The sequence below is a fragment of the Malus domestica genome, chromosome 03 (genome assembly GCF_042453785.1).
Source record: "Malus domestica chromosome 03, GDT2T_hap1".
Classification (NCBI taxonomy): domain Eukaryota; kingdom Viridiplantae; phylum Streptophyta; class Magnoliopsida; order Rosales; family Rosaceae; genus Malus; species Malus domestica.
In genome coordinates this window covers 18,069,516-18,141,604 of record NC_091663.1, presented here as the reverse complement: position 1 = coordinate 18,141,604, position 72,089 = coordinate 18,069,516, and the positions used below count along the sequence as shown (strand labels likewise).

Sequence of the window (72,089 nt, the reverse complement as noted above, 5' to 3'; positions counted from 1 at the left end):
GCTAAAGTTGACCCGATCAAGTACATTATGTCCAAGCCGGTTCTGACAGGGCTACTAGTTAAATGGGCGTTGCTTTTCAACCAACACAAGAACAACTACGTCTTAGCTAAAGCCGTCAAGGGACAAGCCCTAGCAGACTTCCTTGCCGATCACCCAATCCCAGCCGATTGGCAAATCTCGGATGACTTGCTTGGCGAGGAGGTGTTCTACATTGACATCTTCCTGATGTGGACAATGTTCTTCGATGGATCCGCACGAATGGACGGAGCAGGGGCCTGAGTAGTATTCATGTCACCACAAAGACAAGTACTACCATACTTCCAATTAAGCCAGATGTGCTCCAACAATGTCGCTAAGTACCAAGCACTGATCATTAGACTCCAAATGGCAATCAACATGGAAATCACAACGCTAGAAGTGTACGATAACTCCAAACTCATAATCAATCAACTTCTGACTGAATATGAAGTGAGGAAAGATGATCTCGTCCCATACTTCTGGCTAGCAACTCAATTGCTACAAAAGTTCGAGGTCGTGATGCTAGAACATGTGCAAAGAAAAGAAAATCAAATGGCTGATGCTCTCACTAACTTAGCTTCAAGTATGGCGCTAGGAAAAGACGAAGTTGCAGACGTGCTAGTTTTCCAAAGATGGGTGATCTCACTCATCACTGAAATGCTACTAGATGACACAAACATCATCTCAGTACTTCTAGTCGACACTGAAGAGTGAAAACAGTCGCTAATCGACTACTTGGACATGGAAAGCTTCCATACAATCCAAGACACTACTCTAAAATATGTCGACGAGCACCTCGCTTCCTTTACTACAAAGAAACACTCTATCGACACTTTTTTGAATGAGTACTTCTAAGATGCCTAGGTGAGGAAGAAGCCAATCAAGCTATGAAAGAAGCACACTCAGGCGTATACGAAGCGCATCAGTCTGGACCGAAGCTACACTTCTAACTTAAAAGAATAGGTTACTACTGGCCAAGCATGGTGAATGACTGCCTAGAACATGCCAAAATGTGCCAAACCTGCTAATTCCACACTAACTTCATACATCAACAGGCTGAACCATTACACCCTATAGTTGCTTCATGGCCATTTGATGCATAGGGATTGGACATCGTAGGACTTGTTGGAAATGTGCCCTAAAGCCAATCATATGATGATACTTTAAGGACATTTCACATGTTAAACTAATCTAGTTTAATGTAAAGGGCAAAGATTATTGTTTAAAGTCGTCTCATATAAATGTTATATGCTTAAACGATAAATCCAAGGAATATGTAATTGGGATAATGTGATCTAAAGAAGTTAGATTCATGAGACCATTCTCTTTCGTATACATATCATAAACGTTTCTGATCATAGGATTGCCAATTGGGCATTGGCATTCAATTAAGATCAGTACATGTTATGTCTTCTCTTAGAGAGAGTGACTGGTCTCAAGTCATTGGTGTGACTGACACCAAAACAAGCATGTAGGTGTTTAATAGAGAATAAGTCCACTGAATGCGATCAACAAGGAGTTCTCATACTCATGTCACATGAAAACTCATGGTTGAGATAATGCAAAGTAGTCATTTAACCTGAGGCATCATAGTTGTCTTATGGTTAGGTCCTTGATATTTGACTATGTCAAAGTCACTCCGTCAAAAGGTGTCCATGGCATAGTTGGGGTTAAGCCACTTAGCCATAGAGGCAAGTGAATGCACAACAAGGGTTCTCTAACCTTTAAATTGTTTAAGGGAAACTACTCTATGATATGATTAAGAATCTATGGCCGGAGTATGAATGAGATTTAAGAATTCGTTCCAAATCACGTTCAAGGTAATCATATAAGTAAGAGAATCACATTGGATATTAGACATAAATAAACTATCAAGTCAAATAATGTGATCAAGAGTATTGTATTAGAGAAAGACTGTATTGCATTATAATCCCAAATTGAATAGATTTTCCACCTTTTCTGATTAGCTTGGGTAGCCATGACATACTGCTAGGTGTCACTCATGGTTTGTAGAAGCCCTATAGGTGTATAATCACTAAAGGGAGAATTGAAAAGTAAGTTTCAATTCACAATCAATTTGAAGAGTTCTAATCGCCCACTGCCTCACTAAAAGAAACCTAATGGATCATACACCGCGTAAGGTAGAGATTGAAGAAACAACGGAGATGAGTAAGAATAATTAAATGGTTTAATTATTTATGGATAGGATTAATTAATATGTTAATTAATCAAATGAATAAGTTCGTTTTAGACCTCGAGTTAGTTTTGGGCCTCAAAGCCTAATGGGCTTCGAATGTCAAGTCCAATAACTTAAATTGTATGACAACTTGAAAATGCAAAGGGCATGAAAGCCCAATGAACCCACATGTCAGCCATAGAGAGTGTGAGGGATAATTGGTTTTAATTTCAATTATGCCACTCAATGTAAGTGGCTATAGAAAGGAAATTATAACCCATTCTTTCATAAGGGTTTTCTAGAGAGAAAAGAGAAAAAAAACACAAAAAAAAATCTCTCTTCTCTTAGGAGGCCTGCCACCCTAGGAAGAATGGACTATCACTCATCTCTTCCTCAATGTTCTCCTTGGTGTGGAAACTTAGAGGTTTCCTTTCCTGGGAACTTCGAGAATCCATTCCTTCATCCATATCCAAGAAGTCATGGAGCCAAGAAGCAAAGTTCCTTCATCCATATAAATGGAGCCAAGGAGCAAGGAGACTAAGGAAAGAAGACCCTCACATGTGTGAATATCATTTGCTAAGGAAATAGGTGCTTCAAAGGGATAAAAGTTTCTCAACTCTTTTCTTTAAGATTTGAGTTAAGTCTTGGCTCACCACAACTATTAGGTCTTGAATTTCATGGGTAAAGTTTTGTTTTTGAGTGCATACAAGCATGATTCGCCTTTAATTGTTAATTGCATGCATAGATGTTGCTTAAATGAACTTGTTTTCACAAAATTTTCCTTTAGGACCAATCACACCAAAGTCATGTGCTAGAAAAGCCTACATCCTAGCTGCAACGAACTACTTCTTCTTCAAGTGGGCTGAAGCCATACCCCTAAGGGAAGTCAAGAAGGAAACTGTCGTCTGTTTCATCAAATAATATATCATCCACCGATATGGTGTGCCTTGCTACATCATCACGGACAACGAAAAACGGTTCTCCAACTGACTCATGGACAAGATATGCGAGAAATACAAATTCAAGCAGCACTAGTCTTCCATGTATCATGCTCCGGCCAATGATCTTGCGGAAGCATTCAACAAAATGATGTGCAACCTCCTAAAGAAGGTGATCAGCCGAACAAAGAGAGACTAGCATGAAAGAATAAGCGAAGCACTTTGGGCATATAGGATGACACATAAAACTCCTACACAAGCTAGGCTTTATTCTCTCGTATATGATGTGGAAGTTGTTCTGCCACTCGAAAGTCAAATTCTCTCACTAAGGATGGCTATACAAGAAGGCTTGACTGGAGAGGAAAATGCAAAGTTATGACTTCAAGAGTTGGAAGCACTCAATGAAATGAGGCTCGAAACTTAACAACACTTGGAATGCTACCAAGCACGGCTATCCAAAACATTCAACAAAAAGGTCTGCCCAAGGTTTTTCCAAACTTGAGATCTTGTCTTGGCGTTATGAAAGCATATCATCATAACTCACAAGACAAAAAGCAAGTTCACATTAAAGTGGGATGGACCTTACGTAATACAAGAGGTCTACACCAACAGTGCCTACTTAATCATAATAGAAAACGGCTTAAACATCGGCCTCATCAATGGCAGATGCTTAAAGTGTTACTACCCCTAAACCAAACAAACAATGCTCATCGTCTGCACAAGCCTAAACTACACACGACATAATGTTCATCGCTTATATGAGCCTAAAATGTACACAGCACCATGCTCCTCGCCTGCACGAGCCTAAACTACACACGACACAATGCTCATCTTTGCATGAGCCTAAACTGCACACGGCACAAAGCTTCTCACCTGCACGAGCCTAAACTGCACACGGAAACAATGCTACTTGTTCACACGAGCTTAAAAGGCGACACACAACGCTCTTTGCCTGCACGAGCCTAAACTGCACATAGCACAATGCTTATCGTTAGCACAAGCTTAAAAGGTGACACCCAATTCTCCTCACCTGCACGAGCCTAAATTGCACACGACAACAATGTTCCTCGCCTGCACTGCACGAGCCTAAATTACACATGGCACCATATTCCTCGCCTGCACAAACGTAAGCTGCATAAGGCACAATGCTCATTGCCTGCATGAGCCTAAACCATACACAGCATAAAGCTCCTCACCTGCACAAGCGTAAACTGCACATAGCACAATGCTCCTCATCCGCACAAGCTTAAAAGGCGACACCCAATGCTCCTCACCTGCACGAGCCTAAACTGCACTAAAGTGCACATAGCACAATGCTCCTCATCCGCACGAGCTTAAAAGGCGACACCCAATGCTCCTCATATGCATGAGCCTAAACTACACACAGTACAAAGCTTATCGCCTGCACAAGCCTAAACTACACACGGCAACAATGCTCCTTGTCCGCACGAGCTTAAAAGGCAACACCCAATGCTCCATGTTCACATGAGCTTAAAATGAGACACTCAATGCTCATGGCCCGTAAGAGCATAAACTGTGTACGGCAAAATCACCATCAAAACCGTCAAAACCATCAAAGTTATCCATCACTCCTTTGAACTACGTCATGACTTGATCCCTCATCAACTGAGGGTACGTAGGCAATTTGAAACTTCAAAACTTCAAGTACAGTCACATCATCAACAAAAACACACACACTTTAAAGAATAAAGAGCAAATTCAAGAATGTGAATACTTTATTTCTTTAAAGAAGAATTCGGCTACAAAGCCATATTTCAAAATGAGCAAAAAACAAAGACGGCTTCTCCAGTAGTCGATAAGGTGTTATTCCAAGTCATAGCCCCGCTACGGAAGTGATCACCAAAAAGCTTAAACGAAGCCGGTGGATTGTCACGAACATGGTGCAAAGGATTCAAAATAAGAATCCTCGATGTGCATGCCTTCTTCTTCGTATTTAGACGACCAAAATCCGTCACCTCCCTGAAGGAAATAGTTTGTTAAAACAAGTTCATTTGAGCAACATCTATGCATGCAATTAACAATTAAAGGCGGAATCATGCTTGTATGCACTCAAAAACAAAACTTTACCCATGAAATTCAAGGCCTAGTAGTTGTGGTGAACCAAGACTCAACTCAAATCTTAAAGAAAAGAGTTGAGAAACTTTTATACCTTTGAAGCACCTTCTTGCATAAGCAAAGGCTAATCACTCAAAAGAGAGGGCCTTCCTTCTTTACTTCTTAGCTCCATGGATTTCTTGGAGGAGGATGGTTGAATGGATCTTAAAGAAAAGAGTTGAGAAACTTGTATACCTTTGAAGCACCTCTTTGCATAAGCGAAGGCTAATTACCCAAAAGAGAGGGCCTTCATTCTTTACTTCTTAGCTCTATGGATTTCTTGGAGGATGATGGTTGAATGGGTTCTCTAAGTTCCCAATAAAGGGAACCTCTAAGTTTCCACACCAAGGAGGGACTTGAAGAAAAGATGAGTGACCTTGGAGGATTCATACTAGTAAATCCCCTCTAAGGGGGCCGGCCTCCTAGAGAGAAAAAATGAGAGCTTTTATTCTCTCCAAATTCCTTAAAAGAGAACCCTAATGAATTTTGGCTATAAAGTCCATTATATAGTCACTTTACTTAATTGATGAAAAGAACCCAAAAAAACCTTTCATTCATGATATGGCCAGCCTTCTAAAGGCTTTGGGTTGTTTGGGCCCTTTTGAGTCTTTAGTCATTAAATTGTTATACAACTTAAGTTAATAGGCTTGACGGTTCTAAGCCCAATGGGCCTTGAGGTCTAATAATTACTCAGAAGCTAAAATGAACTTATTCGTTTGATTATTTAACATATTAATTAATTCTAGCCATAAATAATTAAACTATTTAATTATCCTTACTCATCTTCGTTGTTTATTTCTCTACCTTACATGGTGTACGATCCATTAAGTTCCTTTTAGCAAGGCAATGGGCGATTAGAACTCTTCAAATCAATTGTGAATTGAAACTTTCTTTCAATTCTCCCTTTAGTGATTATACACCTTTAGGGCTTCCACAAACTATGAGTGACACCTAGCAATATGTCATGGCTACCCAAGCTAATCAAAAGAGGTGGAAGACCTATTCAGTTTAGGATTACAATGCAATACGATCTTTCTTTAATATAATACTCTTGATCACATTGTTTGGTTTGATAGTTTATTCATGTCTACTATCCAATGTGATTCTCTTACTTATACGATTACCTTGAATGTGATTTGGAACGACTTCCTAAATCTCATTCATATTCTGGCCAGAGATTCTTAATCATATCATAGAGAATTCTCCCTCAAATAGCTCGAAGGTTAAAGATCCTTTGTTGTGCATTCACTTGCCTCCAAGGCTAAGCGGCTTAACCCTAACTATGTCGTGGACACCCTCTAACAGAGTGACTTTGACATAGTCAAAGATCAATGACCTAACCATAAGACAACTATGATGCCTTAGGTCAAATGACTACTTTGCATTATCCCAATCATTAGTTTTCATGTGACATGAGTATAAGAACCCCTTGTTGATCGAGTTCAGTGGACTCATTCTCTATTGAGCACCTATATGCTTGTCTTGGTGTCAGTCACATCAATGACTCGGGACCAGTCACTCTCTCTAAGAGAAGACATAACATATACTGATCTTAACGGACTGTCAATGCCCAATTGGCAATCATATGATCAAGAACGTTTATGATATGTATACGAAAGAGAATGGTCTCATGAATCTAACTTCTTTAGATCACATTCTCCCAATTACATATTCCTTGGACTTATTGTTTAAGCATATAACATTTATATAAGACGGCTTTAAACAATAATCTTTGCCCTTTATATTAAACTAGATTAGTTTAACATGTGAAATGTCCGTAAAGTATCATCATATGCTTTGCTTTAGGGCACATTTCCAACACTCCCAAGATAAGTTAGAAGACCACGACTTGAAATGCATCGAGTTGTCTTTTGTAGGAAGAATAAGCACCTTAGGGCCAGTCAACAGCACATAAAGTTTCAACATCGTTCCCCTATATTGTGAATCGCCTTCCTTTGCAAGAATGGTGATGGTATTGCTCTTAAAGCACTTGAAAAATACCATGGTTGCAACGAAAAAAAAAAAAAAACAACATAAGCACAAGAGAAAAAAAAAATTGCTCATTAAAGCAAAAGACATGCGAGACAAACCTCATAAGCATTGAAGAATGACGATGACAAAGTCACAACGATGAAAGGAAATTAGCCACAAAGCTTGAGTGGCACAACAAAGAGAGCAGCTACAAGACGGTCATTCAAAGCACGCTACAGTAGCAAAGAAAACCAAAATGCTATGTAATAGCACTACGCAAACCCGTAGCAATTACTCAAGCAGTTTCTTGCACTGCTGGCAAAGATGGCAACTACAAGATGGTCCTTCAACGCATGCTACAATAGCAAAGAAAACCAAAATGCTACGTAATCGCACTACGCAACCCCGCAACGATTACTCAAGCAATTTCTTACCCTACACAACAATGTCACCGCCGAGGGAAAACTGTGACCAAAAGGCACTACACAGCTCAAACCCGCTGCAGTCTTTTGCACAGCACCACACGATAAAAGTGACACACTGCAACAAGCTCCAAGCAAGCAAAACCCACGGCAAAGCACAACAGCAAGCACACGGCAAAGATGTGAATTGTGAAAAAAAACACACACCCAATTGTCCTATAAATAGGGGTCAATTGCTTTCTAATGCTATAAGGGAAATACATACCCCAAATAGCAAAAGGAAAATAAAAACAAGGAAGCAAATTCCAACCAAAAGAAGGAAGCAAATTCCAACCAAAAAATGGCAAGTTTCAGCCAATCTACGCAAGCAGGACGTTTTTGGTGATAATTCAACTTTCCGGAGGAGTTTTGATGCAAGGTAAATTGAACAAGAAAGCTAAGAGGTTGATGATTGTTGTGTCAAAATTTCATAATTTTCCCTAAAGCCAAACATTCTCGTTTTCAAAGTTAACCCCGCAAAAGTTGTCTTCCTGTTAGAACTGTGAAGTTATGGGAAAATGATAAGTTGAAGGCTTTCCCGATTTTTTCTAGTGGTGTGCGATATATGCCTGAAAAAATAAGAGATAAAGCTACATTTTCCATATTTTTACATAATTTTCTAGAAGAGAAATTGACCTCAAACTTGGCGTGCAAGTCAGAGGACATGTTTCCCAAACCAAGGACAAATCTTCAAAGTTTCCCAAAACAAAAGCATGTTGTTTTTGCAACAAAATCATCAAGGAAGAGAAAAGGAAACAAACAAAAAATAAGGAAGGGGCTTCAAATTTTCCAAAACAACAAAAGAAAGAACCCCTCCTTGCTGTGGAAAACAAAAGGGGAAAGGAAAGAATCCCTCCTTGCCGTGGAAAACGAAAAGGGAAAGGAAAAACACCCTCCTTGCCGTGGGAAAAAGAAAGGGAAAGGAAAAAATGCACACCCTACTTACCCAAGGACAAGCATTAAAACTTTCCAAAACCTTGAAGGAAATCATCAAAGCTTTCCAAAACCTTAAAGGAAATCATCAAGGCTTTCCAAAACCTTGAAGGAAATCACCAAAGCTTTCCAACATTTTGAAGGAAATTGAAGGAGGTTCCTACCTAAGAAAAGAAAAAACATTTTTTTTCCTACAACCACAATGAAAAAATTCAAAAAAATACACCAAATGTGTTTTGCCAAAGATTATGGAAAATCAAATAAGCACAATAAGTATGTGCCGATTTGTCAATTTTCAAATTTTCATTCAAGACCAAGCCTCTATAGCCCTTAAAGAAAAAAAATCATTTCTTTCAAGATCAAGCCTCTACGGCCTTGAAGAAAATTTCATTTTTTCACTCAAGATCAAGCATTTACGGCCCTTGAAGAAAAATTTCATTTCTTTCAAGATCAAGCCTCTACGGCCCTTGAAAAAAAATTCATTTAATTCAAGACCAAGCCTCAACAGCCCTTGAAGCTTGAAGAAATATTTCGTTCAAGAAATACGCCTCAATGGCCCTTGACGAAATTCATCACTTCAATTCAAGACCAAACCTCAATGGCCCTTGAAGAAATGTTTCATTCAAGAAATACGCCTCAACAGCCATTGACAAAATTCTTTCATCTCAATTTAGGAAATATGCCTCAACGGCCCTTGAAGAAATGTTTTGTTCAAGAAATACGCCTCAATAGCCCTTGACGAAATACTTTCATCTCAATTCAAGAAATACGCCTCAATGACCCTTGAAGAAATGTTTTGTTAAAGATCAAACCTCTATGGCCCTTGAAGAAGCAAGCTAATTCAAGATTAAAGCATTCACATTGCACGACTTCAAAACACGTTTCCTACATGTGACAAGCGCATGCTTACAACTCGCCTTGAAGTGGGGGTATTTGTAGACATATAAATTTCGTTGCATACACATAATGCATCATAAAGCTCCACGTGGCATATGACTCATCGCAAATGAACAAGTAATCAATGACATGTGGCATAAATCAAGCAAAGGAAGTACAAAACCTTCCCAAAATTCAGCAAAAGGGAGAAAATAACTCTTAAAATTGGCAAGGAGTCCAAAATCTCTCAAAACTGGAAAGAAAGCTAAAGCATCTTCACAAAACAAGCAAGAATTGAAGATTGCTCACAAAATAGGCAACAAGCCCTATATAATTTAGCCAAGATAAGGGAAAGTGGTTGAAATTAAGACACAAAGCATGCCTAAATTCTCCCAAGGAAGAATCAAGACGCAAATTAAAGCCAAATCTATCCAAATGCAAGCTTAGAGAAGTTTATAAATACAAGATCCTCAGACAAGCATAAAGGTCAAAAATTACACATTGAGAATAACCTTTGCACGAATCTTTGAAGACTAATACACTGCCAAAGCTCTCTTCGAAGAACGCACAACCACAGCCGAAGCTTTCTGTCGACCAAAGCCGAAGCATTCCTTGAAGAATGAACAAGCACCTATGCCGATTCTTTCAAGACTTTGTAGCAAGCTTAATACTTGTAACGACATTCGATTCAAGATCAAGTGGTCAAGGCCCTTGAATCAATGAAATCTCATATCTACACCATATTTGCCGCAACTTTGAGGTGAAGACCATCCACGCGTTGTTTTCAAGCTCAAAATTTGAAGCAATCGTTCAATCGTTCTTCCGAGATCAAGTCATCGCGACCCTTGGATCAACAACCTATGCATCTACATCAAATTTGAAGATTGAATCAGAGGGAAATTGTAAACAAATATTGTAACCTACAAATTCAAATCAATACAAATCAACTTTGTACACGTGTTCTCGTTTCATTCGTTATAGAATTTTCGTGTTTACAGCATTATTTGTCGACATCGGACTAAAAGGTTTCTTGTAATTAATTTCTTCTCTTTGAGTGGACCTTTTGGGTCACGAATCTTGCCTTATGCCTTTCTACATTTCCTTTCTAATCCCTCTTGGTTTTGAATATCCATTTACAACATATTGGTTTTATTCCCTCCATTGGTTCTACCAACTCCCAAACACCATTGTCCTCCATCGAAGTTAGTTTACTTCTCATAGCTTTCATTCATTTATCAATATTCAGAGTTGAAATTGCTTTTTTAAAGGTTATAGGATCATCAAATTAATACAGGTTGAAGTTCCCTTCTGCCAAACACACAAAATCATTTGAAAATGTTGACCTTCTTACTCTAGTCGATTTTCTCAAGGGAGATGGACCATGTTCAACTGTGATTGTCTCTTGGTTTTGTTGTTTGTTCATGCCAGTTGTTGTTGCAAAATTAGCATGCAGTGTCATAGTTTTGTACATGTTCTTTGTGAATTTGTTGCATCAGTGTGAGGTTGACGATTGTGATCATTTTCAATCTCACCCTGTTCCATTAGATTAGTAAACTCCGCTGCCTAAGTCAGTTTCTCTAAAAAGAGAAAGTTTTGGGCTTAAGTGTGTAGCAAAAGCTTATTGGAAATTGGTGAGGTGGATTACTTATAGGGAGAGTGCCGGCCATGAGTTTGGGTTTGCCCTAGATGTGGTGGCATCTGATTGACCAAGGTGAGTCATCCGTATGATGGATGAGGAAAGAATAATCCCAAAGATATTAGTTCTTAGATAGTCTCTTGGGATTTTCTTGGAAGTATCCTTGACAAGATATGATTAGGATTCCTTACTTGTTTGAGTTGATCTTCAATTAGGTGAGTATTAAAGATAAGACTTGGTAATTAATCCTATCTTTAACATTTTTTACTTTCCTCCTTGCCACGAGCAGGGGAATTTGGTGATGTCGCAATTAGGTGCTCTTGCCTTCAGGGATGTTGGATTGTGCATAAGAATCTTTGCGGGCCCTGCCCATTTAATGAGGCATTCTTGTTTACTTCCGAAAAAAATTCATGTGTCATCTTTAGGATTTTTGGAATTATTTTTTGCTCCAAAACTGTCTTCACATCTGTTGGGTTGCACGCATAAAGGGTAGGAGGTGTAGAAAAGGAAACCAATTGTCATCAAAACCTATTTAAATCTACTTTTAGTAGAGGATTAAATAAATTTGGCAAGCAATTTTTACCACGACAAGAAAGAGAAAATTGTACCCCCTCCCCTAGATTTTATCTTTGCCTGCCCTTGCAAAGATTTATCATTGCTGTTATTCATCTTCGTGCCATGCCAAAGGTAAGAAAATTTAAATTTTGCTTTTTTGTTTTGTTTTTATTTTCGTCGGAGCCGTGATTAGCTCAATGTGAAAGCTCGACCGGGCCCGAGGTTCTGTATAGCATGGCTTGGGAGCCACATGGATGCTACCACAAAAGGGTCAGCTTGGTTGGGCCGATGAGATGGAGATGGCTCGGATGGGGCCACGGCTTGAAAGTTCTACAGGATAGGAATAGAGGCTGGGGCACTGAGCTTGTGAGTTGGGCTTGCATGGCGCGCTAGGCTTGCCTGGCAGCTGAATTGGATGGACCGGCAGAGGCCAGATCCATGTGAAAAGGAAGAAAGAAGGAGGCCAGCTCGGGCTGAGCCTCTAGGCCGATTGAAGATGAGGAAAAGAGGCACTGGGCCTCTGTTGACTTAGGTCAAGCGAATGAAGAGAGAGGCGCTGGGCAAGCCTCCCTGGTCTCAGGCTATGTTGCATTCTAGGTCGAGGGATAGCATCCATACATTTAAGCTTCTTGAACAGTTAGTGTTTAGTGAACTTGTTCAACAAACAAGTACTTGTATATCTGTCATGTGTCCAACATGCGTAGTATAAGACCATGCTAACCTTAATGCAATATATACCAACCTATTCAGATAATTAATGTTCAATTGACTATCGGATAGATTTATTTAAGAACTAAATGACTATGGAATACAAGTCTCCTTGCCCTGACCTCATTTACGACATTGTTTTCATACTTTAAATCCTATGGACTCATTCATAATATATTATCATTATAATATCAAGCCAAACTCATGAATGAATAAAACTTGCCATTGTATTATTTAATTAATATAAAATTATTACACAATATCCAATATTACATAAATTGGCTTTTAGGGCATAACTTTGACAAACTCCCACCTGCTTAAGACCATAAATGGAACATTGAAGTGTGCATACTTTACGTTCTTCACATTTAGGAATAAATCATTTGGGTTGTATCTTATATAGTTCTTCCTCTAGATAGCCATTAGGTTCACGTCCATCTGTCATATATCATAGTCCAAGTGAGCGGCTATTACAAGCAAAATACAAATAGACTTTGTCTTGGCAACCGCCGAGAAGGTATCATCAAAATCGATGCCTTCTCTTTGTATATACCCTTTAGCTACAAGTCTAGCTTTATAGGTTTCGGTTTTGCCGTCTAAATTTGGTTTTCTTTTATAGATCCATTTGTTTCCTATAAGAAGGACTTCTTCGGGAGGATCAACCAAGGTCCAAACTTGGTTAGAAAATATTGAATCAATTTGAAATTTCATGACGACTTGTCATTTACTCGTAAGAAATTTGAGAAATGCTCGAGGAAGGGACACAGATATGAGGATCACGATAATTTTTTCAGTTTGAAATTCCACCTCGGTTTGAATTCTTTGACCTTTTCTGTGGCTTCAGACTTGTGTTCTATAAGATGCACAAATACATCGACTCATCGTCAATAAAGGTGATTAAATAGCCATAGCCATAGTCTGAAATATCGATAATGTCGACCGGTTTTTTCGAATCTCGGATATTTCGGAACATATCCATGTACATATCGTACAAATATCGACAATATCGACGATAATATCGGAAAATATCAATATCGGTGTAATATCGCTAAAATATCGAAAATATCGATGTAAAGGAAGGAAAAAAAAAAAGAAGGAAAAAAAGGGAAAAAGTTTCTTCGAATCACGGATATTTCAGAACATATCCATGTACATATCGTACAAATATCGACAATATCGATGATAATATCAGTGTAATATCGCTAAAATATAGAAAATATCGATGTAAAGGAAGGAAAAAAAAAAAGAAGAAGAAAAAAAAGGGAAAAAGGGAGGAAAAAAACACACAAAGGGGATTTGAACCCCTCCCATTTTACTCCTCCAACACCATAACCACCATATATTACTTATGTTTTAGTGATAATATGCTAAAATATTTATATTTATATGAGTGGCATGTTAACAATTACATGCAAAACTATTTTGGGGATTTATCATTTGATGAATACTCTCCACAATAAACTTACTCTACACATAGAGATGATGAAGATAGTGAAAAATTTGAACCTCATAGGAACTTTATGTGGTACTAAATCACTCATGCATCTTACCATGCAATATATAAAGTGTAAAATATTGTAGTAAATCATTATATATAAATGATTATGGTGTTTTAATCTTTTTTTCATTAATTACTACATATTTTCTACACTCACAATGTTTGCCAGCTTGCTGTATAATCAACTTAAATCAGTTAAATCCATCATGTAATGCATTTCCTTCTAATTTTTTTTTATAAACTAATAGATAATTGACTAAATAAACATTCTCCAAAATTTCAATAAAAATTTTCAAATTTTTCTTACAATTTCCGTGGTTTTTATTTAATTTTTTTATCGATATCGATAATATCCCGATATTTTCATCGAAATTTCCATGTTTTTGAATTACCGATATTTCCAATATCATCGATATTTTATACCATGACCATAGCCACCTCTTGAAACAGTGCTTATGGGACCACATACATTAATGGAGCTCGAGCTATTTTGCCTATGAGACAAGGCTCACAGGTCGGCAACGGTTAACTCAGGTTTAATTAATCTCTCATTGTACAAGCCTTCCAAACACTTGTCACTTATGTGGACTAAACGTATATGCCACTATTTGCGCGCATTGATCTCTTCTCAAGGTCGTTTGCTCCCACTGACATTATTATCACTTCAATTGCAGTATATCCCACCTTCCAGTTGAAGGATGTAACGGTGTGCCACTAGGTAATCATTACCTATTATTTCATTCCTAAATGTGATCTCACATTTCTAATCATCATGATTTACAAAGTAACCATTTAAATCCAAACACAATGTTATAAATATATGTCGGAATGAAACATTGGTTTTAGGTTTCTATCCGTCTTTATGTCGTGTAACTATCACACACATGATAGCTAGCCCCTAAATTAAGCATCCATGATTGGATAGAATTCACCACAATCGTAGAATCCATAATAACAAGGACATTTGGATCGAAATTCGTCCCGAGTTCTAGAACAATTTCTTCCTTAAAAGTCATTTGCCTCTTATGTTTAATCATTTACTTATCATGGTTTGACTTGATATAATTCACATGAATTTTGTCACTTATAAGTGAAGAGAAATTCCACTAAATATTAGTATAGTTGATATTCGATACATATTAAATATTTTTTTTTGAGATGATCTTTAACGAGTCAAAACAGTTTACCATAATGTTGATACAAAAATGATATCACAATGTAAGGGAAATAACTCATTACCTATAAAGAGCCAACTACTATCCAACATTACATTTAAGGCTAAATTGGATTAATTGTCCCGTGGTGAGGTAATCGGAAGATAGCCCCGTGGTGAAAAAATTTGGATTTAAACCCTCGTGGTGAACTCCGTTAGGATTTAAGCCCAAAATTAACATTTATGTGAACTCTCCATTAACCCAAAATTAACAATCCCACCCTTACCCCAAAGATTTCATTGGATTTTAAATTTTCTGATCCAAAGCAGTGTCACTTTTTGTGTTCTCTGGGTTAATTCAATCTGAGCCAGTTTTTAAATTTCAACTCTTTCTCTAACTAGGATACCCAGAAGAAAAAAGGAGCTTTCTTTATGGTAAAACCAGAAAAATGAGCTTGCTTTCACGCTTAAGTGGCATCAGAGGCTGAGATTTGATCTAGGTTGTGAAGTTTCAAGCTTTTGGATCCAATCCCTTGTAATTTATTAACCTTTAGATTTTGTAAAGTTTGAGTAAGTTTATATTTACCACCCAAATTGCGGTTCTTTCTTATTTTTACAAATCCTGAAGCTTCTTTTACTGCAGAGAGGCTCCAACCACACCATCCTTAATCTGTAAGTCAGCTTTCACAACCCAATATTTCGTTTTTCAGTATTTGAATGGAATCGAAGCATGGATCATCGAATTCATAGTCTTGGATGAATGAGTTTTTTTCTCTTTTGGTTATGAAGGTTGAATGGGTTAATAGATACACGAGGGAGATGTTAATTTTGGACTTAAATTCTAATAGAGTTCACCATGAGTAAATCCGACTCTTGTCACCACATGGGCTATCTTCCGATTACCCTCTCATCACGGAAATCATTAATCCAATTTAGCCTACATTTAAAATGTTCAAAGTATAGCCAGCCAATCTTTTTCTATTACTGGAATTCTTGGGCACATGAATAAAGCAAGAGAAACTTTTTGACGTGGAAGAGAGAAATGCTAATTTCTTAATGATTTAATGTTTCGATTGGATTTTTTCTAGCTACCTTTTCTTCCGCCTGAAATTTGTGAGGAAATTTTAGCAATGATCTCTTAATTTTAATTTATTTGAGCAATGATCTTTCATCTAAAAATCCATGACCTAGTCATTTTCGTCAACTCTATTAGAATTTCTGTCAAAACGAGTCATGTTTGAAGAATTATTTATACAATTGAATTAAAGTTAAGGGTCCATTGCTCCAATTGGATTAAAATTGATGGACCATTTCTCAAATTGGATTAAAATTGAAGGACCATTTCTACAATTTTTTTTTCATTTAATTTCCCATATTTTGCCCTTGATTCAACCTCACATGCGTGGCAACTGGCACGTGGATCAGTTTGACATAAGTTTTAACAGAGTTGATTAAAAGAGCCATAACTGCACTTTTTGAAGAGTTAAAGAACCAATGATCATGAATTTTTAATTGAGGCACCATTGCTCCAATAGGTTAAAATTAAGAGATCATTGCTACAATTTTCTCGAAATTTATTGATCCGGCGGAGGGGATTATGACTGGTTGTGCAATACTATGTTTGAAAACACTACTACTATCAACGATACTACCAACACTAGTCAAAAGACTACATTGTATGAGGAGACATTCTCTCTTGCAACCATTTCACAGTCCGTGACATCATTCAGCCAAACAACACCCAAAAACTAGTCAAAACATAACTCACATTTATAAGTCTTACTATTATTAAAACCTGCCTAACCGAATACTGCATAAACCTGGTCAAGAGAATAAACATAATGCTCAATCAGTAGGATTTGGATCCTCTCCTGAGCTAATGGAGAGGATCCTCCTGACCAACATATATGGATCGTTGGATGAAAATTCAACGGCTACAAAAAAGAGGGTCCCTTTAAAGTTATAATAATTATAGCCGTTGGATTTTCATCCAACGGCCCATATATGTTGGTCAGGAGGATCCTCTCCTTAAGCTCAGGAGAGGATCCAAATCCCAATCAGTAATACCGTGAACCAGTATCATAGACACGACCTCCAGGATATGGACCTCTAGGCTCAAACCGATGATCCCGAGAACCCCCAAGAAATCGAGCCCTCTCACTGTAGGAATCATATTGATCAGTATTATACCCTCGGTGTGCTTCACCAACAGGAGCCGAGGCTGCAACTCCACTGTACCCATGATGATCAGAGGCGCCCATGCTGCTGTTCGGGTAACGATCTGTCACCAATTGCTGGTACTGATGCTGTCGGGCATTTGATTCCTTCTCAAGTAATTCATCTCTACGTTTAGCATGCCGTGCCCGAAGTGCTGCCAGCTGTTCTTGGTATTGAGCATTGACCGCGCCAATTTTCTGAGAACCCATACACAATGCACTTACATGTAAGATATAAATAACAAAGACAAATGAACATCTCAAATTATCTATCTACATGAGATAAAATCATGAAATAAATCCTCCTCCTCAGTTAAAGATAGGATGTGAGAAAAAGGAAAGAATACGCAAAACATTGAAACCTTTTAGTTCGTATTCTATCGAGGAAAAGAAATATAGTTGCCAGAAGTACATGTTATCCACACTTTGCAACCTCTCTAATAAGAACAGTTTTATGGCTTAGGAAGACAGCGGCTACAGCCATGTCCGCATCTTGATTTCATTTTAGTGACTTAAAGAAAACTAACTATAATCTGAAACACATCTGGTGAGTAAATGGAAAATATACTTTCAAAAGGCACAAGTTTGATTCGTAGGGTATCCAGAGAATACCTAAGCATGTTCGAATATATATAAGCCATGAATTTGGGGTTCAATGATAGCTTCCGAATTTTCTCTATTTTGAAAAAGGGTAATGCTAGGGAGATCAAATTTTTAAACCAAATTTGCAAACCAAATTATGTGATTGTTAATGATTAGATTATTAGTTAAGTGTCGATTAACAAACTTATTTCCTATTGGTGACACCTTATTTGGTTTGCAAATTTGGTTTAAAAAGTTGGTCTCCCTACCATTATCCTTAGAAAAAAGACTGGAAGGAAGCGTAAACATGAAAAAGAGAGTAATACCATCCATGGAGAACTTCTGAACAAATCTAAGTTTGAAGAATTATCAAGCACACATACATAACCCAGACCCATCCAGGGGCCACTAAACCCAACCCAATCTGCACTTATCCTTAGTCTCTCCCACCACTTTAAATCAGGTTCAGAAAATCAATATCAAAAGGTTTATCTACTTAGCTATGAGGCACCACACTTGCAATGCACTAGTCAAGTTGTGTTTAAAGATGATTTAACTTCATGCTCATCCAATCCTTTTTTTTTCTTTATTAATTAGTTTGGGAACTCTGCCTGTGTAAGTTTATTTTACATTGCCGGTCCCAAGTCCGGATAAAGGAGGAGGAAGAGGACGTCAGGTAGTCAACAGCCGGCACTCCTAGGTTACGTCGAATCCTTATGAAAATGAATCTAGAACGAAATCGCGCTAAATCTAGGGCGTCACCCGTAAGTGGCGGGCTGTGTGGCTCGAACACAGTAATAAGTGAGCAATGGTCGCTGTATCTCCATCGGCACCTGGATGCAGTGTTAAATGAGCAAGAGGGCCATAGAAACTTCTTTTTGAACGACTCAACTCAAAGTTGTTTGGGAGCATATGCTCCTATCAACTTTACACAGGACACACAAAAGAAGTACTTTGATCCTATTAGACGGGGGAGGTTGAAGAAGCTAGGATAGAAGGGTAGAGTTCAAGAGAGTAGAATGCGTTTAGGAACGTGAAATATAGGAACCCTAACGGGAAAATATATGGAAGTAGTGGAAGTTATGGTGAGGAGAAGGATAAATATTATGTGCCTACAAGAAACTAAGTGGGTTGGTCTTAAGGCAAAGGATCTAGAAAACTCAGGATTTAAACTTTGGTATTCGGGCACAAATAGAACAAGAAACGGTGTTGGCATCATCGTGGACAAGACCTTGACACAAGATGTTGTAGATGTCAAGAGGGTAGGAGGTAGAATCATGGCAATCAAGATTGTAATAGGACAAGAACTCATCAATGTAATTAGTGCGTACGCACCTCAAGTAGGGTTGGATACGAGTTCGAAGGAGAAATTTTGGGAAGACCTTGGAGACTTGGTGCAAGGAATTGCTCAGACGGAGAGTTATTTATAGGAGGAGATTTAAATGGACACGTGGGTAAGGAGACAGACAACTATGGAGGTTTTCATGGTGGTCATGGTTTTGGGTAGAGAAACGAGGATGGGGAAGCTATCTTGGATTTTGCAATGACATATGATCTCTTCTTAGCCAACACCTTATTTAAGAAAAGAGAAGAACATGTGATCACCTACAAGAGTGGGTCGTAAAAAACACAAATAGATTTTCTTCTAATGAGGAAAGGAGATCGTATAACTTGTAAGTATTGCAAAGTTATACTAGGAGAGAGCTTGGCTAATTAACATCGCTTGTTGGTGATGGATGTACATATCAAAAGAGTAAGAAAAAAGAACAAGACTTGGAAGTGCCCAAGGACTAGATGGTGGAATCCAAAAGGAGAAAAACAAGCCATTTTCAAAGAGAAAGTAATCACCCAGTGTGTGTGAGATAGAGAGGGGGAAGCTAGCCAAAGGTGGGATTCCATGGCTAGTTGTATCCGAAAAGTAGCAAAAGAGGTATTAGGAGAGTCCAAGGGCTTTGCTCCACACCAAAAGGAATCTTGGTGGTGGAATGAGGAGGTACAAACAAAGGTGAATGCTAAGAAGGAACGTTGTAAAGCCTTATACAAAGATAGGACCGATGAAAATGGTGAAATGTATAGAAGAGCGAAGCAAGAGGCGAAGAAAGCTGTGAGAGAAGCTAAGTTAGCGGCTTATGACGATATATATAAGCGACTAGATACCAAAGAAGGAGAGTTGGATATCTATAAACTAGCTAGAGCAAGGGAAAAGAAGACAAAGGACCTAAACCAAATGAGGTGCATCAAGGATGAGGATGGAAAGGTTCTTGCTACAAAGAACGCGGTCAAAGACAGATGGATAGGTTATTTTCATAATCTTTTCAATGAAGGACATGAAAGGAGTACTTCTTTAGGGGAGTTGAGTAACTCAGAAGAGTGTAGAAACTACTCATTTTATTGTCGAATCAGGAAGGAAGAAGTGGTTGTAGCTTTGAAGAAGATGAAGCATAGAAAAGCAGTGGACCCAGATGATATACCGATCGAAGTGTGGAAAGTCTTGGGAGAGACAGGTATAGCATGTCTCACTGACATTTTCAATATGATTTTGAAAACGAAGAAGATGCCAAATGAGTGCCGAAAGAGCACTTTGGTGCCTATCTACAAGAATAAGGGCGACGTACAAAATTGCATGAACTATAAGGGTATTAAGCTAATGAGTCATATAATGAAGCTTTGGGAGAGAGTCATTGAGCATAGATTGAGGTAAGAGACACGGGTTTCGGACAACCAATTCGGGTTCATGCCAGGACGCTCAACCATGGAGGCAATCTATCTCTTACGAAGATTGATGGAAAGATATAGAGAGGGGAAAAAGGATTTACACATGGTCCTTATAGATTTGGAAAAAGCGTATGATAGGGTCCTAAGAGACATTATTTGGAGGATTTTAGAGAAGAAAGAAGTACGAGTAGCATATATCAAAGCTATAAAGGATATGTATGAAGGAGCAAAGACTGCCGTAAGAACTCATGAAGGACAAACCGAAAGCTTCCCCATAACTGTAGGATTACATCAAGGCTCATCCTTAAGTCCTTACCTTTTTGCGTTGGTAATGGATGAGTTAACAGGACATATTCAAGATGATATTCCTTGGTGTATGCTTTTCGCAGACGATATAATGTTGATAGATGAAACTCAGAAAGGAGTAAATGTGAAGCTTAACTTTTGGAGAGAAGTGTTGGAATCTAAAGGTCTTCGCCTAAGCCGTTCAACAAGTTCAGTGCAAATGGAGGCCAAAATGAGTTAGGGGTGAGGATCGAAGATCAGGAAATACCAAAGAGCGACTGCTTTCGCTACCTAGGATCTATCTTGCAAAAGAACGGAGAATTAGATGGAGATCTCAACCATAGAATACAAGCTGGATGGATGAAGTGGAAGAGTGCATCCGGCGTGTTGTGTGACCGCCGTATGCCACTGAAGCTCAAGGGAAAATTTTATAGGACGACAATAAGGCCGGCGATGCTTTATGGCACAGAATGTTAGGCGGTGAAGCATCAACACGTACACAAAATGGGTGTAGCGGAGATAAGGATGCTTCGTTGGATGTGTGGGCACACGAGAAAGGATAAGATTAGGAATGAGGATATCCAGGGTAAAGTGGGAGTAGCCGAAATTGTAGGAAAGATGAGAGAAAATCGGTTATGGTGGTTTGGACATGTGCAAAGAAGGCCTACTGACGCTCCGGTTAGAAGATGCAACTATGGGATAGAGGTTCAAGGCCGAAGGGGTAGAGGAAGACCTAGGAAAACTTTGGAAGAGACTCTAAGAAAAGACTTAGAGTACTTGGATCTAATGGAGGACATGATACAAAACCGCGAACAATGGCGTTCTAAGATTCATATAGCCGACCCCACTCAGTGACTTGGATTTTTCAAGTCTCCAACCGAGAAGTTTTCCTCACTCGAGAAATTAAGGGAACACTACCTCAACCTACATGCTTCACTCACAAAGCTTCAACATACAAGCTTCAACAAAAGAAAAATTCAAAGAACTTAGTGAAGAATGCTTTGGTGTATTTAACACAATACGTTGAACTGAAGCAAAGCTTATTTATTGATATCTCCGATAAGTTACAAATATGTACATATACACGAGTCAAAATAAACAAACAAGAGGGGGCCTTCACAAAGGTTACTTAGGATAAGTCTCAGCAATCGGTAGAGCCCTAGAAAGAGAAGGTACCAGAGGGTGATCACTCGGAGCCTCAGTACTGGACAGAACCCTAGAAGGAAAGGCATCAGAGGCTGATCATTTAGAGCTTCATTACGCGGTACAGCCCCAGAAGACGAAGGCAATAAATGACTTTGGAACAAACCCACAAACCTCTGATGATCAAGTAAAATCTGACCATCAGATTCCTTCATCTGGTCAAGCTTCCTCTTCATGTTTGTAGCATAGTCATGTGCGAGCCTGTGCAACTGTTTATTCTCATGCTTGAGCCCTCTAATCTCCTGCTTGAGACTCATCACTTCAGCCGCCAATGATTCAACTTAGCGGGTTCGAGCAAATAGACGTTGGGCCATATTAGACACAGAACCTGCACACTGAACACTGAGAGCCAGAGAATCCTTAACAACCAACTCATCAGACCGTTTGGAAAGAAGTCTGTTATCTTTGGGAGTGAGAAGACTCCTGGCCACCACCACAGCGGTCATATCATTCTTCATCACAGAATCCTCAACAGTAAGAGGACCAGTAGGGGATAAGAAGGATGGGCGCCATATGTTGTTTGGAGAAGGCGCGGCTGCCTCTTCACAAGGTTCAAGTCAAAACGACAGTCGGAAGGGCTAGACATTTTCAAAGGTGTTGAAGAGAGAAGAGGTCAGACAAATCAAGATCTTAGAAGTGCAAGAAGAGAGCTTCTACTTGTGGAGATTCAAGTGTGTTTTGGAACTTAATGCCAGCCTTTATAAAAATCTGCACTCGACGGAACTTCAGAAATCGAAGAGGCGCCTACTCAGATATCGAAGAGGCGTTTGCTTTCTCAAAAGCTGGGCTACTCAAAGACCACGAGGGCCAATCTTAAAAATCGAAGAGGCGTTTGCTTTCTCAAAAGCTGGGCTGCTCAGAGACCACGAGGGCCGATCTCAGAAATCGAAGAGTCACCTGCTTTCTCAGCCTTGTCAGCACCTGTCACATGCACACTTAGCTTTGCGGAAATTACGGGCAATCTGTCGAAGATTTCTGGTGAAGTAGAAAACACGTGAATCTTATTGTTCAATCATCCACTTTCCACACGCAACATCAGCTCATGGGTACCACAAATAACTTTGCCAAAGATCTTTGACAAAGTTTAGACACGTGAAGCTTGCAGCTCCTATTACATCGCTATGACCAATAAGGGTAAAAGAATAGCAAAGAAACAGCACTAACAAAGTTTAGACGCATAAATTTTGAAGATCTAGCTACCATATTATTACCCACAAGGGTAAAGGAACAGCACCACTGCTGGATAATTGGAAAGTCCCTGTGTGTCAACCTCTGTGCTCCGTGGCAAGGTAGACTAGCAAAAATGCCCAACCTTTACTCACATTTGAGAAAACACTCCCAACAAAATTGTTTGCTCCAAAATCAAAGAGGCACCGCCCTTCGAATCTCGAGAGCTAGACTCCCAACATGATTACTTTCTCAAAAATCGAAGAGACCGCTCTCCGAATTTCAAGAGCCAGACTTCCAGCAGGATTGCTTTCTCAAAAATCGAAGAGGCATCGTTCTCCAATCTCGAGAGCCAGATCCCCGACAGGATCGCTTGTTCGAAAACCGAAGAGGCATCGCTTTCTCAACTTCGAGAGCCAGATCTCCTTGGATAAAACTTGTCTGTAATCTTCACACGCAACATCAGATTTCCAGATACCACAGACCACTTTTTCAAAGTGCTCTGACAGAGTTAAAACACGTGAAGCTGGCAGCTCCCACTACAGTGCTATGACCAAGAAGGGTAAAGGAATAACATTACTACTTGTTAGGGAGACTCCTATATATGTCGACCTCCATCCTCAACGGACAGGCAGACTTGCAAAAATGCTCAACCCTTTCTAATATTTGAGAGGGCACTCCCAACGAAGTCTCTCGAAATACTCAGCTTTCTTTCCCCCCGATAATACCTTTGCAAACAAGTTACACCAGAGCAAGAATATCTCATATTATCAGGGTTAAAAGCAAGAGTATCCCATATCATGCTTTTTCCCTGTCTTTTCCTTTGGCCTTGTTCTTACCTGCAAATCAAGGAGAAAGAGCAATCAGTCAGCACTTGGAATCAAGCTTCCAATCAGGAACTGACTGCTTGGAACCCTTACCTGATTAATTACCTGACATTGCTCTCGAGTACTCATCTTCAACATCTTATGCTTCCAGAGAAGATACCACATCTGACTGAGGAACAGATAGGGCAAGTGAGAAGGATACAAGGAAGCATGTGGAGACAAGCGTAACAGAACACGTGCCGATATTTCCACTACTTTGTCAACAGCAAAAGTATCCCATATCAGCAAAGTCGAACGTACTCTAGATTTGATGGACTTGTTTTGACCCTCAAATTCTTCAGTCGGCCTTATACTCTAAAGGAAACCAGAAAACCCTCCAGCCCAGTTCAAGAATAAGCCTTTGGAAAGTTACTTCTTCAAAAGCAAAGGTATTTCATATCATCTCTTCTCCTTTTCTTCTCTTTATCCTTCATGCTGCCTGCAAGATAAGGAGAATGAGAACAATCCGAAACTCGAAATCAAACTTCTGATCTGGGACTAATTGCTTGGAGCTCTGATTGCTTACCTTGTATGTCACCCCTTTCAGCAGATCCCCTAGCTCGGCGACTTGGAGGACTCCTACTACATGGTTTGTATCACGCTTGACCAAACCTGAAACTACAAGTAAGCTTCAAGTGAAATTGATACATTACCTTGTGCATCTCCACCAGTTAAAGATACCACCCCTTGACGGAGGAAGAGTACTTCCAGAGAAGATGCCACATCTACCTACGAGACAGATAAGGCAAGTGAAGACGATACCACACTTCGGTACTTAGAAGTTTCGTGATTACTCAGCGACTTGGATCTTACAAGTCTCCAACCGAGGAGCTTCCCTCACTCGGGAACTTAGGGGAGCATTGTTTGTACCGTACTTGACCAATCCCGAAACTACCGAGCACCGGTCAATGTTATACCGTCAAGGCCAATCATAGAACGACGCGTGTCGACATTAAAATCAAAATCATAGCGTGACACGTGTCAACATCTGAAGCCAATCACAACACGACACGTGTCAATGTCAGAATAAGGCTAGAAACTCTCTTCTATAAAAGGAGATCATTCTCCCAAAATATTTTCTAATGCCATTTGTACTAAATCATTCACTTGTAGCCACTAAAGGAGAGCTTGAACCTATGTACTTGTGTAAACCCTTCACAATTAATGAGAACTCCTCTACTCCGTGGACGTAGCCAATCTGGGTGAACCACGTACATCTTGTGTTTGCTCTCTTACCTCTATCCTTTTACATACTTATCCACACTAATGACCGGAGCAATCTAGCGAAGGTCACAAACTTAATACTTTCTGTTGTACCAAAGTTCTCACTGATTTTGTGCATCAACAATCCTTAAGTCCTTACGTTTTTGCATTGGTAATGGATGAGTTAACAGGACATATTCAAGATGTTATTCCTTGGTGTATGCTTTTCGCAAATGATATAGGGTTGATAGATGAAACTTAGGAAGTGGTAAATGCGAAGCTTAACCTTTGGAGAGAAGTGTTGGAATCTAAAGATCTTCGCCTAAGCCGATCAAAGACAGAATATATGGAATACAAGCGGGATGGATGAAGTGGAAGAGTGCATCCGGCGTGTTGTGTGACCGTCGTATGCCATTGAAGCTTAAGAGAAAATTTTATAGGACGACAATAAGGTCGACGATGCTGTATGGCACAGAATGTTAGGCGGTGAAGTATCAACACGTACACAAAATGGGTGTAGCGGAGATGAGGATGCTTCGTTGGAGGTGTGAGCTCACAAGAAAGGATAAGATTATGAATGAATGGGTTGGACATGTGCAAAGAAGGCCTACTGACGCTCCAGTTCGAAGATGTGACTACGGGACAGAGGTTCAAGGCCGAAGGGGTAGAGGAAGACCTAGGAAAACTTTGGAAGAGACCCTAAGAAAAGACTTAAAGTACTTGGATCTAAAGGAGGACATGACACAAAACTGAGCGCAATGGCGTTCTAGGATTCACATAGCCGACCCTACTTAGTGGGAAAATGCTTTGTTGTTGTTGTATTAATTAGTTTGGGAATTATACATGTGTAGCTTAAGTAACAGATCAAGCCATAGTAGATAGTAATTTTCATTGCTCGATCCTGTAACAATTACTGGCTTGAACCTTTGTAGAATTATCAGAGAGACGGGCCAAACTAATCCATGGGCCACTATCTGTGTGTATGCACTAGTTTCGCAATGATGTGTCATAAAGATTTGCTCTCACATTCCAAATAATAAATAACACATTCAGGTTTTGCTACTTTTACTGCCCTTGAATAATATAAAAGTAATAGTTCATCAATCTATGATCGGTACAAATGTATATGTTTGAAGTTCTGAATTTCCTTGTTTCTCCTTCCATTTGGACCAATTAATTCAACTTATGTCGAAACAGCAAAAGATCCCATAAAAAGCATTTGTTACTCTCCTCGGTTTTAATTGGATCTGGAAAGGGGGGAGCTAGCTGGCAGTTCCTACTATGTCTAGGACTTAGAAAAAGATATTTGTTCTAAAACAGTGAAAACAAGCCTTTGAAGCAAAAGATAGCCCTTACAGGTATCAAGGTTGTTAAAATATCCCACATCAACTGTATGTCTGAGGAAAGAAGAGTTTAAATATCCTGACCCCACTCTAACTAATACCGAAACCTTTTGTGATAAAACCTCACACCTACTGATTGTGTAGGTGGTACTTACCAAGGTGGGGCCACTATCGGTGTTGTTGGAAGTGGGCCCTTGGCCCGTCTCTCTGATAATTCTACGAAGGTTCGAGCCAGTAATTGCTACAGGATAGAGCAATGAAAATTACTATCTACTATGGCTTGATCTATTACTTAAGAAACAACTAAGCTACACATGTATAATTCCTAATTAATAAAGGGAAAAAAATGATTGGATGAGCATGAAGTTAAGAAACACACGTCAACTAAAGGCATTTTAACCTCATAACATTCGGGTAAAATCCTCATATATCCAAAGAATAAAAATACAAAATAAATAAAGAACCTCACAACAATCTATCAGTCAATCACCATACAGGCAGAAATAAAACAGAAACAATAAAATCAAAAGCTGAACATAATAACAAAAACAAAGAAATATCTTTCACCTAATTTATGTCATAGTTTCACTAAAATTCTTTTTTCAGTTAATAATTGCCTTAATAAACCCAACCCAATCTGCACTTATCCTTAGTCTCTCCCACCACTTTAAATCAGGTTCAGAAAATGAATATCAAAAGGTTTATCTACTCAGCTATGAGGCACCACACTTGCAATGCACTAGTCAAGTCGTGTTTAAAGATGAGTTCACAAGTCAAGCATACTAAGACGAGGCTAACTAATAGATTATGCACTTTTACTTTTCCTCATAAATTAAAAATATTATTTGTTTTTCAGAGGAAAAAAGGGGTTGGGAAGTATACCACAAAACCCCAAATAAAGTAAATTGGGAATCCAAATAAAAAGAAAATTCACTTCCAAATATAAACTAACCTCTCTATGCCTAGCATTTTCCGCATCCTCAGCATCACTTTGTTCATGCACTAGTTTTTTAATGTCATCAAAGAACTTCTTCTCAAAATCTTCAAAAGTCTGCAATGAAGGCTTGTCCTCATATCCAAGGTCCATAGCTTCATTAAGTGGTTGAGATTGGGAATCGTTGCTGCTCTGTTTCTCCAAAGAATGTTTTGATTCAGGCCTTTGACCCTGGAAATAGGATCTTGATGTATCACCTCCTTGACCTGCAAACCAAGCATGTGAACTTGAGGATACAAAGCATCAACCAGGAAAGTATAAGGCATATCATCAGCTAGAGGCCCTCATCTGAGCACCTAATCCAGCTGCCCCTCAGGTAGGAGCTTCTATATTATAATTTGCAAGTGACGGTAAAACGATAGGAATGTGATGTCTAAAATATGACACAGAGACAAAAATTCATAAATCAACATTAGGTTTACCACTGTTGAGTTATAAAATTTCCTGGAATTATGGATCTGTTTCATTATCTTCCTAAACTAAGGTACAGGCACTCTTTATGCTTCTAACATGCCAACATTTATCTCTTATGTGCACTACATCAGATGAAATTTTATGGTCAAATTAGCCGATTAAACATATACTTGGATATTTGGCTAAAGAAAACCCAGGAATTAGATAGAAGTAAACTAAGTTTACATCTTGCTTAAGGCTAGGTCGGAATACATGAAGGATTGTGGAAAAAGAGGTCTAAGGAAAGTTGTAGAGTTGCTGCTGGCACAATCACCAGAAAATAGGCCAAAGATGTAGCTAGATTAGCTATGGAGGCCCACCGAAAGCATTTAGCCCAAAGAAATGAGCTCTAAGGCAGGAGCATTCCGGGAGAACAAGTTGTTGTTGAAAAACCCGCACACTAGACCTTGTTCTTTAATGTAACCAACGGCAATTGACTAAACTAGCAAATATTAGAAAACTTAGAAACACACAAGAATTATACTGGTTCTGCAGAACTTTTGCCTACGTCTAGTTGTGATTTCTCTAGGTAGAGAAATCACCGCTCCTTTGATTAATAATAGAGATTACAGAACTTTTGCAAACCCTAGAACTAATCTCAAAACTCTTGGCTGTCTGGCTGTTTTCTTTCTCTCTTAAAAAATCAGCCTTGCCACACCCTATTTATAGACATAGGGTTGGCTTAGATGTCCCAAAGCTCATTGAATTCCTATTTCTAAGTGGATTAAGAAATTACACTTATCCAAATCCAAATAGACTTCTAGAAATCCAAACCTAAATTGAATAAGGAAACTGAAATTCTTTCCTAATCCCTCTAGGACAAGAATCGGTATACCTCTAGGTCTCCTAAAACAATCCTAAACCAACTAAGACATATTTGACAAGCCAAAATCCTAACAATCTCCACCTTGGTGAGTCAAACCAAGTCTTGATCATTGCACCCCAAAGTATCTTTGAACCTTCTTGAAGCAGCTTTGGAAATCTTCAAGAGTCTTCACCTTGGCAATCTTCTTCTTGCCTCATTGCACCTCAAGTGAGGAGGTGCTTCTCCTTAATCAATCAACGAGATTGATCAAGTTCAAGCAATGCTTGAACTTCTTGGCTGGCACTATCTTTGTAAGGAAATCTGCAGCATTGTCATCCGTATGAACCTTTTCAATCCAAATTTCCTTAGACTCCACCCAATCTCTAATTTTGTGATACCTTGCTTCAATGTGCTTTGATCTTCCAGTAAAAACCTGATTCTTTGCCAAGTGAATGGCACTTTGACTATCACACTTCAGCTTCACACAATCTTGAGTGATTCCCATTTGACTTACCAAGCCACTAAGCCAAATCACTTCATTTCCAGCTTCGGCCAAAGCAATATACTCTGCCTCTGTGGTCGACAAAGCTGTAATTGGTTGCAGTAATGCCCTCCAACTGATTGGTCCTCCTGCACATGTAAACACATAACCAGAAGTTCCTTCTCTTGTCCAAGTCCCCTGCATAATCTGCATCCACATATCCTAACACCCCTACATTTTCTTTTTGCTTCTCAAACATAATCCTTTGTCGCCAAGAACCCTTCAAATAACGCAAAATCCACTTGACTGCATCCCAATGTTGCTTTCCTGGATTTGCCATGTATCTGCAAACGACACTGATTGCTTGAGCTATGTCGGGACGTGTGCATACCATTGCATACATGAGGCAGCCCACTGCATTAGCATAAGGCACATTCTTCATTACTTGTTGCTCTTCCTCGGACGTAGGACACTGTTGCCCACTTAACCTGAAGTGAGCCACCAAAGGAGTCGAAACTACCTTTGCTTCTTGCATGTTGAACTTCTTAAGAACCTTCTGAATATACTTGGCTTGTGATATCCAAATCCTTCCAGCGGTCCTATCTCTCTGAATTTCCATGCCAAGGATCTTCTGTGCAGCACCTAGATCCTTCATATCAAACTCCTTGCTTAACATCTTTTTCAAGTCTTGAATTCTAGACTTGTCTTGACAAGCAATTAGCATGTCATCCACATATAGCAATAGCAATATGATCATCCCATCTTGGAACACATGATAATACACGCAACAGTCATATAAACATCTTCTAAAATTGATTTTTAGCATGAATGAATCAAACCTCTTGTACCACTGTCTTGGAGACTATTTCAGGCCATAAAAGGACTTTCTTAGCTGACATACTAGGTTCTCTTTCCCATATTCAACAAACCCTTCTGGTTGAGCCATGAAAATCGTCTCCTCTAGATCTCCATGAAGAAATGTTGTCTTCACATCCATCTGCTCAATCTCCATGTCATGTTGAGCTGCCATAGCTAAAAGCAATATGATAGAAGTATGCTTGACTACAGGTGAAAAATCTCATCATAATCCACCCCTTCCTTTTGTGAGTACCCCTTAGCCACGAGCCTTGCTTTGAATCTCACAGCATCTTGTTCATGTAATCCTTCTTTTTTCCTAAATACCCACTTGCATCCAACTAGCTTTCTGTCTTTGGGCTTAGGAACCAACTCCCAAACAGAGTTCTTGTAAAGAGACTCCATTTCTTCTGTCATAGCACTTATCCAACTATCTCGCTCATCACTAGCTATAGCTTCCTGATAAGTAGTCAGATCTCCTTGACTAATGTTAAGAGCATAATTAACTTCGTCTTGGTCAAACCCAAATCTGTCAGGCTTCTTCTTGTTCTGATTTGGTTTGTCTAGTGCTATGCATCTCTGGAATGCAGGTGGATTGTTGGTTGGAATTTGAACCCTTTGGGATGTCTGGCGGATTGGAGTGCCTTCAATCTGCCTTGTTTCTTGCTCCACCTGATTCCTAACTGGTGAACGATACTGATGCTCTTTTTCTTCCTCAAAACCATCAGATTCGGCCTCTTGCTTGATTTGCTCCACCTGAGCTTCTTCTTCATCTGAACTGATTAATGGAATCTTTGTTGCTTCAATTTCAGCATCGTCCGTCTTCTCCCTACTGCTCTCGGCTTTATTAAGAGGCATGGTTGTCTCATCAAAGACAACATCTCGACTGACAACCTTTTTCCTGTTGTTGAAATCCCAAAGCTTGAAACCCTTAACTCTTTTCTCAAAACCTAAGAATATGCAATGTGTAGACTTCGGTTTGAGCTTGGACCTTTCATCACTTGGAATATGTGCATAAGCACTATAGCCGAACACCCTGAGCTTGGAATAGTCCACCGGCTTCTCAGACCATACCTCTTCTGCACTCTTAAAACCGAGAATTGTAGATGGTGACCTGTTAATCAAATAACTTGCATGATTAACAGCCTCTGCCCAAAAACTATCAGGCAATCCTGCATGAAATCGCATGCTCCTCTCTCCATGAGAGTTTAGTTCATCCTCTCAGCAGCTCCATTTTGTTGGGGATTCTTCTTTACTGTGAGGTGCCTTATGATGCCTTCCTGCTTGCAGTAATCGGTGAACTCATTACTTGTATATTCACCTCCATTGTCACTTCTCAGGTACTTGACCTTTCTTCCAGTTTGATTCTCGGTTTCTGTTTTCCATTCCTTGAACTTTGCAAAAACCTCGGATTTCTACTTCATGAAATAAACCCAAACCTTCCTAGAAAAATCATCCATGAAAGTAACAAAATACCTGGCTCCACCATTTGATTTAGTTGGTGCAGGGCCCCAAACATCTGAGTGAATATAGCTGAGTTGCTCCTTGCTTCGGTCATCTACACTGCTACTTGCGAATGATACCTTTCTTTGCTTTCCGAGAACACAGTATTCACAAAGTCCAGTTTGCAAGATGACACGCCTTCCAACAAGCCTTGCTTGTGTAATTCTTGCAACCCTTTTTGGCTTATGTGCCCGAGCCTATGATGCCAGAGTTCAATCTTGTCTTCTACACTGATTTATAGAAACAGCTGCTCCCCCGACTATAGTGGTCCCAATTAAATTATACAACTTATTGGGGTTGTAGGTCACCCTACATTACCACTAGCGATCCTTTGGTTACCCTAAGCCTTCCTTTTTTAGACTTGTACTCATAACTGACCTCATCTAAAGTACCCAAGGAAATCAAATTGTTCTTAGTCTAGGGACATACCTGACGTTCCCTAAAGCTCGTATCATCCCATCGAACATTCTGATTCGAAGAGTGACGATTCCTCTTACAGGACATGAAGAATCATCCCCCATTAAGACTTCCCCGCTGCTGACTTCTTGTAAGTATCGAACCATTCCCTTACTGCACACATATGAAAAGTGCATCCAGTATTCAAAATCCAATTGGTGAAAGCCTTGGAGCCTGATGTTACTGAAAGAAGCTCCTCGTCACTCTCGTGCTCGGTGACTGCACTAGCTGAACTTGAGCTTCCTTCCATCTTGGCTTTCTTCTCTTTCCAAATCTTGCAGTTCCTTTTCCAATGATCGGCTAAACCACATTCGAAGCAACCTTCGTTCTTTTCCTTTTTCTTCTTGGATTTTGACCTACCTCTATTGCTGATTTTCTCTTCCTTTGTCTTTTCCCGCCCCCTCTCCTTGCCTTTGGCATAAAGGCCTTGAGAGTTTTCAGTTATATCATCCAGTTTAGCATATGACTGAAGAGCTTGAATTACGTCTTCAAGCTTCAGGGACTCTTTTCCAAACATTAGAGTTGTTCGAAAGTGCTTGAAAGACGAAGGTAGAGACCTCAGCAAGATGATGGCCATATCATCATCTTTGTAAGTTTCTTCGACCTTCTGAAGATTAACTATGCAACTCTGGAACCTGCATACATGATGTTCAATATCACCTCCTTCCTCTAGTCGAAGCCCGAATAGTTCATCCTTTAGAAAAAGTTTATTGGACACGGTTTTGCCCATATAAATATTCTCCAACTTTTCCCATGCTTCCTGGGCAGTCATCTTTTCGGTGATGTGTGACCGAACTGATCTTGTGAGATGGATCTCGATGGAACTCTTGGTCTTCTTGAGAACCTTAGTCCATGCTGCCTCTGTCATGTTTTCCGGCTTCTTACCATCGAGTGCATCATCCAAATCCTGTTGTATCAGTACGTTCTTCATCATCCTTTGCCAATCCGTGAAATCATCCTTGCCGTCAAAGGGCTTTAACATATGTCCTTGATCCGCATTCATCTTCCCTTTTGACATCGTAGAACACCTTGATCCTAGCTCTTGATACCAATTGTTGAAAAACCCGCACACTAGACCTTGTTCTTTAATGTAACCAGCAAAAAAGCCCGTAAGCCCAAATGACTAGAAAAAAAAAAAGAACAGCCAATGACCAGGATCCCTTTGTCCATGTGTCTAGGATAGATACAAATTGATGTAAGAGCCTCCAAGGGTCGTGCAGGATGAATGGTGTGTTGAAAAACCCGCACACTAGACCTTGTTCTTTAATGTAACCAACGGCAATAGACTAACATGGTGAGAGAGATAACATGGTGAGAGAGATGGGGTAACATTTGATAGGACATAAAGGCCAAATTTTACCATCATTGACTTCGCATGATGACTATAGGATCAACTAATCACCCTCTCACAAAATAAGTTTTCAACCCTAAACCCCAAGATGTTCAATGGAAAATCGATTCCATGCAGCCTATTATCACTTCACAAAAGAAAATGGAATTATTGGGAGAAGATGACGCTCAATATTATCATGTATACAATCCACTATGTCAGGATCAACCCTGTTCTAGTTTAGGCATATGCCACCACAAACCATCCCTAGCTTCACAAAGATGTGCGAGTTGTCCATAATATCTTAGTACGGTCAGAATAAGAGGCAAATGAAGATCCTTACTTCCGCATTCATGATGAAGGCAGCAAAGGGAGAAAAGGTTAGTACTTTCTCAATTCATTGGGATGCTTGAATAATCAATCCTCATTAAGAAATGAAAACTTATGCCTCACCGTAAGAAGAGTCCTCAAAGTAGAACTGTCATGAGATGTTTGGGTATAGGGGTCAATCTAAAGTTAGGTTTAGATGTGGACACTTTTTAACTGCACAGCACCTAGAAATAGAGGAAAATGATGTGGCAGTATCGGTAAGACTGTATGATAAATTTGGTATAGGACACTGATTAGGTAAAAGAGTTATTTCAGAGCAATCCGCGTTGAGGACCATAGAATATCCTGTAAAGGAAAGTCTATAACTATCTCTTATTAGGAACTAAGATCATCAAGGAAACAGAGGACAGGAATCAAGAGATTCCATTTCCTTGTCCATTATGACTCAGGATCATAACAATTATGGTATGATGTCTTCATAACAAGAATGGAATTCCTGTACAAAAACCCTGCTAAGGTGCATCTCCTTTCCTAGCTTGAGCGTCACAGCATAGGTAACAGGTATTGCTCCATCATATTCGTGAAAAAAGTGAGAGGTCTAGCCAAAGTTATCAAATTTTGCAGTTAGCAACTAAAACAAAATGCATACAACCAACCTCTTTTATGGAGGTCTGGAAAAATCGAAACCCGTGAGAACTACATTTTGAGAGCGTAAAACGAACTTCAAACAACAAAATATATGGTTTAGTTTAAAATTTAGATTTTAACTTGACTTATACCCATTAACCAAAACAAAAACGTAACAAGATTTCGAGATTTAGCAATTCATAATTTCATATCACAGCAAACTCAGCATGTATGTATACGAGACTGCGAGAGAGTTGACAGAAATACTTACCTTCATTGTACATATGAGATGTCACTGGATTTGACCCTTTGGACCCATCTCTTTCCCATCTCCACTGGTCCTCTGATTTTGAAGTTGCATACGGATTCTCCCTCTCTGGAGGTGGAGTGAAAGCTTCCAGCCTTTCTTCGAAATGGCTAGAATTGTGCTCCATCCTTTGACCAGACATATGGTGCATCGGAGCAGCCGTGGCATATGCATTCGCACCCGAATCACCATACTGCCCCTGCCTTCTCATCATCTCACCTCTAAAACTTAAAAGCTGGAGCAAACAAACAGAGTGCGAATTCAGATGAATTATGCCAACACACTTCATTCAGGCATTTTATCAAACATATGGCGTGCAAGCTCAACTCGTACACACATATCCAAACCATTAGCCGAATCCAACGGCAAACAATCAAATTTCACTGCATCGTATCGTAGAAGAATAAGATGATTGAAAGAAGTACAAAAGATTGTGCTTACCCAATATCTTGATTTTTATTTCATCTTCTTATGCTGCCACTGCTTCTGCGAGTGGGTTGTTGAGACCGAAAATCGTACGCGACAACCGTTTCGGTCTTCAATTCGCACCACTATCCACTCCGGGTTTGTATCCGGTCCGCGTCAGTGGGCTTGGCCATTCCATTTTAAGTTTTTTCTCTCTGAAACAACGATATTGGACCAATTATATTTTTTTTTGTTTTTGGTGAAAGGACATTTTGATTGAACACCAAATACAAGCATACAAACAAACCGAATGCCCAAAAGACTATATATAATAAACAAACAAAAATAGGCCTAAAACACCAGAAAACAGAAAAGACCCCAAAAACAGTTGGGCCCAAAATTAACACAAAACCTCTAAAACCAAAAGCTTCCACAGCTTTCTCCACCGACCCAGTTCCAGGCAATACATCTGACTCCTTATCCACTAATGGGTATCGCCACATCCTACCCCACTTTGCTACCTAAGCAGGGCCATAAACTAGGGATAGCTGACAACTAAGCGAGGGAAGCCAACTACTAGTATGAAGCCCGTGGAAATCCATGAACCACACTTCCGGAACCGACAGACAACAAAAAGAAAGTGATGATGTTGGAAACACTCGAGCCGGTGGATACACCGGAACTTTCGCACGATCTCAGTAGGATGCATGGCTGAATATCAAACCAAGGAAGAGCCGGGAAGAGTTATACCCTCGGGGATAAAGGAAACGGGCAAATTGTAGTAAAAATTTAGGGGAAAAAGCAGTAGAGGCAAGGAAAACAAAAGAGAAAGAAAGCAAGGAGGAAATAGCAACCGACCTGCCCGAAGCTAGGGTCGGTGCCACCAGATTTTCTTGAGTTTGAAAGTCTCACACAAACAGTGATAAGAACTCTTAGCTTGGAGAAAAAGGCTTTCACCACGGAGAGAAGTTGTAACCAATTATAATTTAGAATCAAACATTTTATTGAGGAGAGTCAAATTTATACTCTTCCATGGTAGAGATGAATAATACTAGACTGTTGGTGGCTTTGTTCATTGGTTATTGTTTCATTGATCATCTTGCATTCTATCAATGACAATTAGGAGTGGATATAAAAACGTGAAACCACAAAATCAAATCGAATTGAGATAAAACAAACGGTGTTGACAAAAAAAATCAACATAGGTTCAAGACCTAGACCGAACCGTTTATACCGGTTTCGGTTTCAATTTTTACGTTGGCAGAATTGCTTAGAACGGAACAGAACCTTGGAAAGATATAATTAATTGGGTTTTGAAAATGTTATGAATTTCAACTGCTTGATCATGTTTCTTTATAAGAGTGCTTCAGTCTTTCGTTTTTAGATTGTACAATTAGTAACCATAATGGGTTAGCAAACTAAATTTGTTAGATTACGTTTTGTGAATTGTTGATATGAATAAATTTCATTAACTTTGAAAAGTTTTGGTGCCATTTAACATTTAAATCTTCTTCTATTGTAGTTCATCGTTTTTTATGATTAGTCATGCATGTTCTTCGACGTATGATCCACTTACTATCTTTTACTATAAAAATCCTTTTGACTTTTTTTATGCGCTCTAAATATATGATTGCAAGATTGAAATGATTTAGTATCTGGAATCGTAAACCAGCATGAACCGAACTTTTGTGATTAAACTTGTACAATTTTAGTAATAAATTTAAACAGAACCGTCCTGAACTTGACCGTTGATATTTTTCAATTCCGATTCCGATTTGAGAATGGAACCAAGCTGAACCGCATCGTGTCCATCCCTTACGATTATGTTTCGTTTTATGATGTGAATCATTAAACTATAGGGAGGAGAATTCGACCACAGCACCTCAAATGCAAGGACAAATGCTTTTAACTAATTGAACTACAAGTTACTTGCGATGTGAATCAAACTGTTAAAATGAGCTCAACTGAATTTTGGGTATTATATATAAATTAAAATTTTAATCCAAGTCATGAAGTTTTCTAAAGCATGTAAGTTTTCCAGTGTCCACATACATGTCAGCGTCCATGTTGCGCAATTACTGTTAACAAATTTGTTAACTTCAGCGCACCTAAGCATCAAAATTGTGGTAAATAGAACCACTACTGCGCAAGAGTGAGTGCTCTTAACAACGGACTCGCAACTCTCTGTTGTCATTACAGAATATTTTTTGTATACCATGCTGGTGATGAAAGGAATGAGGCAACACAATCAATTAATTCCATTCTCTATGCCCAAATTTGTTCATCCTCCATCATCTTTCGATCAAGTGCGACGTTCATATTTTTATACATTCATTCATAATATCGTTTTGTTTAGCAGAATCACATTCAGTACTGATGGAATTCGACCCGATCCTTACAGATGGCAAAACATCAAGACACTTGAAACACACATTTTGGTTTTATAATTACATACCGATCAAGAACAATGGCTAAACCGCAGTAGTCATTGGGTGCTCAACTAGCAGACACCAGCGACCGCAAGACAATTTTGAAGTTGAAACTGATGCAAGACAACTCCTTGTTTTTATCATCCTTGATTGTCATCTTCAGATTGTAAGATCCCTGCAAGCACGAAACACCGCTATGTGAAACATCTAAATAAAACACATCACTAACAATACGTTCAAAGTACAACGGTTAAGAAGCAATGCTAATAAGCAAAGGAATTCGAATTTGCATCTCGTTAGCTACCCATTGAATGCCATCAAAATCATAACAGAAAGAAAACGATTGTCTTTCATCTATCAAGCCTGGTGAGCCTTAACCACCAAATTACTGCCACGTCAATTAACGATGGCAAAAAGTTTTACAACGTGGGAAGCTGCAGTTTCTTGGTTCTTTTGGGTTTTCTTTTCCTTTTCCCCTTTTTTCTCTCTTGAGTTTCCTAAGGTGGACTTCTGGTTCCCTCTATTCTTACTTATTTTCACATTTTCTTCATAAAATTGTTATATTTCCTTCTTTCTATGGGACTAGATGATCATAATTACCAGAAGAAAATTCAACACTAAAGTCAAATTATTATCGTATGTACAATGGTACGACAAAGACTCAAGGAAATGCTCCACACAGACAACAAACACACACCAGACAAGTGTCAAGTGTTTCCAAACGAAAGAATAAAACAAATCGTGGCACCGAGGACCGACATCTATGAAAGAAAAGCAGACTGAGGTATACAACCATGTTCAATCAAGGTAAACAAGCTGCTGGTAATTTTAAATCTAGAAAGGAAATAAGATACTAAATAAAACAGCATCGGAGGAACAACAAGAAGAGGAATCTGTAAAATTAAATTAACTAAAAATTAGAGCTTTACAAGGTATATTAATGAATCTCTTAAGTCAATAAAGAAATTTAACATGCACAAGATATAATAGCTATATAAACACAAAAATCAATAAAACGTTATTAACAAGCAACGGATAATTATAAAAAGCCCCTGCAACTTGAAAATTGTCTCTAAAAGTAAGAACAAAGCACTTAAAGTAGAAAACGAAGAAGAATCTATGGAATTCCAAACTATTGGATTAAAAAAAAAGGTATAAGTTCTCAATAAGCTGTATGTATATTTCAAGATATCTTTACACAACTCAACTCAAGTTGTATAAAACAATTGTAAAACGCTCATAAATATAAAATGTGGCCATAAGGAAATGACCATATATTTCTTGCTATCCTAATGTGATACACAGCCTCAATGGACTTACTTATCGTCTACTGCAACAGCAGCAACACTCAAAAGGGGGAAAAACTTGGAGGTGATGAAATACAAAAATTTAATTTTAGAAAAATAAAAAACCACATGATAGGTCTATTTAGGTCTATGCACATCCAAGGAAGTACGAGAAAATCCAAAAACAAAAGTTAAGTTACCAATACAATAAAGACCAATTACACATAAGCTCACAAGTGTACATCAGTACTTGAGAGATTCACTACAAGTTGAAGTCAGCAAGTATGCCTCAAAAGTGGCGTAACAACCTTGGAATGGTAAAGGTAATGAGGATGTCTAAGTATAATCTTTATAATGAAACTTACAGGCGGAGTGATCCCAGGTAAGGTTTGGGTGTGAGAAAGCAGAAAGTTGCCTGCTGAAACTGGGCAGGATAACTTTTCACAAAAATTCTGGGTTTCTACATGCACACGAATCCCAAAATAGTAAACCTCGATCACCACTTTCCCACTGGAAATTGTTTGACCTGTATGAAGTTTAGCAGGCACAATTATCTAAATAAATACGACAGATATGACCTGTGGATGTATGCAGAAAAAGAAATTCTTAAATACATGCATTAATACAGTGGTTTATATAATTATAGAGCACCGATACATAAATTTTCCCTCAAATCTGTCCTATTGTTGTAAGCTAATTGGTAATTACAAACAACCAGCTGTCTTAAATCAAGAAATTGGCGGATTAGAAGCCTACACTCACATCAACATGGAGCGGTTATCTTTAATAAACTAGATAGAGAACAGAATCCACAACAATCACATTTGGCTTCAAAATGGAAAACTGAGTTTAAATGCATGTCATTAGTTCTTAAGATGATTTAATTAATTTGATGAGACAAATGCTGGCCTTTAATATACTTGAACTGACTATTATCAAAGTGGAATACAGAAAACCAAAAGCGAAATAATCTGCCCCGGAATGATAGCAAACAAGGACGAATAACCCTTATCCCGCAACAAATTTATACTATATTACAGTGAGCAGATTCAGAAAAGGTGAAAAACAAAAAACTTAGAAATCGGTTAATATACCTGTTGTGGCAGAGATGCTAAAGGTAACTGGCTTGCCTCTCACCACTGGGTCAGGCAGTATTTTGACTCCCTGGACCTTCACAGCGTACTCATCTTTCTGGTCTGAAATTTGATCGAAATTTGATAAAAAAAAAATAAAAAAAAATTGAAAGTAGTGTCAAAAACAACTAAATTAGCATCAATACAAAAAGCAAATATTTACTCAAATTAATGCAGAAACTGAAAATACAAACCCCAATCCCCAAATTTCTTATCTGTAAATGAATTATAAAACAAAGCTTATTGGCAAATTCCATAGCAAAAGTCGATAAAAGAATCAAACACTGACTATTTAAAATCAAATAGATAACAAACTTGTTCAAGGTATGATGAAGAATCAAGCATATGGCGCATTACCGCAGTTCATGCACTCGTGGTGCGGGTTCGATCCCCACCGATTCCCCTCCCCTAAAAACTCACTATTTAAACCATTGCTACTATCGCTCTACTCAATATATAATGATTAATTAATTAATAAATAATCAAAAGCAGAGAAATACACGAAGTAATTCCATTAAGTAGCCTAAACCCTAAATCATGCACCTCTTAATTCCAGCAATCACGGTAAAATTGGGTTCTTATTAGAGAAACGAAAATAATTTAAAAAAATAATAATAAAAAAGGAAAGAAACTGACTGCAATATTTGACATCAGTAGACTGAGTGCGTGGTAGGAGGAGGCAGAAGGCGAAGCAAATCACAATCGAGTGGGCAAGCACCGCCATGATCTTTCCCTTTTTTTGCACAGAAAAATAAATGCAATCGGAATTTAGAGGTAGGATCGGCGTCGTGGTAGTGGTGGTGGATAAGGTGTCGAAAGGAGGAGGGGAGGAGGGTTGGTGCAATTACTTACGCCAGTCACCGAAACGCGTTTATATGGTAACAGACAAATCATTTGAATGAATTAGAGCGACATGTGTCTGTCTATGGTCCACTCCTCGATTCATAGCTGAGTGCCATAAACGGGGTAGGCTTCTCTTCGTTTCTACTCTCATTTCTCCCTTCTCCTGCTCTTAACACTTTTTTGTTTGTTTTATTATTGGGTAAATTACATAGTAGCCCCTCAGGTTTGAGCTCTATTGCAATCTTATACAACATCTTTAAAACATTTCACTTTCATTCCTCAAGTACTATTTTATTTCAATTTCATACAACTGTTAGATTTTTCATCCATGGATTTGTTAAATGCTGACGTGGCTGCCACATATATGACACGTGGCTGCCAAATGTCTGCCACGTGGCAAATAAAATAATTTTTTTAATTTTTTTTTAAAAAACCTGAAATTGGAAGAAGAAAAAAAAAAAAAAGGGACCGAACCCAGAAGAAGGAGGAGGAGGAGGAGGAAGAAGAAGAAGAAGAAAAAAAAAGAAAGGGGTTCGAACCCAGAAGAAGGAGGAAGAAGAAGAAAGAGGAGGAGGAGGAGGAGGAGGAGGAAGAAGAAGAAGAGAAGAAGAAGAGAAGAAGAAAGAGGGGGAGGGGGAGGATGAGGAAAAAGAAGAAGAAGAAAAAAAAAAAAAAAAAAGAAAGGGACCGAACCCAGAAGAAGGAGGAAGAAGAAGAAGAGAAGAAGAAGAAGAGAAGAAGAAAGAGGAGGGAGGAGAAAGAAGAAGAAGAAAAAAAAAAGAAAGGGGTCCGAACCCAGAAGAAGGAGGAAGAAGAAGAAAGAGGAGGAGGAGGAGGAGGAGGAGGAAGAAGAAGAAGAAGAAAAAAAAAAGGGACCGAACCCAGAAAAAGAAGGAGGAAGAAGAAGAAGAGAAGAAGAAAGAGGAGGAGGATGAGGAAGAAGAAGAAGAAGAAGAAGAAAAAAAAAGAAAAAAAAAAGGGACCGAACCCAGAAGAAGAAGGAGGAAGAAGAAGAAGAGAAGAAGAAAGAGGAGGAGGAGGGAGAAGAAGAAGAAGAAGAAGAAGAAGAAGAAAAAATGGTCCGAACTCAGAAGAAGAAGAAAGAGAAAGAGAAGAAGAAGAAAGAGAAAAAAAAAAAGGGACAGAACCAAGAAGAAGAAGGAAGAAGAAGAAGAGAAGAAGAAAGATGAGGAGGAGGAGGAAGAAGAAGAAGAAGGAAAAAAAAAAAGAAAAAAAAGGGGTCCGAACCCAGAAGAAGAAGAAAGAGAAAGAGAAGAAGAAGAAAGAGAGAGAAAAAAAAAGTGGTAGATATGTTTTTTTTTTTTAAATTAAAAAATTATTTTATTTGCCACGTGGCAGACATTTGGCAGCCACGTGTCATATATGTGGCAGCCACGTCAGCATTTAACAGATCCATGGATGGAAAATCTAACAGTTGTATGAAATTGAAATAAAATAGTACTTGAGGTATGAAAGTGAAATGTTTTAAAGATGTTGTATAAGATTGCAATAGACCTCAAACCTGAGGGGCTACTATGTAATTTACCCTTTATTATTTCTATAAAAATAAAAATCAATATAAAATGCTAACCTAGCCCATTCACATAGGAAGGGAGGGATGGAAAGAGAGATTAGGAGAGCAGAAAATCTTCTTATGCCATAAATTGGAGAAATTATTAGATGTTACAGTACCACGTGGCACTAACAGTTGTAGTACTTAACATAGTAATTATCAAAGGGTTTTTACCACAAATGATTCCTAAAATTGACTCATCACATCAACATGGTCTCTGAAATTGAAAATCGATCAACGCAGTTCTTAAAAATGGGTATCACAAATCAATGTGGTCATTTCGTCACAATTGTGTCAAAAAAAATTTTACGTGCTGGTGTGGCACATAACTGGATCCTACAAATCTAATTAAATATTGCTATGTGAATTAGAAAATATTTAAATATTTCCCTCCCCAAAAACCCAACCCCAACTTCTACAGCAACACACCCATCCACCAAGCCTTGTAAAAACACACAATGCATTTGCCATATGCATAACCCCACACCCACCTAGCATTGACCAACAAACCCACCACCCTCTTACCGCCAATGTCTTCTTCTTCCTCTTCCTCCTCCTCTGCTCTTAACCTCTCCGTACCATCCACTGAAACCACCACCACCTCCATCCTCACCTGTCTGATCACTTTAAGCCCAACCACATGCCCTTCCCAACCTACATCTCTCGCCCGTGATCGTATCGGCGTCGTCGGCTCCAGCCAGTCCAATCGGTCACACTTCTGTTCTCATGGTCCTCATGCTCTCTGGCGATGATAATCGAACTAAAGCCTCTCCAGTGTCGCTTGACCCGGAGGTGTAGTCGAGATGGTGGTGTGGGGTTGTAGTGGTTGCTCGGTGGGAGAGGAAACAAGATGGTGAAGGGTCATTTTTTTTTGTAAAAATAAAAGGTTTTTTTATTATTCAAATATTTTTTAATTCACATGGTAATATTTAATAGATTTGTAGGTCTCATTTATGTGCCATATCAACACTAAACAAATTTTTTAATGGAATGACCACATTGATTTGCGACACCCAGTTTTAAGGACTACATTGATCGATTTTCAATTTCAGGGACCATTTTGATGTGAGGGGTCAATTTCAGGAACTATTTGTGATAAAAACCCATTATCAAATGAAAATTGATTGCTAAGTTTCAACCATTCTTTAATACCGTTAGGGTTTTCTAATAATTTCTCAAGGATACCTCGTATTCCTTCCTCATTTTCCACCAAAACCAAAAAAAATACTTTCGCCTCCCTTTCTGCAAGAATCTTATCCCCTTTTTGCTTGAATCAAATCCACAAACTACAATCCTCTTTTTCCACCAAAATCTAATCCATAAATTGTAAGTCATTGATACCGATAGTGATGAAGAAAATACTCGAGAAGAAGACTCAATCATTGATATAGAAAGTGATGAAGAAAATAATCGGGAAGAAGATCTAGTCATTTTATTGGATTAAGTGGGGTTTTGGTATTGTGGGAGCCAAAAATGACTCCCTTACTAAACAAGCCACTAGCATGTTTTTTTTTTTTTTTTTTTTTAATAAAACGGTATTAGATTTCATTGAAAGAGCCATAAAAGGCTAGACAATACAAGAAGATGATTCTTCCTCTACAATAAAATCACTAATAATAGAAGGAGGATTATTAATCCAAGTACAGTCTGTTAACTACATTGCAATGGTTGGGAATTGAAGGGAAAAGCAAGGAGAAAGATGAACAGAAGGATGAACAGAGAGATATGAGAGAGAGAGTTTAGAGAGAGAAATAGGTTTTGTATTAACTAATCAAATGAAGATTACACATACTGTTTTTATAGAAATCCTAACTACTTTAACCAAATACTAACTATCTAACTATATTACTAACTGTATTTTAACCAAATACTAACTACCTAACTATATTACTAACTGTATTACATTTTTACCCTTAATACTCCCCCTCAATCTCAACTGGGATAACCCAGTTTGAGATTGGAAAAACAACTGCAATCACTGTTATGAAACCAGAAAACAGAACACAGAGGACAAAAAGTTCAAAATACTTCCAATGAGCAATAGCACATTGATTATATCTACTCGCTTTTTCTTGGTGGCCACATGCAATGCTGAATTGCCGAACTTGTCTGGAAGCATGACAATAGCTGGATCTGCATCGACAATCAACCTCACAACTTCACTGCTAACACCTTTTACTGCCATATGCAAAGCAGTTTGTCCTTTCTTATCAGTTCTTCTTGCTAGTTGTGGATCCCTTCCAAGCAAAGTTTTCACAATTTCTACATGCCCCTACCGTGCAGCAAGATGCAATGCATTCTTCCCATTGGATTAAACAGAACACAGAGGACAGTGCAATTTCATACTCATCAATCAACTTCCCAAAGAATTTCAGCCCCTCAAACAGATTTCTACACCGCTGGAGCTACTGTTTTCTTTGCGATAAGGTTTCCAATATTTCACAGTCAATAAGCTTTACAATCACAGAAATCAAGAAACACAACCCCTCTTTGGCAATCGGTCTTCAATGAAGAAAGGGAACAAGAACTGCACTCCGGCAATCGGCCTTAATGGAGTTGCACACAATAACAACAAACAAAACTTTTCAAGAACGTTACTCCGGCTATCGGCCTTTAAGGAGTAACACACAATACTTGAAACAGAACTTTTCACTCCGGCTATCGGCCTTGTGGAGGAAACATAAAAGGGAAATGGTTATCGGCCTCTCTATCCCAACAAACAATTAAAGAATACCCAACAATCAATCAAAAAACCAATCTTTCACTTAGAAGAAATGGCAATCGGCCTTCATATTCTTCAAAATCAGTAACTGGCTATCGGCCTTAATACAAGAATTAACACATAATTCCTCACTGAGACAATCAAACAAACAGTTGGAGTGCATAAAGAAAGATGAAACCTGAATCTTCAGTTCTTCAGCAACCATTCAAGATAGCACAGCGAAAGTAGCAATGATCAATATTGAATCCAAATACCCCAAATATCACACTGATAAGAACTTCAATCTTGACCTAAAGAACGCTGAGGAAGCAAACCACAAAACCCATCGCAGGAGCTCGTTGTTCTTCTCGAAGTCGACTGGGTTCATATCCAATCCAACCCACCAATGGCTTGCACCCAGCAAACCCAGCACTCTTCGAATGACGATTTGAAGGAAAGTAGTTGATGGAAATTGCAAGATACCATCGTGTCCTGCCAAACAAGCAACTCGTGTGCATACCATAAATTGGTCAAATATATATCACTTCGCTGAAATTTTATTGACGCATAAGGTCGAACACATGCTAGGCAAGAACCCATTAGAGAGAAAGAATACACAAATTCCAGAATCTAGCAAACAAGAATCACAAGATTCTGGTGAAGCAACACCAAATGCTGAGGAAAACCCAGATTCCAACGAAGTAGCAGAACGCTGTCACCCCCAGTGAAGTAGCAGAACACTGTCACCCCACTTCCATATTCCAATTCGATCCCACACCCTGAGTGCACGACGCCGTTTCACCTATGGAGAATACAGAATCAGGATGGGGTCCAAGGTGATGGGAAGTGGAGACTGCAACATCAGTTTCAACACCTGAGTTTGATGAGACAACACGCACAAGTAAACCCACTGAGAATCAACTTCAATGCGTCCGGTTCCGGTGAAGCGAGTGAAGCAGAAGCACCAAAGCTTACGAAACCCAAAAACCCAATGAACAAGAACAAAAAACCTAGAAAGTAATAGAAATATCGCTGAAGCACAAATTTATCGGAACATCTAATGAAAATTTGGAAAGAAACTAAGCTAGAAACAAATGAAAAATAATGGGAAATGGAACCACCAGAATCCATGGCGCGAGCCTGGTGGCTTTGATACCATGTTAACTACATTGCAATGGTTGGGAATTGAAGGGAAAAGCAAGGAGAAAGATGAACAGAAGGATGAACAGAGAGATATGAGAGAGAGAGTTTAGAGAGAGAAATAGGTTTTGTATTAACTAATCAAATGAAGATTACACATACTGTTTATATAGAAATCCTAACTACTTTAACCAAATACTAACTACCTAACTATATTACTAACTGTATTTTAACCAAATACTAACTACCTAACTATATTACTAACTGTATTACATTTTTACCTTTAATACAGTCACCCCTGGAGTGGAGGGCAAATTGAGCATTGGCTTGGCGGCAAATATGGAAACAGTAGCTTCAGTGATCATGATAAGCAAGAACTTCGCATCCTCAATGATAGGTCTTAATGGAGAGACATTTAGAGAAGCATTTTGAAGCGCTACAATAGTTTGAAGCAAATCACTTTCAAGCATAACATTGTGTAAACCCTTATCTACCACCAGCTCAAGCCCTTCCCGAATAGCCAAAACTTCAATTTGGAGTGGAGATAAGACATTTTCAATCATACGAGTAGCAACAACCATGCACTGACCATGTGACACGCCCTGACCTCGATATCCCCAAATACCAGGATAGGCATGTGCTGGCCAACGCCCAAGGATGATGAAGCCATTTTAACATGCATGCAAGTGATAATGGTAAATGGAAGTAAATAAAATATGTAAATATAAAGAAATATGCAAATGTGGAAACGTGTTCGGAGCATACAACTAATCAAGAATATTGTGAAAGAATTATTATAAAAAGGTACGAACAAAGGAATAGGTCCTACACCGAGAAGACTAGAAGATACCTATACGGGAGTGTTGCAAAACAAAAAGGTGAGTGGACCAAAGTTTATAATAATGAGACTAAGTAAAACCAATTTTCTCTTAAACATACTAACCCCTTGTTTTGAAAACACTATATAATACTACATACTAGGTTTTTCTAAAAACCCTAACATGCCATGAAAATATTCGTAGATAATAAAACCATATCTAAAAGTGGTACCGAAATCACCCAAAGGAAAATACAAGAAAGCTCGTAAACCCAAAATAATAAAGTACTCAGCTAGGGGTATCATAGTTGCCCGAAGGCATAGCCATCTCCCAAGGGTGAAGTTGTACGACACTGGGTTATGCCAATGAAGAAATATGGTAGGTCCCATCACCCGAAGGTGAAGCTGTACGACTCTGGATTACACCAGAGAAGAAATATAACATAACATACCGACATTAGTTGTGGCTAGTGAAGCTGTTCGACACTGATTTCGCCAGTGAAGTTGGGAGTATGTTATAAATATCCTTAACCGTGTCCTATGGTCATAGACATATACATACTCAAGTTGTGTGTATGTGTTGTATGATTAACCACTAGATAAGCACCGAAAAACGTAATCAAAATCTCATACCATGTGTAGAATACCAAAACCTCATCATTTGAAATCATAATAAATCCACCATGTGAAATCATAACCTCACATTCGTAAACCCATCATATATCGTAAACCATAAAAAGCCATGGTTCATAAATCTTTCGTAAACGTAAATTCAATAAATCGTAAATAAATCATGAAACCATGCTTTTCATGAATGCAAGCCTAGCATTTAATAAAAATCATGCAATTTAAGAAGGGGTCCAGTCACAGATACTCCGTCGCCGAAGAGCCGTTCGAACTAAGGAGGACGGGATTGCCACTAACAAACGCACCTAAGCACATAAAGGGATCAATTAGTAAAACCCTACTAAAATGATTGAATTTGGGAAAAAGTAGCGTGAATTTGGAATCAGGGTGTCGAATTACCCTAAGAGGGGTCCCGGACAAAATTCGTAAAAAGTCAACAAAAAAGTCAAAGGTTGATCCAAAAAGTCAACCAAGCTGCCGAGCCGGTCAACTACGTTAAAACTTCAGAATTTCACTAAATGGATGTCAAAAACGGACTCAGGGCATCGAAATTAGCCTATGAGTGTTTCCGAGAAAATTTCGTAAAAGTCGATGCAAGGAATATTTCAAAGAATATTCTAGAGAGTATTCCAAGAATATTCCTGAAATATTCCAATCGCCAGAGTAGCCACCGGCCGTCAAGAACCTCGCCCGAAATCTGGGTTTTTGGCCGAATTTCTGGGCAATTTTCAAAGCTTAATAACTTACTCGTTTCTCAACCAAATTCGACCCATAATATATCAAAACGAAGATAGGAAAGTGTCAAACAAGATTATATTTATTTGAAAGCTCAATGGTTGCCAGAGACAGCTTGAAAATGGCCTGAAAGGTGATTGGTGATATAATCATATTTATGCGACTGAGTTAGCTTGTTCTCATGCATTTATGTTGTTATTTCTTAGTTAATTATGTATTTTAAGCTATTTTCGTGTTTTTGTAGGTCCATAGGCCTTATAAAGCAATAAGATGCATTTTGGTGCATTTTGGAGCAGTTTTGGGCTTGGAATGAATAGCACATGCATGGAGCAAGGTGGATGGACGAAATTGAAGACTAAAGAGGTTAGGAATGTGTTAAAGAGAAAGAAGAATTTGTTGGAAGTATGCCCACAAAGCCACTCATTTGATGTAATAGATTTTGGAATACTTATTGTATTAAACTATTATATGTTTAATAAAGGGCAAAGCTTATTGTTAATCACTATTTATTGTATCATGTGTTTAAGCAATAAGGGAATCCAAGGAATGTATTTGATCTAAGAGATAAGTGATTTAAGTAAGTTAGATTAATGAGACCTTTCTCTTATGTTCATTCCTAAAATGTGCCTAGCCATAGGATTGCCAATTGGGCATTGACAATCCGCTAAGGTTAGTATGTGTTATGTCAACTCAAGCGTGAGTATGACTAGTCTCAAGTCATTTAGTGTTGAACATTAAGACAAACATATAGGTGCTCGAAAGAGTAATCGAGTACACTGAACAACGATCAAAAGAGAGTTCGAACATACATGCCATGTAAGAACTCGTTAGTTGCAATATGCAAAGTAGTCCTTTGACCTGAGACATCATAGATGTCTAATGGTTAGGTCCTTGATCTTTGATCATGTCAAAGGCATTCCATCGAGAGTGTCCACGGCATTGTTGGGGTCAAGCTATCTAGTCATGTAGGCATATGAATGCACAACAAGGGATCTCTAACCTTCCATGGTGGAAGGAGAATACTCTAAGATATGATTCAGGAGTCTTTGGCCAAAGCATACGAATATGACTTAGGAAGTATGTTCCAAATCATATTCAATTGAATCATATAAAGAAGTATCACATTGGATAGTAGACATGAAACAAACTATCACTCAAACAATGTGATTAAGAGTATTTATTAGAGAAGGACCGTATTGCATTGTAATTATAATTGGATAGGTTCTCTAACCACTTCTACTTAGCTTGGGTAGCCATGACATACTGCTAGGTGTCACTCATGGTTTGTGGAAGCCCTGAAGATTAGCAAACACTAATCTTCAACAAAGGGAGAATTGAAATGTTGTTTCAATTCACAATCGATCGTTAAGAGTAACAATCGCCCACTGCCTCGCTAATTGGAACCTAATGGATCGTACACCGAGTAAGGATGAAAGTGAAGAAATATAAATGAGATGGATAAGCAATTAAATGGTTTAATTGAGAATGGTCAAGATTAATTAATTAGTTAATTAATTTTACGAAAGGTTCGTATTGGGCTTTTAAGTTAGTTTTGGGCTTCGGGGTCCAAAAGGGTTTGGTCCACTAGGCCCATTATGTTTAAGTTGTGTGACAACTAAAACAAATATGGGCAAATAGCCCAATCACTTAAGATGGCCGGCCATAGCAAGGGTAGTGGGAAGTTTTGCTTATTGCAAGTTTGCCACTCACCTAAAAAAAGAGATATAAAAGCATCTTTATAGCTTTTACCTCATTAGGGTTTTCTTGAGACAAAGATGAGAAACACTTTCTCTCTTTTTCTCTAAAGGAGGCCGGCCACTTAGAGAAGATATAGCTAGCAATCTTTTATTCTCTAAGTCATCCATTTCATCTTCACACCTCATCCTTGGTGTGGAGACTTAGAGACACCAAATCTTTTGGTGTTTTTGGAGATCCTTTCCTCACATCCTCAAGGAGCAAAGGAGCATCAAAAGGAAGAAAATCACAAGGAAGATCCAAGGAGCTAAGAGGTGACTTGAAGGCCCTCCACTTGGGTGAATCCCTTATGTAAACAAGGATGAGCTTCAAGGGTAATGAATCTTTAAATCCTTCATTCTCTTTAATGTTATTAAAGAGTCTTGTGGTTCACCATTCACTAGGCTTTGAAAGTCATGGGTTTTAGAAATGTTTTTGAATGCATGCCTACTTTAATATGTTAATAGTTTGCCTATGTGTTCAAATATTCTCATATGTTCTTAGCTAGGACAAAAATTTTCTTTCAGAATTAATGTAAAAAGGACAAAGAGCTCAGCCACAAAGGGGTGTCACTCCACCATTCACCTTTCCATCATTGATGTGCATCATCATTGCACTTCCTTTGGATTCCTATGTCGTGCATCATCATCCATGTTCTTTCCATTGACTCATTTGTTGCATCATTCCACTTCCTTTCCTTTGTCTACCATGTGCACAATATCTTTTCACCTCCTTGCACTCATTAATTCACCACTTACTCACCTTTCCACCCATGCCATGCATAATCACCCTTGTCCCCTCCATCATTTCAGATTTCATGCATCACTACATTGAATCATTGCACTCAATTGCTACACCATTCCTTGTTCCCTCCATCATTTCAGATTTCATGCATCATTGCACTCAATTGCTACACCACTCCATGTTCCCCTCTATTGCCATGCACTTCCTCTATAAAAGGAAGTGTGTGTAACATAAATTTAGTTCATACTTGGTTAGATCATTCACTCCCATTTCAACACAACCTTCATCCAAACACATCCATTCATCTTCACATCCATTCCTCCATACAAACAAACCTTCTAACACTCATCAACACCTTGTGCCGTAGTAAAGGAAGGGAAGGAAAGTGCTTGGACATGCTTGCTGTCCAACTTGGATCGTTGGAGCGTTTAGGTGTTTTCTTTCTTTTGTTTCTAATGTTTAAATTCATTTCCTTTCGTTTTGTTGTAAATATGAGTGGCTAAACCCCTCTTGGCTAGGGGTGATTTCAAAGCCATGATTATGCATGCAATATAATTTGATAAATTCCAGTTATGAACTCTTGAATCGTGAATGCAATTGGCTTAACTATTTGATTGATAACTTATTTGTATTTGTTAATTAAGGGTTGACACTTAATTGGCATGCATAAATCCGTTGCTAGAATATAACGAAGTTTCACATAATCGTTACAAACTTATATTCACATGTAGTGAAGGTCGCTTATAAACGATCGCGTTAAGTTCAATTCCTAGTATGAGTGATATGATGTCATAGTTGCAAGTGCTTTGTCAATGCTTATGATTTTCATTAAACGTAATGATCTTTGATTGTATCTCTATTATGATGTCATGTAGGGAACTTTTAAAGAATGTTTTGGGTTGTCGAATGATGTCATCCAATCCAATAAAACAAGGAAAATCTGAGAGTTAACTAGTGATGTCACGGTTAATTTGGAGCATTGTCATTCATAATTCAATGAAGTAGTAACTGGAAATCGAGTTATTTGCATACATGTCATGTGTGGAGAAAAAGCCTCTAGCTATCCCATCCATCATCTTATTTCTCAAATTTGTTTTACAATCTGTCTAGTTTTTCATACTTGTTTGTTTGTTTCAACTTCGTCCAAAACTCAATCCCCATTTACTTTAGTGTGTCTAATTAGTTAGAATCTATTTTAATTTGTGTTTTTAAATGTTTTGATTCAAGTAAAAGTCAATTTTCGTCCAAAGTCATTCCTAGTGTCTAGTTTAAGTTTATTTAGTTGTTTTAAGCTGTTTTGAGTATTTTAAGTTTGCTTTGAGTCTTGTGAGTCTTGTTAAGTGTTTTTAAATTTAGTTTTATGTTTTTGAGTCAGTTTAGAGGTTATTAGCAAGCCCTCCTAATCCCCGGTCCAGAACGATCCCTACTTATACTTGTACTACAATTGTCAAAAGAAGGTTAAATTTGTGTGTTAAGATAATTTTCGCATCAAGTTTTTGGCGCCGTTGCCGGGGATTAGCAACTTTGCTAATCCCTTGTTATTTCTTTTTGTTTATTTTGTGTCTTTTGTTTTTAGTTACTGACTTTGTTTCTGTTTGTGTTTTTTTTTTGTTTTAATTTTGATATTTGATTTAGTTTTGTTTCCTTGATTTCGGGTACTAGAGAAGTAAGACATGGATTTTGCTACCATTCAAGCTCAATTGGCGGAAATTACTTCTCAATTGTCACAATATGCCGAAAGGACCACAATGCAAAGTGTCCCTACATGTGGTGTGTTGTATGAGCAAGGATATCCAACTCAGCAATATTCTCAATTCGCTGCGAATGAAGATGCTTGGGGTTATCAAGGTCATAGCCAATCATGGGACAACAAGTTTTCCAACGCTTACAATTCGGATTGGAGAGATTATTCAGATTACATAAAACCTCAACAATTCCAACAAGATGGATATTGGCAGCAAGAAGAGGAGTTCTATTCAAGACCTATGCAGCCATCACAACCTCATATACAATATGCTCAATCAAACTCAGGTTCGTCAACAGATTATGATCGAATTTTTGATGAAATAAATTCTTTGGTGCATGGCTCACAAAATCAAGCCAATGAGGCTCAACAAGATGGATATTGGTAGCAATTTGGGGAGTTTTATTTAACACCAATGCAGCCACCACAACTTCCCTTACAACAATTCTAATCAAATTCAAGTATGTCCACGGATAGTGATCAAAATTTTCAATTACTAACCTCTTTGGTGCAGGGGCAGTAAAATCAAAATGAAACAATGCTCAATCAAGCTAAGGAGATGAGCGAATTGAAAAATCAACTTGGAGAGATTATGGAGTTCACGGCACAAATTCAAGAGCAAAGTGAACTCTCCAACTCAACTATTGAAAATTTGAAGGAAGATTTTGAAATCCATGATGCTATCACTTTGGGAAGTGCTATGGAGGTTGGAGGTGAACCCGAGACATCCAAACCAAGCCAAAACATGGATGAACATCTGATGCTCGAAGAAGAGGAGAACAACAAGGCCACGGTAAGGGAAGAACCACCCTTGCCGTAGCCTCATATGCCCCTTCTATGCCGTCTACTACAACCAAGGTAAGCCTAAATTCAATTTGTCTTGACCTCGTTTCACCAAATGTCCTTATTCCTTGCAGGATCAAGCAATCCAAGGAAGAAGAGGGTGAGAAAGGCATCTTCGAAACCTTTCCAAAGAATCAAGAGTAAGAAGTGGATGGGGAATGTCTAGAATTCATCAAAGAAGATACACTTGAGACGAAAAATCCCAAAGAAGTTAGATTTTATGACACGGGACAAGTCATAACTCTCAAAACACCAAATATGGCCAAATCCTATATCCCTGCAACCTTCAAAGATGTGGTGTTCGTAATTGAGTTTGTGTCGGAGCAAGCAAGTAAGCCATATTCTCCAACTTCGATTTTATTTTATACTAACTTGCTGATTTTGATGATTCAGGCACCTACACTAGAATTTAAACCATTGCCGGATCACGTTAAGTATCACCTTCCATTCAAGGATCAATTCCATGCTATAGGCCCTATCCAAGCTTAGAAGGAAGTTTCGTCCGGCTGGAAGACGTTAAAGTAAGCGCTTCTTGGGAGGCAACCCATGTATTCAAAAAAAGGAAGATCTTTGAATCACTCCACAATCAGTTTTGCGTTTCTAAGAACCTTCCATTTTCTGCATTTTTATTTTGCCATGATTGTCATTTTTATTTGTTGCTTGTTTAATTGTTTTTGGTGTGGGTTTATTTGTGAAACATTGATAGATATGCAAGGTATTTTTACATTAAAATTCGTTGAAAATGAACAGGAGGCAAAAAAATACAAAAGATAGCCTTCACAAAGGCTGTTTAGGAGAAATCTTAGTAGTCGGCGTAGCCTCAACAGTCGGCGGAGCCCTAGAAGGAGGAGGTATCGGAGGTTGATCATTTGGAGCTTCATTACGCGGTATAGCCCCAGAAGACGAAGGCAAATGCTGTTGGAACAAACCCACAAACCTCTGATAATCAAGTAAAATCTGACCATCAGATTCCTGCATCTGGTCAATCTTCCTCTTCATGTTTGTAGCATAGTTGTGTGCAAGCTTGTGCAACTGTTTATTCTCATGCTTGAGCCCTCTAATCTCCTGTTTGAGACTCATCACTTTAGCCGCCAATGATTCAACTTGATGAGTTCGAGCAAATAGACGTTGGGCCATATTGGACACAGAATCTGCACACTGCACACTGAGAGCCAGAGAATCCTTAACAGCCAACTCATTAGACTGTTTGGAAAGCAGTATGTTATATTTGGGAGTGACAAGGTTCCGGGCCACCACCGCAGCAGTCATATAATTCTTCATCACCGAAGCCCTAACGGTAAGAGAACGAGTAGGGGATATGAAAGATGGGTGCCATATGTTGTCTGGAGAAGGCATGGATGCCTCTTCACCAAGGTTTAAGTCAAAATGACGGTTGGAGGGGCTATACATTTTCAAAGGTGTTGAAGAAAGAAGAGGTCGGACAAATTGAGATCTTAGAAATGCAATGAAGGGAGTTTCTACAGGCGAAAATTCAAGTGTTCTTTGAAACGAACTACGTGCCTCTATAAAAATCAGCACTCGACAGGATTTCAGAGATTAAAGAGGCGAGCTCAGAAATCGAAGAGGCCAATTCAAAAATTGAAGAGGCGCTAGCTTTCTCAAAAGCTGGGCTTGCTTAGAAACCACGGGCCAATCTTCTTTTCCAGATTTGTCCGCACTTGTCACATGCACACTCAGCTTTGCGGAAATCAGTTTGTCGAAGCACCGATTCTAGATATCGAAGAGGCACTTGCTTTTCCAGACGTGTCAACACTTGTCACATGCACACTCAGCCTTGCGAAAATTACAGGCAATCTGTCGAAGATTTCTTGTGAAGTAGAAGGCACGTGAAGTTTACTGTTAAATCATCCAACAGTTGCCGACAAGAGTGAAAGAATAGTACCGGTTATTAATTCCTATAAATGTCAACCTTCACCCTCCATTGCAAGGCAGACATACATAACCTTTCTTCATTTCCGAGAATGCCTTCCCAACGAAGCCTCTCGAGTCACTCAGTGTTCCTTATTCCTTGGGGTACCTCTGCAAACAATTCATCCAAAGCAAAAGTATTTCATATCATGAAGGTTGAAAGCAAGAGTATCTCAGATCATGTTTTCTCCCTGTCTTTCTCCTTGTCGTTGTTTTCATCTACGGGACAAGGAAAAAGAGAGCAATCAGCCAGCACTTGGTATCAATCTTCCGATCTGGAGCCGACTGCCTGGAACCCTTTCCTAATTGCTTACCTAGCCTTGCTCTCGAGTACTCATTTTCAACATCTTATGCTTCTTCTTCGTCTACCACATCTGCCTGGGGAACAGATAAGGGAAGTGGAAATGATACCTCGAAACATGTGGAGACAATGTGGTAATTCATCCTCAGCTAGGGACAAGGAGAAAGAAAGCAAATGGTGGGCACTTGGAAATATTGAAGAAAGAAACAGACCATCACCTCTACCTCGTGCCTTCCTGCCATGCAGAAGAAACAAGCAGAGAAGAATGCAGACTGCACAACCAAGGAACTCTTATATCCCTCGCTCAGAATTCCAAACCAGTTCGAGATCAAAGCTGTGGAAAGTCAACAAGATCATCTATCTCTAAAACCAGATTTGCGTTCTTAAACTCTACTCTGTCTGGTTTTTACTTTGCTATACTTGTCATGTTTATTCTTTGTTTGTTCGTTTGCTTGTTTTTGTGTGAGTTTATGCTTGAAACATTGAGGACAATATTTGATTTAAGTGTGGGGGGGGGGGTAACCAAGTTGTTTTGCATAAAATTCATAGGAGTTTATCATCCATTACTTCTAGTGTTGTTCCTTGCTGTTTTAAGTGTTTTTAAGCTGTTTTGGAGTGTTTTAGTGTGTTTTGACATACAAATCCGAAAATCTCATAAAAATTTGAAAAATTGTTTTGAAAAACCCAAAAAAAGGAGTTGTTTTTGTGTGTTTATTTGTGTCTTAAGGTACCTTCCAACACAATGATGAGGATTTGGTTTTTAATTACATGACTGTTAAAGAGAGTTATAAACATGGATGAAAATTTGATTTACTCTTTGGTGTATGCTTGGTTGTGGTTATAATTTATGAATTCACATGCAATCATAAAGGAAAAATAAGTTTTTGTAACATGTTTGAAGGAAGGAACTCAAATGAACGCTATAACCTTGTGAGACTTGAGCCTAAACGTTTATTTGGAGAGTTAATAATCTGTGCATCATTGTTTTCTAAAGTCGTTGCATGATCTCATTATTCTTTCCTTGGTTGCTACTTAGAAGGCGTTTCATCATTTAGCTCCAAATGCTAGAACTCATGCCTCTTTCATTCAAAGCATGCTATTGATTTGCATAACACATATTTAAGATGAAGTTGTGTAGTGACCACCAAAGCCAAATTGCCGTGCCCCTATTTCATTATGTGTTTAAGTTTAACCCTGTTGAGCCTTGTTAAGCCTATGTTCTTTGTTAATCCACACTATCTTTACCTAGCCTAGTTTTAGGACCATCCATACCCTTGTTCTTGAAGCATAGTAAAGCATGACTTAAAACGAACTCCTTTTTTATCAATGTATTGCAGAAAGCAAGTGTGGGTGAAGTGATTCTTGTGTGTGTGTGTGTGTGTGTGCCAAAGTCCTTAATAATGCACGGGTAGAAAAAAAAAAAAAGAGTGAAAACAAAAAAGTTTGTTAAAAAAGGTTCCAAAACATTGAATTCAGCCCTAAGTGTTGCATGAATCTTCCCTTTGTATTTAAAAGTTGATTCTGCATTCTAAAGTGAATTCCAAGTGTCTATTTCATTGCTTTGCTTGCTATCGCTTTAAGAACGTTTGTTATTCCTATCCTTTCTTTATTAGCCATTACCCCCAAGCCCTGTTATAACCCTTGACTTCAATCTTGAGTGTTGTGTGTTTCAATTTGTGGAGTTCGAAATTGGTATGAGCATATGGTGTCACTGGTTCTCGCATCTAAGTAGTACCATTCCATTCATGAGATCATATCTAAACATGCTTAATAACTCCAGAAAATTGCTTTCTTTGTTATAACATATGTGAGTCCTAGTCTTTCGTGTTTACATTAATCTTCTCACATATACTAGTGTAGGGTGTGTAGTCAGAAAATGTGTGTGAAAATAGAGAGTATCTTGTAAGAAATTGACGAAATTCTCTAAGGCATGTTACTACATTCAAAACATCGTTTTAATTGGTTAATTGTGAACTAGTAAGTGGTGACTGTGATTAAGTATGTGCTCAAGTGTAAAGATGACCAAAATCTGTGGGAATGATGATTTTTAACATGTCATGTTTTATTAAAAATCCCTGAGGCAAATGTTGGAAGGTCTAGGTTGTGTTTTGTTTGTTTTGTTTGTTTTGTTTTGCTCGAGGACTAGCAAAAGCTAAGTGTGGGAGAATTTGATAGGAGCATATTTATGCGATTGAGTTAGCTTGTTCTCATGCATTTATGTTGTTATTTCGTAGTTAATTATGTATTTTAAGCTATTTTCGTGTGTTTGTAGGTCCATAGGCCTTATAAAGCAATAAGATGCATTTTGGTGCATTTTGGAGCATTTTTGGGCTTGAAATGAATAGCACATGCATGGAGCAAGGTGGATGGACGAAATTGAAGACTAAAGAGGCTAGGAATGTGTTAAAGAGAAAGAAGAATTAATGTAAAAAGGACAAAGAGCTCAGCCACAAAGGGGAGTCACTCCACCATTCACCTTTCCATCATTGCCGTGCACCACCATTGCACTTCCTTTGGATTCCTATGCTGTGCATCATCATCCATGTTCCCTCAATTGACTCATTTGTTGCATCATTCCACTTCCCTTCCTTTGTCTACCATGTGCATAATATCTTTTCACCTCCTTGCACTCATTGATTCACCATTTACTCACCTTTCCAGCCATGCCATGCATAATCACCCTTGTCCCCTCCATCATTTCAGATTTCATGCATCATTACATTGAATCATTGCACTCAATTGCTACACCATTCCTTGTTCCCTCCATCATTTCAGATTCATGCATCATTACATTGAATCATTGCACTCAATTGCTACACCATTCCTTGTTCCCTCCATCATTTCAGATTTCATGCATCATTGCACTCAATTGCTACACCACTCCATGTTCCCCTCCATTGCCATGCACTTCCTCTATAAAACGAAGTGTGTGTAACATAAATTTAGTTCATACTTGGTTAGATCATTTACTCCCATTTCAACACAACCTTCATCCAAACACATCCATTCATCTTCACATCCATTCCTCCATACAAACAAACCTTCAAACACTCACCAACACCTTGTGCTGTAGCAAAGGAAGGGAAGGAAAGTGCTTGGACGTGCTTGCTGTCCAACTTGGATCGTTGGAGTGTTTATGTGTTTTCTTTCTTTTGTTTCTAATGTTTAAATTCATTTCCTTTCGTTTTGTTGTAAATATGAGTGGCTAAACCCCTCTTGGCGAGGGGTGATTTCAAAGCCATGATTATGTGTGCAATATAATTTGATAAATTCCAGTTATGAACTCTTGAATCGTGAATGCAATTGGCTTAACTATTTGATTGATAACTTATTTGTATTTGTTAATTAAGGGTTGACACTTAATTGGCATGCATAAATCCGTTGCTAGAATATAACGAAGTTTCACATAATCGTTACAAACTTATATTCACATGTAGTGAAGGTCGCTTATAAACGATCGCGTTAAGTTCAATTCCTAGCATGAGTGATATGATGTCATAGTTGCAAGTGCTTTGTCAATGCTTATGATTTTCATTAAACGTAATGATCTTTGATTGTATCTCTATTATGATGTTAGGTAGGGAGCTTTTAAAGAATGTTTTGGGTTGTCAAATGATGTCATCCAATCCAATAAAACAAGGAAAATCTGAGGGTTAACTAGTTATGTCACGGTTAATTTGGAGCATTGTCATTCATAATTCAATGAAGTAGTAACTGGAAATTGAGTTATTTGCATACATGTCATGTGTGGAGAAAAAACCTCTAGCTATCCCATCCATCATCTTATTTCTCAAATTTGTTTTACAATCTGTCTAGTTTTTCATACTTGTTTGTTTGTTTCAACTTCGTCCAAAACTCAATCCCAATTTACTTTAGTGTGTCTAATTAGTTAGAATCTGTTTTAATTTGTGTTTTTAAATATTTTGATTCAAGTAAAAGTCAATTTTCGTCCGAAGTCATTCCTAGTGTCTAGTTTAAGTTTATTTAGTTGTTTTAAGTTGTTTTGAGTATTTTAAGTTTGCTTTGAGTCTTGTGAGTCTTGTTAAGTGTTTTTAAATTTAGTTTTATGTTTTTGAGTCAGTTTAGAGGTTATTAGCAAGCCCTCCTATTCCTCGTTCCAGAACGATCCCTACATATACTTGTACTACAATTGTCAAAAGAGGGTTAAATTTGTGTGTTAAGATAATTTTCGCATCAATTGGCCCGCGAGAAAATTGGGTTCCTCGTTGGAAAACCAGAAAAAACTTCAAACGTCCATAACTTTGTCATTTTTAACTAAATTACATGATCCAAACATGAAAATTCATGCAATGAGAGGAATCCAAATATGGTGGTTATAGGTCTCACCTTAGCCAGAATCTATAAGAAAAACATCGGGAAACTCCCTGCTCAAAACAGTGCTTTTGAATCTCAGTTTTTGTTGGGATTTTTACGAAATAAAACTCATAGTTGGGTTCATGGGGTCAAGATGAGTATGATTATAATGTTTGTTATTCGAATTTTGGTGGTGGTGGTGGTGATTTGTTTTACGGGGAGAAAAGGAGAGTCGAGAGAGAGAGAAAGAGAGAGAAGAAGAAGGAGAAAGAAAGAAAGAGAGAGTTCCAGAAATTTTGGGGGTGCCCACGTGGCACTCACCCAATGGTCAGACAAAAATATAACATGTTCAATTAATTATCTATTTACCAAAATATCCTCGACATTTAAAAGTTCGTTGAATCTTTGTTATAACTCCAAATTACATTTTGTTTACGCCCACACGTTCATAACGTCAAGTACTACACGAATACACTAATATAGTAGATCTAACATTTCACGACACAAAAGTAAAAAAGCTCGCCTATAAGGGCATTTTTGTAAAATCACACATTCAAAATTATACAAACCATAAAATTAGGGATGGGTTATTACACCCTGGGAATTCCTGATGGCAATACCTACTCCACCGAGGCAAAGATCCTTGAGCTAGGCACCATCAACATTAACTTTCAGTATATTTGACAGAGGACATGACCATCTGGGGATGACAGAAGGCCCACCCGGGCGGGGGGAGACGCTTGTTACTTAGAGAAAATTTTGCTACCAATATGTGGCTCTCTTCACAATCAAGGGGGCAAAGGTTAAGCTCGGAACCCTAGAACTTACCATTTATGGTCGTCCAAATTGCCCACAATATCATCATGACACAATCAAAATCTGCTTGCTTTAGGTTTAAAGCCATTTGAAGAGCCCTGTCCTTAATTTGATAATTGTGCAAAGAGGCAGAGCAGAGACCCAAATGAGGGGCCATCCAAACACATCATGCAAAATGGCAATCAAGCATAATATGATGAGTAGATTCTGGTTCAGCTCTACATATGATGCACAATTGATCAATATGCATCCGCTTTTGGGTGAGGTTCACTAGTTGGTATAATATTGGAGAAAATCCTCCAAGCCATCATTTTTGCCTTTGGAAGAATCAAAGCACACCAAAGTTTCTCCCAGAAAACAGAGTAGGGGCTGTTACTCACGGAGGAAGATGATGTGAGGGAGACTGGGATAGTCCACATACGTGTGACATGAGACGCACTTTTCACAGTAAATAAACCTTATTTGTCATAATGCCAAACAAGCTTGTCATCCACCTTACGTTTACTCAGAGGTATAGTGCAGATTAGGTTGACTTCTTCGGTAGAGAGAAGAGAACCTAATTGAGGCAAATACCATTTGGCCTCAGAAGTAGTTAGCTCTTGAACCAAGGAGATGTCACAGTTGCTTGGTTTAGGGGAAGATATCTAGAAAGTGGAGGGAGAGGGGAGCCAACGGTCGTGCCAGACCCTCACCGAGGAACCATCACTAATCTACCACCTAGAGCCGTGCTGAATCACTTCCCTAACATCACAAATACTACGCCACACATAAGACGCATTCAGCTGAACAACAACATCAAGGAAAGATGAGTTCAGGAAGTATTTGGCTTTAAAAAACTGTGTAACAAGTGCTGAAGACTTATACAAAATCTTCAAGAAGGCCAAGATTAAAAGCATATAAGTTTCGAAACCCAAGTCCACTCTTCAACTTAGGGAGGCATAACTTATCCCAAGCTAACCAATGAATATGTTTCCAGTTCTCCCAATCATTCCACCAATAAGATGCAATCATTTGATTAAGCTCATCGCAGAAGTACTTGGGCAATAAAAAACAACTCATAGTGTAAAAAGGGATAGATTGCCCTACAACCTTTACCAAGAGTTCTTTTCTGGCGACACTAAAGATTCCTCTTCTATTCCTAAACTTCTTCCAAAGACATTTTTTTTATATGATTAAAGCACACCCCATGATTTTTTCCAACAAAAGTCGGAAGACCCAAGTACCTTCCATGTCTATCCACACGCTCCACATTAAGAACAAAAGCGAGATGCATCTAGGTCGGATGCTTAACATTTCGGTTGAAATATACTGCACTATTTTGTAAATTCACTTGTTGGCCCGAAGCTCATTCATAACTAGTGAGAATGTCCATGACTATCCTGCAGTTATGGGTAGCTCGAGCGAAGATAAAACTATCGTCAGTAAAAGCAAATGATGAATAGGAGGAGCATGTTGACAGATAGTAAGTCCCTGTAAAGACCCGGCTCTCTCAACCTGACTGATCAGAGCTTAGAGTCATTCTGCACAAAGTAGGAATAGATATGGGGATATGAGATCACCCTGACAAAGCCTACGAAAATGGCAGATGTAACCGGTGGGGGAACTGTTGACCAAGAACGAGTAAGTGACAAAAGTAACATAAATCATGATCAATCTGACCCATTTCGGTGCGAAGTCCAACTTCGTTAAAACATGCTCCAGGTAATTCCACTTAATTTGGTTATATGCCATACTCGTATCAAGTTTGAGTTTGAAGAAACCTTTTTTTACCCCTTTAGATGTTTAAACAGAGAGTTGGCAATTTTCGACACCAAGCTAGAGTTATCAGAGATAGCACATCTTGGGACAAAAGCACTTTATTGTTGTGAAATAAGGCAGGGTAAAATTCATTTTAGCCGATTAGCAAGGACTCTAGAAGTGATTTTGTATGTAACATTGCACAGACTGATGGGGTTGGGGCTAAGCTGGCTCATAAGTCAGGGTTGCTATTGTTTCAGGATAAGGGCAACATTTTTTAAATTAATTTTCTTCAACAACTTCTCAGAGGAGAGGATCGAAAACACATCAATAGTCACATCAGAACCTACAATAGCCCAATATTTTTGGAAAAATAAGAAGGCATCTCATCCGAAGTCGGGGATTGAAACGGGTGCATTTGAAATAACACAATCTTCACTTGCTCTTGTGTAAAGGCACGACAAAGGTCCATATTCATCTCATGTGTTAGCTTCGTATTTAAAGCATCAATCACTGTAGCATCTAGATTTCGACCACCAGATTGACTACAAAACATAGACTTGAAGTAATCCAAAATGACGTTCTCAATACCCCACGACTTAGATTGCCAGGTACCTTTGATATCCACCAACCCCTTAATTTTGTTCTTTTGCTGCCTGAAATTAGCCTTCTGATGGAATAAATGAGAGTTCTGATCACCCAATTTCATCAATTGAATTTTTTACTGTTGTTTCCAGTAGGATTCCTTTGCAATAAGGAGGGAATCCAAATGGTGAGATAGGTCATAACGTTCACTCATAGAGGCATTAGAGTAGGGATGGGAGTTAATCACCGTGATTTGGTCATGAACAATATCAATCTCCCTCCACCGAGCCTTAAATGTAGCATACTACCATTTTAACAGAGCAATTTTGGTGGCCTTTATCTTTTCGTAGACATAGAACATAGGATAGCCTGCTACATCCAATTCCCAAGCATTATGAACTACCTCTTCACATTCCTCATGGTGAGTCCACATCTCTTCAAATCTGAAAGGGCGGCAAAGCCTCCAAAGGTTGTAGAGATTAGCCTCAAGGAAAACCATATGATCCGATTTTCTAGACTTAAGATAACGAACCTTTGCATCCTAGAAGAGGTTTCACCAAGAAGAAGTAGCACAAAAGCAATCCAATCGTTCCTTGATGCCACCACCCCGAGTCATCTTCCAAGTGAATGGATATCCAGAGAAACCTAAGTCAAGTAACTTGCAATCAGGTAATGCATCCTTGAAAGCTAACATTTTACCACAAATGGCAAGCCGATCCTCCATCTTTTTCAGCTGCCACAAGGATTTCATTGAAGTCACCTGCACAAACCCAAAAAATAGAGCTGACTGATGCAAGCCTTTGAAAAGGTGACCAGGATTTACTACAGCCTAAAGTATTAGGGGAGTTGTAAAATCCAATGAACCTCTAATGCTCTTGGTCCCCAATTCTACCCATTTCAGCAAAAATATAATGGAAAGACGAAGAGAATATCTAAATATCAATATCATCATTCCACAATAGTCCCAAACCTTCAGATTTACCACTAGAACAAACACCCCGACTTTTAGAAAAAACCCAACTTCTTTGAACTTGTTTCAGAACACTAACAATACACTTAGTCTCACTTAAGAAGTCCAAGGTGAGAGATTCATGTTTAATGAAACATAGCAGGTCCTGAAGCTTTCTTAAGCTATTAGCAGTTCCATATCAATAGTCTCATTGATGTCGGCGAAGTTGGTCTTCGCTAGCCTCCACCGTTGACAATTTTAAAGTAGTAGTAGCCAATTTCTGCTTGCACAGTCACCCCAAGTGTTCCGCCTCTTGAAATTCCATAGATAAGTAGATCGAGACCTCACTAAGAACATTTTCAGATACCATTGATGGGGTTTTCCTCCCGTTTAGTGGTTTAATCCCACGACCACCACGAGAGGGTTTACCACGATGATTAATGATAGAGTGAGAGAGTTTGCCAACAACATCAAGTATTTTTGGCTTACACTCAATAAAGGTAACGATCAATTACTCTCAATTTTTCCTCTTTTGTCCAATGTGATAGAGATTAGAGTCCTTACCCTTGAGGCAAGAGTCTCCTAATTGGAGAGAAGATTTACCATAACTATTGTCTAGGCAACCTATCAGGTTAGAAGAAGAGGCTAGATTGTCTCCCAATTGAAGCCCCAAGATTTGTAACATCTGTACAGGCCCATTGCGATTATTGTGAGGTTCATCAGTTATCCCAAATGGGTTGTCCAATAGTTGGGCCACATTTGGGAAAAACTAGGGAATGACCTTCCTTGGGTCGAACCATGATTTCTCCAGAGATAGTCCATTCACCGATAATGTGAGAGTTCTGTTTCGGTAGTGGGTCCCAAAGCTCTCAGGGTGATCCATATTAACCCAGCCCAAAAGAGATACCTTACGAGGTATAATCCTTGATGACTCACCCAAGACCATACCCTGATTTAAGTTTGTAGGGGTCATCGTGGTCATATCATTCTCTGTAATGACAGGGAAAGAAGTGCCACCTGTCATCGAGATGTCGCCACATACCCTACCATCTCTAACGTATTGGTCGGTATCTGTCGCATTGAATTCGTCAAACAACATCCTCATCCATCTCCTACCATTTTCGCCAGAGGTTTCCTTGGTTGTCGTGTCAAGCCCCAAACCCAGGGTTGGTGAAAAAATATGACCTCGAGCCCGGCACGTAAGTAAAAGTAAAAATAAAAATAAAAACGAAAAATCAAACTTCTCTTCTATAAATAACTCTAGAATCTTTACAGGGTGTAGAAAAATAACTCTTAAATCTCTCGTCTAACACAATCTCAGCTCACCTACCCTTTTTCAAACTTGTAGGAACCTGCAAGGTCTAAAATGTATAGGGTGAGCAAAATCACAGCTTAGTAGGGACATAAGTCTTATCAAGGATTATTGTCATGGCTAAATCAAGTGTCATGCTCAAATAAATCAATTATAACATGTTATCAAACATAGATTATTTATCATGAATGCACCTTAACTTCAACTACCCAACCCGTTAATTTATATAATAAAACACGAGGACATTTATGTCCCATACCATGCATTTTACCACTGCAACGGTGGTCCGAATGCTTTATTATATAAACTAACCCTTGTAACTTAATCAACCCAAATTTCTGATTTTGTTGGTCATCTTGTTATTCTCTCAGTCGCCATAGTCCCTACTACTTCATACCATTCTTATAATTTCACTTTTGTCACCCTTGTTGGTCTCTACGAGAGTTAAACTCAACCACACAAAATATAGTTCCATTTCCATAACCCAATCTCGAATATTCCAATAAAATCTTTCTACTCCATTATGCAATGACATATGCATATAATCATCATCACAATATCCACAATGTCAACAATAATATAAATCATAGTGGAATATACACAATTATATCAATTACAGAGATATATCAAGTATAACACATTTCACAAAGCTTAAACAAGAAAAATACCCTAATGGTGATTAGTTCCCAAAGAAACCCTGATCTCAAATCCAAAACTAGAACCTAACTTTATGTTCCAACCCAAGTACCAAGTTCCACGAACAATTCCAAATAATCCACATATCCCTCGATAGATAGCTAGAACCTCGGCAAGACAAGCCCATCTACTAATCACCACTCCCCTCGAGCTCTCTAACCCTAAACACACACACATACACACACACACACACACACACACACACACACACACACACACTTTCTCTCTCTCTCTCTCTCTCTCTCTACGTGAACGATTCCATGCATTGTATGCCATTATCATACATTGAGCTCACCTAATTCTCGACTATATAATTGCTGTTCTTGAAACTAAGGAGGTGTTGCTCCTATTTATAAGTGAAATAATTTTAAATATCTTCTTCCTCATTGGATCAAATGGGCAGCATAAACTCCACATTGCATAACCTTTCCCGTTACTTTGACATCTCCTACTTGTAAAATTATGAGTCAAACACACTTGTCTATTGTATGAAACCTTAATGACACCTTTACCTTAATCCTTCCACTTAAAAGCCTAGTCATCATACCACCTCCTAATATAATGATAGTAATGGATAAGTTTATAATTAAGAAGGTTCTACTCTGCCATGGAAACATGTATAGTATTTGCTCCACCTCAAACACTTAAAATCCTCTCATGCTAATATAAACACTTACTTAATCGTAAAATTGCCAACACTAAATTCAATTAACCAATTCATCTAATCAATATATATATATATATATATATATATACTCATTTGAAAAATACGGGTTCTCACAATTCTACCCTCCTTAAAAAAAACTTCATCCTTGAAATTTACTAAACCTTACTCCAAATGTCTTCTCTTAAAATTCTATGTCACTAGCTCATTTCAATTCAACCTATCTAACTGGCTCCACAGCATCTCCTAAAGGTATCTAATCCCCGAAGCTCTGATACCATTCTATCACGCCCTAGACCCGGGGTCGGTGGATAAATATGACCTCGTGCCCAGCGCACGAGTAAAAATAAAAGTAAAAATGAAAAATCAAACTTCTCTTCTATAAATAACTCCAGAATCTTTACAGGGTGTACAAAAATAAATAAAAACTCTTAAAAATCGCTCGTCTACCACAATCTCAGCTTGCCTACCCTTCTTTAAACTTGTTGGAACCCACAAGGTCTAAAATGTATAGGGTGAGCAAAATCACAGCTCAGTAGGGACATAAGTTTTATCAAGGATTATTGTCATGGCTAAACCAAGTGTTATGCTCACATAAATCAATTATAACCTGTTATCAAACATAGATTATTTATCATGAATGCACCTTAACTTCAACTACCCAACCCGTTAATTTATATAATAAAACATGCGAACATGTATGTCCCATACCATGCATTTTACCACGGTGGTCCAAATGCTCTATTATATAAACTAACCCCCGTAATTCAATCAACCTCTATTTCCCATTTTGTTGGTCATCTTGTTCTTTTCTCGGTCGCCACAGTCCCTACTACTTCATACAATTCCTATAATTTCACTTTTGCCACCTTTGCAGTTCCCTACTAGAGTCGAACTCAACCACACAAAATATAGTTCAATTTCCATAACCCAATCTCGAATATTCCAACAAAATCCTTCCACTCAGATATGCAATGACATATGCATATAATCATCATCACAATATCTACATTATCAACAATAATGTAAATTGTTGATGCACAAAATCAGTGAGAACTTTGGTACAACAGAAAGTGTTAAGTTTGTGACCTTCACTAGATTGCTCTGGTCACTAGTGTGGATAAGTATGCAAATGGATAGAGACAGGGAAGCAAACACAAGATTACGCGGTTCACCCAGATTGGCTACGTCCACGGAGTAGAGGAGTTCTCATTAATTGTGAAGGGTTTACACAAGTACATAGGTTCAAGCTTTCCTTTAGTGAGTACTAGTGAATGATTTAGTACGAATGACATTAGGAAATATTGTGAAAGAATGATCTCTATTTATAGAAGAAAGTTTCTAGTTTCATTCTGACATTGACACGTGTTGTGTTGTGATTAGCTTCTGATGTTGACATGTGTCGCGTTGTGATTGGCTTCTAATGTCAACACGTGTCGCGCTGTGATTGGCCTCCTGGTTGGAAGGAAACTCTTCTGGGTCCTTGACAGTATAACGTTGACCGGTGCTCAATAATTTCATGATTGGTTAAGTATGGTACAAACAGTGCTCCCCTAAGTTCCCGAGAGAAGGAAGCTCCTCGGTTGGGGACTTGCAAGATCCAAGCCATTGAGTAATCACGAAACTTCTAAGTACCGAAGTGTGGTATCATTTTCACTTGCCTTATCTGTCTCATATGTACATGTGGCATCTTCTCTGGAAGTACTTTTCCTCAATCCAGGGGTGATATCTTTAACCTATGAAGATGCACAAGGTAATGCATCAATTTCACTTGAAGCTTACTTGTAGTTTCAGGCTTGGTCAAGTGCGATACAACCCTATAGTAGGAGTCCCCAAGTCGCCGAGCTAGAAGATTTGCCGAAGGAGGTAACAGACAAGGTAACCAATCAGACTTCCAAGCAAGCAACCTGGATTGAAGGTTCGACTTCGGCTTCCAGTTGATTGTTCTCCTTCTCCTTGTGTCGTAAACAGCAACTAGGATAAGGAAAAGCAAATGGAGAAGAGATGATATGAGATACTTTTGCTTTTGAAGAAGTAATTTTCCACAGTCTTATTCTTGAATTGGGCTGGAAGGTTTTCTGGTTTCCTCTAGAGTATAAGGCCGACTCAAGAATTTGAGGGTCAAAACAAGTCCATTAAATCTAGAGTATGTTCGACCTTAATGATATGGGATACTTTTCCTGTTGATAAAGTAGTGGGTGTGGTATGGCGAGGTTTTTCTCTTTGGCGATGGTGTCAGCGAAAGGTTGTTGAAGCTTCTCGAGTTCTTCAGATAGGGCAGCGATGCTGGGTTTAGATTTAATTTAGACTCCTCTGTCTGGGTTGTGTGGTTCTACAAGAAGGGCATCGTGCTGTAGTGATTTGTTCCAGTTCATTATTGATCATTCTGCTTCAATCTCTTACAGCATTTGTCCTCGATGCAGGAGTGGAATATAACCTTTGCATTTAAATGGTCCTTCAGAGCACTACTTCTCAGTGACTCATCCATATGTGGTAGCTTCAGTGTAAAACGTCAATATCGTATCAACTGTTCTGAGGTATTTGCCGAAGGACTTCGTGACCTTGACAATAGTTGAGGATGAGTACTCAAGAGCAATGTTAGGCAAACAACCATGCAAAGATTCTGGGCAATTTGTTCGAGATCGGAAGTTTGATTTCAGGTTCCGACTGATTGCGTTTTTTCTCCTTATCCTGCTGGTAAGATCAAGGGCAAAAGAAAAGATAGGGAAAAAGCATGATATGGGATACTCTTGCTTTTAACCCTAATGATATAAGATACTCTTGCTCTGGTGTGGCTGGTTTGCATAGGTATTATTGGGGGGGGGGAAGAAAGCTGAGTATTTCGAGAGGCTTCGTTGGGAGTGTCCTCTTAGATATGAGGAAGGGTTAAGCATTTTTGTAGGTCTGCCTGTCTGTGGGGGATGGAGGTGAACATATATAGGAGTCTCCCTAACAACAAGTAGTAATGTTATTCCTTTACCCTTCTTGGTCATAGCAATGTAGTGGGAGCTGCAAGCTTCACATGTTTTAACTTTGTTAGAACACTTTGAAAAAGTGGTCTGTGGTATCTGGAAAGCTGATGTTACGTGTGAAGATTGCAGACAAGCTTTATCTAAGGAAATCTGGCACTCAAAGTTCGAAGAGCGGTGCCTCTTCAATTTTTGAACAAGCAATCCTATTGGGGATCTGGCTCTCGAGATTCAAAGAATGGTGCCTCTTCGATTTTTGAGAAAGCAATCCTGTTGGAAGTCTGGCTCTTGAGATTCAGAGAGCGATGTCTCTTCGATTTTTGAGAAAGCAATCTTGTTGGGAATCTAGCTCTCGAGATTCGGAGGGTGGTGCCTTTTCGATTTTTGATCAAGTAATCCTGTTGGGAGTCTGGCTCTCGAGAATCGGAGAGCGGTGCCTCTTCGATTTTTGAGCAAACAATCTTGTTGGGAGTGTTTTCTCTAATGTGAGTAAAGGTTGGGCATTTTTACCAGTCCGCCTTGCCACGGAGCACGGAGGTTGACACACATAGGGACTTTCTAGTTATCAAGCAGTGGTGCTGTTCCTTTACCCTTATGGGTAATAATAGGGTAGCTGGACCTTCAAAATTTATGTGTCTAAACTTTGTTAGAGATCTTTGGCAAAGTTATCTATTTACCCGAAGAGCTGATGTTACGTGTGGAAAGTGGTGCCTCTTCGAAATCCGAAAAGTGGTGCCTCTTCGATTTTTGAACCAACGGCCATGTTGCCCTTTCTTTTACAAGGGCACTGATTGTGTGCAAGAAGTACATTCAGAGAGTTATTGCTTGTAGGAATTTTCCCCTTATTTTTGTACTTTAGAGATTTATTGGACCTCATTTCTCTTTCATCATTTCTAAAAATGTTTGGCTTATCCGACCGTCGTTTTGACTTGAACTTTGGTGAAGAGGCAGCTATGTCTCCTCAAGACAACATATGGCGCCCATCCTTCTTATCCCTTACTGGTCCTCTTATCGTTAGAGACTCTGTGATGAAGAATGATATGACCGTTGTGGTGGTGGCCAGGAACCTTTTCACTCCCAAAGATAACAGACTACTTTCCAAATGGTTTGATGAGTTGGCTGTTAAGGATTCCCTGGCTTTCAGTGTTCAATGTGCAGGTTCTGTGTTTAATATGGCCTAACGCCTATATGCTCAAACCCGCCAAGTTGAATCATTGGCGGCTGAAGTCATAAGTCTCAAACAGGAGATTAGAGGGCTCAAGCATGAGAATAAACAATTGCATAGGCTCACACATGACTATGCTACAAACATGAAGAGGAAGCTTGACCAGATGCAAGAATCTGATGGTCAGATTTTACTTGATCATCAGAGGTTTGTGGGTTTGTTCCAAAGGCATTTATTGCATTCGTCTTCTAGGGTTGTACCACGTAATAAAGCTCCAAATGATCAAGCTCCAATGCCTCATCCTTATGGGGTTCTGTCCAGTACTGAGGCTCCGAATGATCACCCTCCGGTGCCTTCTCTTTCTAGGGTTTTACCAACTACTGAGACTTCTCCTAAGCAACCTTTGTGAAGGCACCCTCTTATTTGTTTATTTTGACTCATGTATATATACATATTTGTAACTTATCGGAGATATCAATAAATATGCTTTGTTTCATTTCAACGTATGGTGTTAAATACACCAAAGCCTTCTTCACTAAGTTCTTTGAATTTTTTCTTTTGTTGAAGCTTGTATGTTGAAGCTTTGTGAGTGAAGCATGTAGGTTAAGGTAGTGTTCCCTTAATTTCCCGAGTGAGGAAAACTTCTTAGTTGGAGACTTGAAAAATCCAAGACTGAGTGATCGTGAGACTTCCGAGTATCAAGGTGCAGTAGCATATGGTAGGAGTCCTCCAAGTCTCCGGTCGAGGGAGTTGACGAATGAGATGTCTTGCTAGTAGCCAAGCTTCTAAAGTAACAAAACTTCATCATTTTCCTTTCTAAGTGTTAGCCAAAAACTCATCCTTCATATATATTTGTTATGAAAGTTATTAGGTCTTAAGAAGAGGAGGCCTAGGCAAATTTATTTATTTATTTATTTTCGATTTTTCGAATTTCTAAATTTTCGAATTTTCGAATTTCTGAATTTTCAAATTTTCGAATTTCTGAAAATATATATATATATATATATTTTAAGCTTTGTAGGTGAAGCTTTGTTAGGTACTATGAATTGATTTTGCTTCACACTATCTTGATCAAGATAGTGTGAAGCATTTTAGAATTTGTAGTTGTCCTCCATTGATGAAGCTTTTGTTGGTGAAGC

General features: G+C 38.7%; 2 protein-coding genes across 2 annotated transcripts; both read right to left on the bottom strand.

Annotated features, from left to right (window-relative positions):
• Positions 1-16,712: 16,712 nt before the first annotated feature.
• LOC103418923 (uncharacterized) lies at positions 16,713-36,114 on the bottom strand. Its single transcript, XM_070819092.1, has 4 exons — positions 35,201-36,114; positions 34,724-34,994; positions 27,571-27,818; positions 16,713-17,452 (listed from the first exon to the last, which is right to left on the bottom strand). The coding sequence occupies exons 2-4, from the start codon at positions 34,971-34,973 to the stop codon at positions 17,096-17,098; spliced, it is 855 nt and encodes a 284-aa protein (XP_070675193.1). The 5' UTR covers positions 34,974-34,994; positions 35,201-36,114; the 3' UTR covers positions 16,713-17,095.
• A 1,346-nt stretch (positions 36,115-37,460) lies between these two features.
• LOC103425365 (uncharacterized) lies at positions 37,461-41,048 on the bottom strand. Its single transcript, XM_008363448.4, has 4 exons — positions 40,649-41,048; positions 39,974-40,075; positions 39,245-39,405; positions 37,461-37,768 (listed from the first exon to the last, which is right to left on the bottom strand). The coding sequence occupies exons 1-4, from the start codon at positions 40,734-40,736 to the stop codon at positions 37,661-37,663; spliced, it is 459 nt and encodes a 152-aa protein (XP_008361670.1). The 5' UTR covers positions 40,737-41,048; the 3' UTR covers positions 37,461-37,660.
• Between the last annotated feature and the right edge of the window lie 31,041 nt (positions 41,049-72,089).

What these genes read in the sequence shown, in the direction of transcription:
- LOC103418923 (XM_070819092.1), bottom strand. Translation starts at nt 34,973, where the DNA reads ATGATGAGAAGGCAGGGGCAGTATGGTGATTCGGGTGCGAATGCATAT. An exon ending in ATCTCATATGTACAATGAAG is followed by an intron (nt 27,819 to 34,723) that starts GTAAGTATTTCT and finishes CTTGGTTTGCAG; the next exon opens with GTCAAGGAGGTGATACATCA. An exon ending in AAAATGCTAGGCATAGAGAG is followed by an intron (nt 17,453 to 27,570) that starts GTTAGTTTATAT and finishes ATGGGTTCTCAG; the next exon opens with AAAATTGGCGCGGTCAATGC.
- LOC103425365 (XM_008363448.4), bottom strand. Translation starts at nt 40,736, where the DNA reads ATGGCGGTGCTTGCCCACTCGATTGTGATTTGCTTCGCCTTCTGCCTC. An exon ending in TACTGATGTCAAATATTGCA is followed by an intron (nt 40,076 to 40,648) that starts GTCAGTTTCTTT and finishes ATCAAATTTCAG; the next exon opens with ACCAGAAAGATGAGTACGCT. An exon ending in TAGCATCTCTGCCACAACAG is followed by an intron (nt 39,406 to 39,973) that starts GTATATTAACCG and finishes AACTTCATACAG; the next exon opens with GTCAAACAATTTCCAGTGGG.